This window comes from Catharus ustulatus, chromosome 4 (assembly GCF_009819885.2).
Source record: "Catharus ustulatus isolate bCatUst1 chromosome 4, bCatUst1.pri.v2, whole genome shotgun sequence".
Lineage (NCBI taxonomy): Eukaryota > Metazoa > Chordata > Aves > Passeriformes > Turdidae > Catharus > Catharus ustulatus.
In genome coordinates, this window is record NC_046224.1 from 8,248,807 (window position 1) to 8,320,895 (window position 72,089).

General features: G+C 40.7%; 1 long non-coding RNA gene across 1 annotated transcript; it reads left to right on the forward strand.

Annotated features, from left to right (window-relative positions):
* The first annotated feature begins 283 nt into the window (after positions 1–283).
* On the forward strand, positions 284–27,986 carry LOC116995872. The gene is made up of 5 exons (XR_004417808.1): positions 284–613; positions 2,554–3,355; positions 19,470–19,562; positions 24,495–24,734; positions 25,573–27,986. It is a non-coding gene; the product is annotated as an uncharacterized LOC116995872 (long non-coding RNA).
* Positions 27,987–72,089: the final 44,103 nt, after the last annotated feature.

The window sequence follows — 72,089 nt, forward strand, 5'->3', positions numbered from 1 at the left end:
TTAGATTTAATAAAGGAACTGAGATGCCATTTGCGCCAAAGAGGTCTTATCTTGGCTTGCAAGTGAGAACATGTTTATCTAAGTAGCAAAGACTCAAATGGCTTTCAGGCTTGAGTGGTGGAAGCAGAGATTCAGAGAGGTCCCATCTGTACTCCAAGCCAGGTCAGAAGCAGTTTGGATAATCTGAAGTGTATTCAAAAACTGAAAAAGTGGAAAAACCTGCTTTGGGTTTGTTATTAGTATCTATTTATTTGCATGTTGTCTCCAAGAAAATAATTTGTTATTGTGGAAGTGTCAAAACAAAATATTTCAGTGTTCTGAAAAGTTTTTTGTTTCTGTTCGTTTGGGGTTTTGCCATACATAAATGTAACAGTAATGCTCTGGTTCCCTAAAAACCTCTTTCATGCAGGAGAAATAAGTAATTTGCTAGGGTTGTCTTTTTTTTTTGTCTTTTTTTGGTCTTTTTTTTCCCCCTTGAGTAATAGTAATTTGCATCTGTGTAAAGCAGAAAAAATGTCAGAGCAATGAGATTATTCTGACAAGTGCCTGATAGAAGCAAGAGGAGAATGGGAACTGACTGGCTGATGGAACCAGACATTACCTCTCAGCTCGAGTAAGTAAAGGTCCATTATTCCTGGGCTGCTGCATCAGCACTGCAATTAAATTAAGGAATTCTACAGACTTCCCACATAGTTAAAATGGACTAAACCAGATTGAATGTAGAGCATTACACACCAGGGGAGGAGAATGAGAAGGGTGGGGCTAGAAAATGAAAATCCCAGGGTACAAAACAAAGATAAGTAAAATGGTCAGCCATAAGAAATGATTATTATGAGAGTAAAGAAGACATGCTATTACTGCTTGGAGGATTTCAATTCTATTTTATGACCTTCTGAGATCTCTGCTAAGATAACTGTGTTCAATTCTCCATGTACCATGAAGTGTTTTCTCAGACCATTCATGCCTATATGGGTCAAATCTCTCATTAGTTGTAAGAATGGGAAATGCAGAAATATCTGACAGTTCCATAAATAAATCCTGTACACCCTGTTTGTGAGGACTGACCAATATCAGCTTTTCTCTTTGAGCTGTGAAGCTGCAAGTGCCTGCCTTCAAGCTGCCTGACTCCTTCTGGGACATCTCTGAATCCAAGTAATCTCCTTGAGCAATGGATTCATTTGATGGTTAACAGTATTGCTGCCAAGAAGAGATTTGTCATATCTTTAGGCTAAGAGGAGGAATTCTGCAGTACTAGCTAACTCCTCTCCACAGGGGAAATCAGCATATTCTTCTGGTTATGCTGCAGTCCTATGATCAATATATTTGCTCACATTTAATGCTACATATGAAAACCAGCATTCTCATTTTGAAAACAGCTGCAAGCAAACAGTGACCTATATATAGGATTTGTCTTCTTTCCAGCTTTATTCTTAACAGAACTTATGTGGAATTAATTGTAAATAGCTGGATTTGAAGGTGTCTTGGGTTTTTTTGGAGGAAAGTTGGCATTTAAATCTTATTCTGCCTAGCTAGTCAATAACAATGTTCTTAGCTTCTGAAACTTGGACAGATTTATAGTTTCAGCAAACTTTCACATTGCCATTTTTAAATACACATCATATATTTCACAGATCTTCTCAGCAAAATTTTTAGACGTGCCAACGCGATTTAGAAGTCTAGAGTATATTTAAATACGACTGAAGCGTTTGGGAAAACAAACCCCAAAGACTTCCAGTAAGATTTAGACCATCCACAAGTTAATTTCCAAAATGTCTCATGTACCTAGATGTAAAACTATCCAATGCTCTGATACATATGACAAAGACATTAATCTTAAGAGCCCATGTTCATGAATCAGTGGATGATTGAAGACATGGATAACTCAACTCCCTACTGCAAGAGCCTGTCAAGTCCATGTATTTGTGGTATTCAGTGTATGGAAAACCAGTGAAACACTGACAGTGCTGGGAAGATCCCTGAATCTTGTGTCTGCACATCACCTGGGGCAACAAGCAAAACACAAGCCTGTAACCCAACCCAGTGTAGCAGCAGTTCTCACATACCCACATACAGGGATATGGAGCAAGAAAAGAGTGTTTCTGGTTTCCCCATAACTTGATTGTATTCAGATGAGGTACAAAGTCTGTTTAGGCTGAAATGCCCCCATTTGCTGAGAGAGAGGAACTTAGAGCTGCCATGTGTCAGGAGTTTTTAGTACCATCAGGAAAGGGATCTCTGATCTCCTTCTGAAGGTTGTTTGCTGCAAATGGGACCACTAAGAGCTGACTGAGATGGAAATAAAAAGCTGGGAAGAAGACTTTAGCCCACGTAGCTAAAGCAGATCTCAACAGAACCCTCATCCCAATGTCTGTTCACAAAGAAATGGAGTTTGTTTGAGGTGTCTCTCCTATCTCCATCCGCTGTTTCCAGGCTGCTGGGTTAAAGACCACCTCACAGGGTTCCAGATCCCAGTGAGTGCTGCAGCCAGGGAAACTCTCCTGCAGAGGTAATGTTCTTCCTTCTTTCACTTTTTTTTTTTTCTATCTTGTTTAGGACTCAGCTTGATGCAGGTTGGGACTAAGCCTGCCAGCTGTCTGCTGGATGTTTCTGTCATTTCCATGGCTGCAGTAAGAGCTGTAAAATGGTCAAATACATCAAATTTCTCACAGTGTCCACAAAGACTACTGAAGCTCACAGCTCTTGAAAAGGCTTTCAAGGACCCTGGAAGCCCTGAAGATACTTGAATGGAGCTAGGCTTTTAGACTGAACTGCAGAAAACCTCAGTTGCTGCAAAACCCACTGAAACCTAAAGTGCCTTTTTTGCTGACTGCTCCAGACTCTCAGATCCTGGGAGCCTGTCTCATGGCTTCAAGCCACAGCTAAACAGCATTATCCACCTGGATGTTTTAACAAAGCTGGCTCTTCAGAAAGTCACAAGTCCTAGGAAGGCTGTCATATTCAGTCTGGAGGTTTCATCCTTACAACAGTATGTTTTGGGCAAAATTTCTGCAGCTCAATGAGTACTAAAAACTATTCGAACACCAGGCCCAAAGTTTCATGGTAAAACTGGACTGCAGCTTATTAAGTTGCATCCACCTTTATAATGTTGCCTGATGTATTTTGTTATGTTTTCACACCACTTATTCCAATGGAAAAAAGAAGAGTTGGAATAAATACAATGTGGGATGAAAAGATTGTAAACACCAAGTTGACCCATCCCTCTTCAGCTACCTTTGTGATTTATGCTTAGGGCTAATTAGTTCTAAAAATTCCCATATTTTTACATGCAGGATTTTTTGGAATTGCCTTTTCCTGTAGACACTGGAGTGGGATGACTGCTCAAATTACACAGCGTGTAAGTCTCAGAACTGTTGTGAATTAATGGGAATGTGGACAGAACTGTGCACTGTTATGTCTTTGCTCAAAGTTAATTTACACAGCTTTTATCTTCCTGAGATCTTTGCTGAATTTAGATTTTAGAATCACAGCCAATCCTGGAAATAATTTCCAGGTAGAGTGAAGATGACAAAATCATTAGGAGTAGTCAGCATGGCATCACCAAGTGGAAGTCTTGCTTGACCAACCTGGTACACATCTGCGGAGAAGGGACTGACCTCTTGCATGAGAGGAAGGCAGAGGGCATTGCCTGAATTTCAGTGAGACCTTTGGTGATGGCTCCCATTAAAGAAAAGTCTTTGACGTACAGATTGGGTGAGCACACAGTGAAGTGGATTGAAACCTGGCTGAATTTCTGGGTCTGGCTGGAGACAGTGGCTGGCAGAGTTCCTCACTGACCAGTACTGGGGTCCAGTCTGTTAAACCTCTGGATGATGGGGCAGAGTGTAGCCTCAGCAAACTGGCAGGTGACACCAAACTGGGAGCAGTGGCTGTTACAGTAGATGGTAATGCTGCCATCCAGAATTACCTCAGCAGGTTGGAGAAGTGAGTCAACAGGAATGTCATGAGGTTCAACAAAGGGAATTGCAAAGTCCTGCACCTGGGGAGGAGCATCCCCATGCCCCAGTGTGTGATGGTGGCCTCTTCAGTGGAAAGAAGCTTGGCAGAAAAGGACCTGGAACTCCTGGTGGACACTAGGTTCAACATGAGACTCTCAGTATCAAAGAAAATAGCTGTACAGATTCCCTTTAGATATCTACTGTATATCCCACAATTTACAAGGTGTAAATTGACCTGAGGGCCATCACTCAGTCACCAAACCTCGCTAATACTGTACTGCATCTTGGTTTTCATATCCAGGTCTTCTGAATTTGCAGTTAATTCCTTCTACAAGTTTTCAGAAGAAAAGACCTTTTCTTAATAAAAAAAATACTGATCTGAAAATGTTTCATAATATTTTTTAGGGTAGGATAATTTCACCTGGGTATGTTCCAAGGAAACTTTTCTTGGATGAGTTTCACTTTTTAAAGTGAAGAATCACAGTGCAAATCTGTTTCATCATCTAAAATTTAAAGACCGTTTACATAAGGATAATCAGGGAAAGGACAGAGTGATCAGGATTGCAAGTATCTGAAAATAAAGATAAGACCAGATCTAGATCTACTGGTATGAGCTTTCTGTGTGGTGCATCTCGGATGATGGAAAGCAGCTGTAAAGTGGTATAGCCAGCATTTGTGATTCACTGCGTCAGTGGAGCAATGCCAGAGAGTTCTGGTGTATCAACAAATCCAGGGCAAGTGGCAGCTGCATCCTTCTAGACAGATAAAGCTTCTTCTGCTGCAAGTAGTGTGAAGAAAACATTTGCATGTGCACAGTAGGGTATTTGTTTGCATGTGTGCAGGCATGTGTGTTTACACGTACACACGCACAATTCTGGAGTGTGGTGGGGCTGGTAACACCATCTGGTGTTACCCATCATCTCTGCTGATAAGAGCAGTTCCTACAGTCTTGGTAAATGTTAGTCAGAAAGCTGAAGTCCTCCACATCATCAATAATCCTTTTTGGACTCAGGCAGAATAAAGGAGGAAAATTACAAACAAAACAAAACCCAGATGCACATATTAGGTAAAAAATTCTGGTGTGTCTGGGCATGTGGCGGAGAGATGGAACAGCTTGTCTCTAAGTGGATGCTGGGACTGGGAGGTTGTGTAAAATGGACAAAGTACCACGAAGGGATGGAGGTTCAGGGAAGGAGACAGTTTGGAAAATTGTTGCAAGTACATTTGTTGTTGTACATGGGGGTAGCATAGGAATCTGGAATCTGGAGTATGTACAGATAGCATGGTTTAGGGCTGCAGATAAAATGGAGTAAGATTTAACATAAAAGTAGAAAAAAAGAAAGATCTTATGAGAGTGGGGGAAAAGGTAATCAAAGCAGGTGCTCAGGAAAAAAGACTGGCCCAAAAGACCAGGAAGAGGAAGGAATTGTGGGGTAGGTCAGTACTAGATGGGCCTGTGCTCCAATAACAGCCTTCAGTTGGGTCCAGATATGTGAGAATGTAAAAAAAGAGGGAAGTCTCAGGGAAGAGTAACGATAAAACTGACTGGCCAAAGAGATGGGAAGTGTTATCTGTTTGCTGTGTGGGAAATGATTGATGGGACACTTGAGCACAAATTATCCTTGCTGGGACTGAAGTATGCTCAGGAGAGAGTGAGACTGCTAATTGCAGTTGTGAGGCTCAGAATAATTTCTCTTAAGCACCCATGAATTGTTGGGGTGGGTTGTTGTTTTTTTTGGTTTTTTTTTTTTTTGTTTGTTTGTTTGTTTTTCCCTGAGGCTTGTAATTTGTTCATCCTCTTGTAAATTTTCTGATATAAACTGAGTAGAAGAGACCAAATTTCAAAACCCTCCACAAAATATTCTAGAACTATCTAATCTTTCAAAAAGTGTCTTCTTCATGTTTTTTTTCTCCTCATATTGAACAACAGTATTCTCAGTACAGCCTTAGCTGTTTTGATTCAAACAAATTAGTTCTGACTCTGCCTGGATAGCCCTAGCAGGGGAAAACCCTTAATCAAGATGTTTAGCAAAGTTATGAGACACTAATAAAAGATCCTGGAAGAGGGAGTATCAAGCATCACTAATTACAGGAAATGCTGGAATATTTATAGACAGATACACAGATATTTGTAGAACAACCTCCAGGCTTTAAACTTTCCTGGCCTAATCTCAGCGGAGAGACCCTTTCAAGTGATAACCTAAATATTTTGGTTCAGTATTTTTATAAACAACCCATGGATTTCCTTGAAAAACTGAATGGAGTCTGGCACATGTTTGGGGTTGTGGCTGACTGTACATTTTATTCATAAGGGAGTATATTTTGCTATAAATACTTTATTTATTTTGAAGAAACTGCATTTTGACTTTGATTTTCTGAGAGATAAAGCTGAAGCAATCGTTTACAGTCATGTTTTATTATCAGCTGGAGTTTCAACTAGTGCCTAATCCAATGATTGCTGAAAACATTTTCAATTCAGAAACAATTTATTTTCTCATATTACCAACAATGTGACACTTTGGGGAATTCTTTGCAGCAGAACTCAGAGAAGTTGCACTAGAAGAAAATTTGGCTTTATTTAGGTTTTTGAGCATTAGAATCCTTCATACTGACCCAACAATTATCTGGGGTAATTCAAAACATGTTCAAAATGGCTGTAATTTCACATTCAGCCCCAAAAGCTGCATTTAGGTTTGGTGTGTGGTATGAAAACACAAATCACCAGCTATGGAAAGCCAATGATATTGTGGTGATAACCAGGTGCTTAGTAAACAGTCTTTTACAAGCAGAACTCTTATTCACAGAAATTACATGCATTTTCCCAATTATATAAGAGATGGAAAATTGTTGTTTTAGGCATTAAATTTTATTACAGATTACTGTGGATTACAGGAAAAAGAGTCAGCTTTTCCTCTACACTCAGTTGGCCTTCTGGTAGGAAAGGAATGCTGTTGCAAACATTTAAAGCATGATCATGATGCCCATGAATCTGAAAACTCCTATTCAACACAGGCAGCAGGAGAGGGGCTGTGTGGATTCATCTGGCTGCAGGTAAGGGCTGTATTCCCTGTTCCAGAACACTCTTTTTGTTGTGTCCCAGGAACCAACCCTGCAGCTGAGGCACATCAGGCAAATACTCCAGAGTATGACATTTACTGAGGTGTTACCAGGAAATGACCACTTAGGACATGCAACCTAAGGATAGAAAAAAATTTCCAATATTAAAATGCTGGATTCTTGGACAGTCTTAACCACTCCACTGAACTTTGTGACAGTGTCCCTTTACACCATCTGAAATCTTGGCTCTTCTAGGATAGACATCAGTTTGTCTAAATTGCTTGCCAAGAGGAAGCATAGCAGTAGATTTGCTGCTACTCAGCTAGGTATTTATCATGATACTCTACTTGAGCTGTCCTGCTGCTGTTAGGCATCATCTTAATGTTTCTTTTTACCTAAGATAAATAAATAGATGTTGTCTTGGAGATTTAGTTGCAACTGCAATTTGTAAGTAAAAAAAAATTATACATTGCAAGCAAGTTTCTTAAAGCAAACTAAACCCCAAAACCCCCCTTACTCTCCCAAATTATAAATCTCAGGAGAAATTAATTAGAAACGGTAACAAATTGCTGTAGTGAAAATATTACATCTTGAAAATATTACAGGTCCCCTACTGTTCTTTAAGTCAAGCAAATATAGGGAAAAAGCAGGCATTGGTGTTTCTTTTACTGCTTACATGAGCCATAAAATAAAATGTTTGGAAATTAAATGAAAAATGAGGTAATTTAGAGCACAAATAACACTTTATTTATCAGAAGTGAAATAATATAGATCAACCCTTACAACTTCTGTATCAATCTGCTATTTGGAGTAAATAGAAAAATAAAATATTTCCTTAAAAACACTCGGATGATTTGTTTCAGGGCTCATAAACATCTTTTATGAACAGCAGTTTAGTAATACCTAATGTTAAGTATTACCAGTGGTGCTGTAACTAATCTAGACTATGGATGCCAAAGAAATAATGTTTAGAGAGTTTTATTAGACTGATCTAATTGAAAAATGAGATCTGCTGTGGGGCACAGAAACATTGTGAAGCTTGTCTAGTTTTCCCCAAACTGATGTGATGTTATTGTTCTATATACTGCTTCAAAAGGCACAAAAACGCTGAGGGCAAGCAAAATGTCCTTGTGCCTTTTGAGGCTGGGTTCTGAGCTTGGTGTGCACCCAGAGCATGGCCACAGCAGGTTTGCCTCCCACTCCCAGGTGTGCTGGGCAGCCTGGCCACCTTCCCCGGGGTGAAGTCTCCTTCCATGGGACACATTCCAGGAAAACTGAGTGGGGTTTCTCCTCTCACGTGGGTGCTCTCAGAGACCTGAGTGAGCAGGGTGGGTAGATTGAACCCCTTCATGCTTGCAGGAGTGCTTGGATGTATTTTGGAAGCAGTATTTGAATATCTGTTACGGCATTTTCTGATCCATCTTAAAACAACATTCTGTCATGATACACATATAGGCTGGCTGTAGTTACATTTTATGTACTGTGATAAAATCCCACCATTAATTAACAGGATCCCTTGCTACTCTGCATTCTCCTGTCCATTTACTGATTCCTGCCCTGCATTTATACTGTATGCTTGTAAGCATCTATACAGCACTCATCATGCTGGAATCAGGGTCCATGACTGTGCTTCCTACCTCAGTGACTTAGGAAACAGCCCTAAAACTGGTTTTAAAGGCACTGTGGTGGTTTCAGTGATTTACTGTGCTGGAAAACCTGAAGCAGAAAAATAGCCATGCTACCCAAGACAGGTAGACTGTTTATGCTGGAAGTAGGATTCAACTCATTCTAAGACAGATTTATAGTAGGAAAGATGAATCACACTGAAAAACTTTTTTTCCCTCTCCTCTTCTGAGTATGAAAAAGATGCTTAAAATGTGTCTTAGTTAGATGCCACTGATATCTGCTGTGTCTTTTTGTAATTTATTATATGCAGAGCAACTTATGTCAGCTCCAGCAAACGAGATACTTATTTATCAAATAAATGAATAAGTATATCCATCACTCCTTGAAAAATACTGGGACATTTAAGTCAGGCACTTGAAAGCAATATTATAGTAACAGAAACTGTAAGTGATAGCAATAATGCTGGAAAGCTTTTATCAAATTAAGTGAAGGGTTTGGATCAGCTCCCAGCAGCTACAGCTTCATTTCTCAGAAACCAGCAGCTGGTTACCTGCAGCACCTTTGCTTGCTGTTCCAGCAGAGTCCTCACATCCTGAATGGATGCTGGGAATTGCTCCCAGGCTCTGATCACTCCTGTAGATTAAGACAGCTGTGCATGGGTATGGATTAATCCTTTCATTGAAACACTGGGATTTGAAGCAGGAGTTGTTAATTTTGGTTGACAGTATCTTGGCAGAGAGGAGACAGGCAGATCCCTTCTCCTCTGTTAGTAGTTCTTGTTTCTCCTGTTTTATTAACACAGCTCATCATATTTGTAAGCTTCAATGAACAATTCCTCTTAACATACTCCCACACAAGGATCCATTGAACAACTTGCATTGTCTCAGCTATTTTAAGCATAAACATTTCTTCAGGAGTGCTCATGAAACCTGCAATTGCTGAAGTTTCAAAACCAGTAAATATCACCTTCTTCAGTCCATTACAGAGGATAATTTCTTTGCTACTTGTGAAGATACAAGTTAGGAGGAATGACTTAAAAGCAAAGTCATAAAACTAGGATAGCATAGTAGGACCTTGGCTCAGGAGTGTGTTAAAAACCATGTTCATTCCTGGAAGGAATGGTAGATGAAAAAATATTAATCAGTTACTAATGATACAAGTAACCTTTAAAATGAAGGAATCACATTTCTCTGGGCTTCATAGGGGTTCCCTTTTTTTCATACTACTTAAGCACAAACAGTATTTATCTAAATCAGACAAGATGTTAAAACAATCCTAATGGATAATACTGTGAGAATTTAGTAAATAAAGACTGTGTAGAGACCAATTTCCTGAAGTGCCTTGCTCCCTTAAGCTTATTCTTGCTTTAAAATAGAATTGAGGGGTGACAGGCTTTTGGGAGCCTTGCATCTCTAATAGTTTGTGGGAATAAGGCTCCTCCATCTCTGGAAGTGCATTGCATTCCAGCTGCCTTAGGTAGCTGTAATGTAATTTGCTTGGATGCAAAAAGCAGTATAGTAGGTTTGCATGGCAGTTTGCCCGGACTAATACAGCAACTTCTAGATGTTAATTAGTCACACTGGAGCTCCACAGTACAGCTTGTTTGTTCAGCACTTGCTCAGGTATCTTCATGCTGCATGGCTTTATGACATAAAGGTATAAACCTGGGTGGTTCTAAAATTGTAATTTCTTGTCTGAGAGAAAATTAATGCAGAAATACCCATGCAGATTCCATGTTTTGTAGCTGCCTGCTGATTTCCAGATCAGGTGCTCTCAGTCAGAGCCAAACCTCCCCTGCAACATCTCACTCCATCAGCAGGGAACTTTTGACAGGACTAGGTGTGAGATGAAACACTTTCTAGCTCTTGCCATGCCATGCTGTTAAAATGGGAGCCATAAACCCCAACTCTGTCCTACATTGCTCTGTTGATGTTGCAGAACTAAGTTAAATGAAGCATAATTTAACCATATTTAGAGGAAAGGTTGCCTTGAGAAAATGATTCCCAGCAGAAGCTGTAGGAAGAACCCTCCATAAATCCTTTCCATCTATTTTATAATTTGAGGAATACCTGTAGGCTTCCTTCAGGGCTGTACTCTGCATCCAATTTGGAAGCAGAACTGCAGATACAGTGGGAAGCTATAAAGATCAGGCTGCATCTGGTTTTATTCTAGTTCAGCTCTATTTGGGATGCTTCAGTTAGGAATTCAGCGTCTCCACTGGAGTTATGTTAGATACAAACTCAGAGAAGCAATAAGTGACCCACACTTTTCACTCCTTTTTTCAGCTTTCAAAAGCCCCATTTTTTGCTTTTCTCCCATTCATTAAGCTAGGAATAATAATAGGTGCAATGCTTAAAAAGACAATATTCTGAGAAAGAGAGGGCAATTTCTATTTGGCCTTTTGTCTTGTGTATTTTCACATTTCTCTTCTCTGTGTGTGTAGCACTGGTGAAAGGTGCCAGACTGACATGCTTGGGGAATGAATAACTCTTTTTATGCACAGTTGGTGTCTAAGTACATCAGAGGTTTTGGGTTAGCAAATCTCCTTAATCCTAAGAAGTAAATCGCTAAAAGACGTTGTTGGTAAATGTTAAATATTTTCCCTGAGATGGAACTCAAAACCAGAGAGGAAGGAGATAAAGAAATATGGACATGCCTGATAATTCTGAACATATCACCAGGAAAGGCCTCTCTGCCAGGTTGATAAGGGAGTGTCCTGATCTCTCATTTTGTTTTGAATATGCCTACCAATTTCCTATGAAATGTCACAGCCTCTAACCACTCTGCAGCTAACAATGCAATGCAAACACAAAACTGCAAAAACTTAGCCTTTAGCTCCTTGGTGGTGCATTTCCTTTGAAAGCAAATCAACAGTGACTGTTTTTCTTAAAATTTGAATTTTCTACTCATGAAAAACAGCGGTTCAGATTTCTAAAAATATCTGTCATCTTTGCATGCCAGAGCTGAGAGGTCTAAAGGAATGTGCCAATTAATTGACTAGGGAACTTAAAAATGGAAACCTGTCAGATGGATGTGTCTGGACCGTAGATCAGGAGGAAAGGAAGATGTAGAGCAATGTGCTGGCATTTCTAACCAATCATGCAGCTTGGGGTAGGCACTCTGAGCCAGGTGATACTAATGGGGAAGGAGCTGTTGCTCTCCATCCTCTCTCCTTTGCCAGTCTTAACTGACTCATTGCTTTGGAAATTCTTGGCTAACATATTCATTCATTTCTCACAGAAACTAAGTGTTGCAGCTAGAAATAAACCAGAAGATGGCTAGTAGCGACGTATCTATGGAGAATTCATAATGCATGATTTCACGTCTCAGAAACTTCAGAAAAGTTATAATTTATTCCTTTTCCTGCTCTGCAATATGTCTAATACTTCTGGTATAAAAACCTGCATGATCCAACTGCTCATAATAACAGCACTATTGAGAAATGCTTAGTGGTTGTGAACCCCTCATCCCAGCACGCACAATACCCAGGACACTGGGACCAACTGCACTCCTGATAGGGGAAGAATGGGCCACCCTCAGTACAGCAATTTGTATTTGTTTTGATAGCAATTTGTATTGATTTGTTTGGTGTCTGTGCCCTTAACATTCTCCCTGTGCAGCTCACACAGCTTCTAGCTCCTTCCTGATTCCTCTACAGGTTTTCTGGGTGAATAGCAACCCATGCACTGGCTTTTCAAAATGATGAATGGCTGAATATTGGAGCAGTACCTCTGTGAAGTGGCTCTGGCTTCCCGCTCTCCCAGTGCCTAAGAAGCTGAGTTTTACCATGGTGGTGGAACTCCTTTGAGTCTCTTACCTATCTCTACCAACACTTTTTGTCAAATGCTTGTGAGTCTATCCTTGGACTAGAATACCACCTGTACTCCCGTAGAATCAAGCAGCTTTCTAAGCATCTCATGTATCAGATTCATGTTATTCTGAGCAGGTATAAGAATGTTTTTTTCTCATGTCAAACACTTGGACAGCTTAAGACTACCTTTGATGATGATACATTGTCTTTCAGCCCAGAAAATCCCCAGCACAACTTTTTGTCCTTGCAAAACTGACTTTTAAAGAGAAGCTTTTCACAATACACGGCTACTCTAGATAAGTAACTTTGATATCTCCTCCGAAACAAATTCCCCATCAACCCCAAATATTTCGAATGCAAAAGTTCTCCATGGCAGCTGTGACTGATGGTGTCTGAATGCAGGTACCCTTCTTCTCTAGGTCTTCTTTCCTTTCAGCTGACTGCATTGCTGACCACCAGCTCCCATAATGCACAATCCTCCAGAGGATGGGTTTATGATCCTTCATGGGAGTCAGAGTTTACTCTAAAGAGATTTTTTGCAGAGAAGAAATGGACCAAGAAGAGAGTCAGTTCCCATTATGCACTGAAGGAATATTTCTGACAAAACCTTTTTACTTTTCACTGTGGAGAAGTATTTTGAATTTTGGGGGTAGACCCATTTCTGATATCCAGCCATCATATTTGTGGATGCTTTTCTTATTAATTATTCAGTTTTCCTGTGCATCCTTCTTGCCAACAAAACTCTTAGGTTGGAGACAGATATCTGAATGCTTTGCAAGGACAGTCTGCACTGACAGCATAGAGAGCAGGATGGAGTCAGCCAACTCAACCAGCTGCCATAGTGCTGAGCTGTCCACAAACACAGGAGCATTCCAGAGATGGAGTTATGACTGCAGGAGCCTCACAGTCAGCATATTAATTTGGTTTAAAGGAGTAATGTGCCTGATGCCATATGGTGGAGCTAATCTTGTTTATCACTGCTTCACTGCCCCATCCACTTGGGTAGTAGTAGGAATTATCACACAAATAGCTACTGCTGAGACCTGCAGAGACAGAGACAGGTGTGAGTGGTCTGGGGAGGTCCCAGGAAAGTGCAGTTGGAGACTGAATAGAGAAAAGAAAGCTCATGCTTTGTGAATCACACCACAACACCCAGCATGAAATAGATAAATAGTTCAAATCTGAGAGACCCTTCTAGTGCACCTAGCAAACTGTTCATTTTTCATTTCACTTCTAGATTTCTAGATTTTATTTAGAATATTTAATTAATTATTGAAGGTTTGCCTGTAATGAATTTTTTGACAAATTCCTATGTACTAATGCATATTGAGTCCAGTCTAATTTCTTAAGTCTGACAGGTCAGCAATAATTATGCTGTCTCATCTTACCAATAACCTGCCTTTGCAGTAGTTAATGTTATTTCACTGCCCACTTTGGGCATCTGTGCTGAATTTGATGCTCACCTCTGTTACCAGCAACAGAAGATTAGCTGCTGACCACAGACATTGCCTGCGAAAGGTCCATGCCTTGAAGTATTGATTGTCAAAGTAAATGCTAGACTGAGTGTGGAAACAAAAGACCTTTTTGTTGGACTTGCCATGTCTTTGAACAAACTCAAAAGGGCCAAATGGCTTTTTGATATAGTCTTGAGTTAGCAGCAGTTTCACCCTCTACAATTTTGCTGTCACTTTTTTATTCTCATGCATTTCAAGAGGTCCAGGATTACTCCCAGTGTGAGGTTTGCCTCTGACTCCACTGAGAGCAGGCACTTATCCTCTGTGGTTCAGTAGCTGCTGGAAAAGCACGTCAGGGTACCTGCAGGAGAGGGATGTCAGCTCCTGTGCCTGCTTAGTTCCATCAGGAGCTGGTGCATGCAGCAGCTAATTCACTGCTTGAACACCTTGATTCTAATGGGTAAACCTGTATAAAACCTTTCTTTTCACACTCCACCGTGAGTCATGTTAGGGAGACTGCAGGGTGCCAGCTTTCTAGTGTCTCTGAGAAGCAGAGCAGTGTTCACACTTCCCAAAGCATTAGTCATTCAAATCCACCCTCAGTCTTTCTTCTGTCATACATTTATTTGTGCATGAGCAGGTAAGCTCTGAATAAGTTAGAATCTCTTCTTGGAAGGAATGAGCCATGTAAGACAAGTCTGCACAAGGTTTATAATAAAAATCTGCAACTCCACTGTTCTGTTTTTCACTTCTACCTGTGGCAGTTGTACATCTATCAGGTTGGAAGAAACCTGGAAGCAAAAGCTGTTTGCATGTTTTTGAGAAGTTTTCCATCTTATTCTTCTACTATAATGAAGAGATGATCCCAGTGTTTGAGAGAAAGAAGTACAAAGTTCAACCATGCAAACCCATCCTCCTCTTTCTGGCCTTCTTGACACCCACCTGGATTTCACTCCTGAAACTCAGTTCCAGGCTGTGTAATCACACAACACACAGCTGCAAAGAGAGCCTGGATAGCTGGTGCTGTCCTGTGCCAGGACAGGGTGAGGGTGAGGGTTGCTCTGGTGCAACCCAAGAAAGAGCAATGCATTAAACCTGCCTGCTTTTGGATCTGATTCTGCAGGTTTTACATATGTACATGTACACAAGTATATGTATATCACCTGAAGACAGTCAGCATTGCAATAGATGTGCAAATTCATGAAGGAATGTATCTCATTCCACATTGTTTGGAATTAGACTGTTAAGGAACAAGGGTCAAAATATCTGCATAATCCCCAATCCCAGCACTAGGTTAAGAAAAAGCAGCAATCTTTTCTCTCTCAGTACAAAAATGCACAGCAAATTAAAGGACTGGCAGTACCCTGCCAGAACAAGTGCTTTGTTGCTCAGACTAGTTTTTGGAAGGAAATAAATTCTAGGAAAAGGAGATTTATTTCTTCCAAAATTATCTTTTCTTTCCATACACACACTGACAAGAAGTATCCTGTGAACAGTATACTCCAAACACAACAGTAAAATGAGGAACAGAAGAGAAACACCCATTATTTGGAAAAAACAAAAGGTGAAGGAGAAATTGTATCTTCAGCATTCCCAAATCTCTCTCCAAGTATGAGGAGGACAAACAAGCAGACAACTCTTCTGCAGTTTCTTCCCTCTTTCTCTGCAGCACTGGCATCACAGAAAGTGAGTAGCTATGATGTCTCAGAGCCAAGATTATGTTGTGCTCTAAACCTCCTCCTTCCCACCTCTGGAAACTTTGTTGTGCTGGCTGTGCCCATTCTCACACTGAGACATCAGTGTCTGTGAACTGGAATGAATGAATGAATGAATGAACGAATGAAGTTTTGCTCTCATTTTCTCAGACACATGCATTTGAGAGATATTTATTGGACAAAGTAACAGGCAGGACCCCAAAGATGCAGCACCAGCCCATCATCCTGCCCTGGCTGACAGCTCCAGTGTCCTGCTGGTGGCAGGAGGTGGCTCCCACCATCCCACAGCCTGCAGCCCATGCTGGCTGCCAGTGATTTTCCTGTTCTTGATCCATTACAGCTCCAGCCTGCACACCAGCTGTCTCTCACCAGAAAGGAACTATTTTCCTTGACCTCAGTGATGCACTTCAATGATGAACAAAATGCCCCAATGCTTTTTTGTTTTCCAAGTAACACAAATTAGATGTGACAAGGTGGCGTAAAACTTTGTCAAAAATCTTGTTTTCTGTGATTAAACTTGAGCGCAGATGCTCATTGTAATTTCAGGGAAACTTAGGCTTATTTACCTTTACCAGCCACAGCTCTTTTATGACTAAGAGTACCCTCAGAAAGTTTCTCCTTAAAACTGTCTCCCACTGAGGACTAGAGTCAGTGAAGTTATTTGATAGATGTCAAAGATTGTTTTCGTGAGTCAGATGATATATAGCTCATTGTCTAAGCCACATCTCCAAGGTTTTGATCACCTCTTGGCTAATAAGGATTTCCTCACTGAAGTAAGCTAAAGAGTACTGTGTTACAGAGAAAAAGCCTGAAATAATGAGCTAAAAAGAGATGCATGGAAATAGTGTCGACCTTCTATTGCACGACCTCTATTTTTTTCTAGAACACATAAATGAAGGAGAAAAATAGTTCTGGTTAAAATAATTGTGAGAAGCTCACTCCTACAAGCCCTACTGAAAGAAAACTTTCATCTCTAGATTCAGCCTCCATTATCTGACAGATAATGCAAATATCTGCAGGAAATGAAAAATCTGACAAAGATTAAATGTGAGATTCACCTAATCTAACTTAATCTCCTTGAAATTCAGGTGACTAAATTAAAGCCATCCTCTTGGCTCTCTATATTGACTACAGAGTGGGACAAATACCTCCAAAGATAAATTAATATTGTCTTCTAGTCATCTACACATCTGTCTTACACAGGTATGCGGGGTGTCCATCTCCACTGACTGCTGAAAAATCCCAACAAGCTTGGTAGAAAAGTCTTGACTATGAAAGGCCAAGTATGCTCAGACCCAGGGGTCAGAGAGTGAATTGGTCATGCCCAGGGACAGTGGAAGGCAGTGGTTTGTTTTGACTTGGAGAACAGCCTAGGACAGGGCCCAACACTGATATGAAGGCATCAGATCCAAAACACAAACAAATTAGTATCCTTTCCCTGCTACTGCCATAAAATATGGCATTTTTTTCTATTAAAAATGAAGTAGTATTGTCTTGAAAAATAGCTGTCTTTATGAAAACACGCAAATACATGGGCACTGAGGGGTTTTGTTTCCCCTTAACTGACTGACTTCATTTTTTACTGTGAGTGGCAAAGCAAAACCTCTCTGTAGAAACACTCACTCCTACAATGTGTTATGGATTTTCAGTGGTGAACTATTAGGTGTTTTGCAATTAACACAGCATGAAAGAACCATCACTTCTATGGATCTCTGAGTTCACACTTTCCTCTAATGAGAGCCAAGATAAATTGTTCCAGTTTCGGTGTATTGGCTACCAAATTGATCCTGATCCATAGCTCACTTCAGGCTTCTGTAATTCCAATAATCTTGCAGTATGTTTGGATCCACCAATTGAAAATGTCTAAAATTCACTCATGCTATTCTAGAAGTTAAAGCCAGAGGAAAAAACACATATATTCTGCTCAGGTTTAATTTTTTTCCTTCTCTTCCTGTGAAATATAACACCTCTTCCACATCCATTTACACTGGTATTTTTTCCAGAGATAAAATATTGCAGAATCTGGCCTAATGCCTTAAGGCAATTCCTTAGTGATGGAATTATCTTTATTAACAGATTACATAATTTCTTTTCTCAAGAGTGCAAAATGCAGAGTGAAGAGAGGTGAAGGGACAGAGGCAACTCTATGCCCTCACCATATTTAACAAGCCTTGCCCATAGAGGAGTCTGACAGTGCACTTTCTATTCTGGGTCCATTTGTGTATGTTCTTCAGAAGAGGCAGCACATGAATGACGCTGCTGATTGTTGCTGTCAGCATTCAAGGTGGATGTTAAAAAAGAATGGATATTTCTCTGCACATCAGCACTTCCCTAAACTCACCTCAGTGACTACACTGTAAAATGATCACGCTCATGCTTGGTAGGTAGCACAATGTGTGTAATTTCTGGGTCAGAAATTTTTCTTAATAGCCATGGGTGGGGCTCTGGGAAGTTTTGAGGATGTGGGTCATGAATTTCACAGGTCCTACAGAGTAGCTGGTTACAGCTAGATCCTGAAATAGTGACTATGAATAAAAACCCAAGAGGTGATTTTACCTGAGTTCCAAGTCCTGGTGAGGAGGTATGAACTGAGTGCCACCCACATGGCAGGAGCTGTGAGCAGTGACTGACATATTGGTCTGTTTGAGCTCTCCCAGCTGCCCCAGGAGCCATTCCATATAATGAGATCCACAGCACTGGTGAGATGCTGGAGGACAGTTTGTGCATGATCCCCATCCTGTGTGAGTGACAGGAGAGTGCTACACCACTGGGTTTTGGTCACACCAGGGAAACACTCATCAAAATGCTGGAGGATGGGAATGGCAGATGAGTCCATCACTGGTCTCCAACATCTGGTGCTTGATATATCTCCTTTTAGAGCCACATTGGAGGTGCTCAGGGCACCCTTGTTCCTCCAGGTCAGGCCTGGCTGCCGAGGCTCAGGCATCCCTCATGCTCCAAGGGGATCAGGAGAAGCCCACAGCAGCCTTAGGGGAGGTCACCACGAGCAGGACCCATTTCAGGGCACCTCCCTTCCAGCTCCCACGTGTGCCACAGACCTAGCCACACCAGTAAAATATTGGGCTGTAACAGCAGGAAATTAGTGAAGAGCTGTCAGAAGAGATCCATGACAGACAGTATTTTAAAATTCTATAGCTAGCAAACGTTTTCTTTTTTTTTTTCTTTTTTTTTTTTTTTTTTTTTTTGTGAAGTCGTATTCTTCAATATTCTTGCCAGCCTGAAGCATTTTCATAGGAACTGCACCCAAACCAGGACTGCCTCAGGGACTGAAATTTGAAGATTTCCATCTGTTTGAGACACCCCCTACCCCCCCAGGCCCCCCCTCCTCCCCCCCAAGTTTATGTTATGTATTTTCTTGTCTTTGTCTTGCTGTTTTAAGGTTATATTCTTTGGCTCTTGAGATGCTCATGTATTCTCTGCCTGCAAAGGGGCAGAGGGGTTGGAGACAAGGGCCTGATTTGGGATGTAGCTTCCCATTCTCCTCTTTGGCTCCATCTTTCACTCAAGGAAAACAAGATCATTGCAGCAGTAACCTGATTCCCTACCAGTGTGGCAGAAATCACTTGCTTCTCTCATCTCTCTGAATTGCAATATCCTGCAATATCTTCCCACATATTCAGGCATCATCAGTGTTGGATGGCACAAGAAAAAACTTAATGGTAGGAAAAATACTGCCTCAGTGTGTAGCTTCCTGTTGATTTACAGTGATATCTGCCTTCTCTCAGGCTGTTTGGTCTCTGAGGGAATTTGAAAAATCTCTGTTCATGCTAATTTTGATATCTACTTAATGGTCTAACACACCAAGCAGAGTTTGGCATTTGTATTACAGGGAGCTGGCCAACAGGTCACTGCTTTGCACAACTGACCTCCAACAGAAAGGAAACCAGCTGAAATTTGAATAATGCTTCTTGGAGTATAAGAAGTAAGTTGTTTTTTTTTTCCTTCAACTATAAGCATTAGAAACTTATTTAATGAAAAAAAAAAATTAGTCAAGGGTGACAGTTTTTCATACGTCTTTAGAAAAAGGGTACATATATCAGAGCCCATGATCTCATGTATTATAAATCTTCAAACAGTAAAGATGGGAAGGATTTTAATTAGCCTCCTAATCCCACATCCTGCACTGAAAAAGACAAGTAATATGTACTGAGGCCACCTCTAACAGATATTTGATTTATAATCTCAGAGCAAAGCAATTCTGCAGCCCATCTAGGCAACTTGTTGTAGTGCTTCCTTACACTTATTTAGGAAGCTTTCCCTGGTATCTAACCTAAATCTTTGTTTCTGCAAATTAAGACAATTACTTCTTGTTTGACCACTGTTGAACTGTCTGAACAATTGATCGTTCTTCTGTGGTGTTACTATAAAAACAAAAAATAACCACTGGAAGATTAGAATCATATCTTTGTTTAATCTTTTCTAGATTAAATAAATCCAATACTTTTATTATGTGCTCCTAAACCTCTTATTGTTTTCCAGTCACCTTTGGACTTTCTCTAGATTATCTCAATCTTTGTCAGGCTCTCACAGTTTAAGGGCTCCCATGTTTATTTTATAGTCAAGTTTTTAATAACACCTGTCACATAGCAATATGCCTTTTAAAAAAATCATACAGATTTTTCCTCCTTAATATGTATGTTATTTGCTGTATTCTTTCAGATATTATATTGGTTTGTAGCTGAAACTTGCTTTAAACTCAGTGCTGGATTTCCTTCTTTTAAATGGAGCATCCTTCACGCTTTTATTAAATTTCATTTGCTGATTTCAAACCAAACCTCCAGTCTACTCAGATCACTGTATTTTGTCATTTGAAAGTACTATTTCACAGGTGAAATACCTTCACAAACTGCTGTGAAGCACCACTGACCTGAATAAGTCTTCATTTCTAGGGCTTTTTTATTGAGATTCTGGATGAGGCCCAGGTATGAAGTCATTACATGGTCAATTATTTGCCAGTCTGCCACAACAGTGTTTCAAGCACATGTACTGGCACTTTATGCATGTGGGAAAAAGGATGAAGATAAAGAACTTTAAAATACCTAAACTGACATTTCTGCTTTCCCATAATACCTTAGAAGAGTTTTTATATTTCCATTTTTATTTATACATATATAAATGAATGTGTGCACCCAACATTGATTTGCCCACACACTGTCTGTTTAGGTTTTGCAGGTTTCTGACATTAAACAATCCTTCTTTTCTGCTTTTTGGGTTTTTTAGGCTGCCTCAGGGGTCTCTTGCACATAAATAATATTTTTTCATTTGGTCTTTTTTCTTGTCCTTGCAATTATCTTTTTAGACTAATGAGTACTCAAAAGTGAATTGTATTTGAAATCACTGGAGGTTAATAGGGGTGACTTAGTATTATGCTAATTTAGTTCTTGGGTTCTATTATATATTTTCCAGGTCCATTCAGTTTTAAGAGTGAAGAACAGCTTTTGTGGTTCAATGTTTACATGAGTTTTCCCCTTTTGCTGAAGTATAATGGTTGATATTTGCATTTAATTAAGGCTTAACTGGAAGTGATACTGGAGTTGGTTTCATTAGGCTTGAAAGATGTCCTTGAAACAAATAAATATTAGCATCCTGGCTAAGGGAGAAACTGAAGAAAATAACAGTGATGAATTAAAAAAAAAAAAAAAAGAAACAAGAAGAGAGAAATATCTTTCACACATCACAGGGTTTTCTCCAGATTTATCATAAAAATGAAAAGCACTTTGAAGAGGGGAAATTGCGAATGCAGAAACTGTGTCTTCGTATCTCCAATACGTGCAGCCACATGCTTCAAATGAATGTGACTGATAGAAGTGTTACCAGAAAACTGCAGCCAAGAATCAAAAAGGGATTGCTGGATTTTAAAATGTGTGATTCATTTTCATGTCATTAAGACAAGAAATGCGTTTTCTTTTTTCCTCTTTTCTCTCTGGCTTCTGAATCTTTTCCTTCTCCTCCTTTCTCTGGAGGCACATTTAACCTTTGGTATGTTTTATTGTGCTCAAGCATCTGACTAGGAAAGGAAAACGATGTGTTTTCTTTCTTTAAATGCCAAAATGTCATAAATTCCCACCTCCATGAATCGTCTCAGTTCCTGAAGACATAGGGGAGGTTTCCTTCTGAATGTTTTTCTAGAAGATCTGTGAAAAAACAACTGATTTTAAAGCTGTAAGATATACTTACTCTGGTAATGGAAGACAGACAGTTTTCAGAACTTTGACAACTACAAGTTTGGCAGACAGTTTTTCCTTCTAAAAGATCTTGATTTTCAGAAAACTATATTACAATAAATAAATAAATCCACTTCCAGGCAGCTCAGATTAAACATCAAAACTGAACCATGTAAAATCTGAAGCTGCACTCAAAATCCTTACTTAGATAGCAGATATCAGTCATAATCCATCTGTTGCCAAGGTCTTAAGACCCACAGTACATCTGATCAAGTTTTCTGTTCATGGGACAAGTTCCCTTTGATGCCGTCATTGGTTTCCTATCAGCTGAACCATTTTCCCAAGGAATTAATCAACAGGATGACATTCAGAATCGGCTTCTTGGCAGCCTGAAATGAGAGAAATAAGTGTCGAATTGGAACTACATAAAAATTTGTATTTAATTTGATTGAGATTAATGAAATACTACCAAATATTTTAGCTGTATAATTTTTATTATTTATTTTATTATGTTTCTTATCTTTCTATCATTATTATTTTATTAATAATTTTAATTAGGTTTTTATTTATTAATAATTGTTTGATGCTAGCAACAGATCCCAAGCTTGTTTCAAAGTGCATACCCAATACTTAGAAATCTTTGGAGAGGAAATAAAATACAGTAGTTTCACGAATACAAGCCGCACGGATTATAAGCCGCACCCCCGGTGCCTCGACAATGTTGCTGTCTTTGTCAATAGATAAGCCGCACCCCGAATATTAGCCGCACTTTCGTTCGTCGCGAGAATCCGTGCGCAGCTTTCACAAATTGGCCAATTAGTAAGAGGATCGCGGCATAGCGGGCTTTACTGGCTCGGGGCGGGGCCAGGCAGGCTCGGCCCGCTCATGGTTGCCGACGGGGCCGGGTGGCCCAGCTCAGCGCCACGGCTCGGCGGGGCTGGCCGGGTGGTGCTGCCGCCGCCGCCGGGCTCGCTGGCCCCCCTCTCCCGTCAGCACCGCCCCGCTGCCGCGTTCGCTCGCCCGGCTGGCAGGGCTGCCGCCGCCGGGCTCGCCGCCCGCCCCGCTGCCGCTTTTGCTCGCCCCGCGCCGCGCCTCGCGAGCGCCGCGCCCGCCCCGCGCCGCGCCCGCCCCGCGGCGCTTTCGCGGCTCGCGGTTCGCGGCTCGCGGCTCACGGCGGCGCTTTCGCGGCTCGCGGTTCGCGGCTCGCGGTTCGCGGCTCGCGGTTCGCGGCTCGCGGTTCGCGGCTCGCGGTTCGCGGCTCGCGGTTCGCGGCTCGCGGTTCGCGGCTCGCGGTTCGCGGCTCGCGGTTCGCGGCTCGCGGTTCGCGGCTCGCGGTTCGCGGCTCGCGGTTCGCGGCTCGCGGTTCGCGGCTCGCGGTTCGCGGCTCGCGGTTCGCGGCTCGCGGCGGCGCTTTCGCGGCTCGCGGTTCGCGGCTCGCGGCTCGCGGTTCGCGGCTCACGGCGGCGCTTTCGCGGCTCGCGGTTCGCGGTTCGCGGCTCGCGGTTCGCGGCTCGCGGCTCGCGGCTCGCGGCTCGCGGTTCGCGGCTCGCGGTTCGCGGCTCGCGGTTCGCGGCTCGCGGTTCGCGGCTCGCGGCGGCGCTTTCGCGGCTCGCGGTTCGCGGCTCGCGGTTCGCGGCTCGCGGTTCGCGGCTCGCGGTTCGCGGCTCGCGGCTTGCGGTTCGCGGCTCACGGCGGCGCTTTCGCGGCTCGCGGTTCGCGGCTCACGGCGGCGCTTTCGCGGCGAGCGGCTCGCGGCTCACGGCGGCGCTTTCGCGGCGAGCGGCTCGCGGCTCACGGCGGCGCTTTCGCGGCGAGCGGCTCGCGGCTCACGGCGGCGCTTTCGCGGCGAGCGGCGGCGCTTTCGCGAGCGCCGCGTTCGCTCGCCCCGCCGGCAGGGCTGCCGCCGCCGCCACCACGCTCGCCGGCCGCCCCCTCCCGTCTGCACCGCCGCCGCGTTTCCTCGCCCTGGCCGGCACTGCAGGCCCCCGCACCGCCGGGCTCCCCCACGCTGCTGGCCCCGATTATGCTGGGCTTCCCCCGCTGCCAGGCAGCCCCACCCGCCGGCCTTCCTGCTTCTGCCATGCTCCCCTGCACTGCTAGCCCCAGTTCTCCCGGGCTCCCCCGCCCTGCTGGCTCAGGCTCTGCCGCCCGCCCCCGACACTGCTGGCCCCGCCTCTGCCAGGCTTTCCCACCTCTGCCGGGGCCGGCCGGGCTCCAGCTTGGCTTGGGGCTGCCGCGGGCTCTCACTTCCGTGTTGGCAGCTTTTAGAATTTTGTTAATAGATTAGCCGCCCCGGAATATTAGCCGCACTTCCGGGTTTCCACCAAAATTTTGGTCAAATTGGTGCGGCTTGTATTCGTGAAATTACTGTAACAACAATTGACTAATTTATTTGCTATGAAGTAGAAGATATTACATTAATCTTGACTGAACTTTAAAAAGATATTCTTTGTTCTTGTAAGCAACCTGAGCAATCAAAGAATAAAATGCAAAAGTTCTGAGTAGAAAGCTGCTGTCACTACTCAGCAATGCAAAGTAGAATGACACATGCAAATTAAAGTGCATACGGTATTTTTCAAGCTCTAAATCAAATTTGTTGGGATAAAAATGGTGAGAAAAAAACTTCAGACATGCTCAAATCCCATTTTCTGAATTGATTTGAGAATCACGAGGCTTGAATCTCATTTTAGGTCATTGAAACTTAAGAAACTGAAGGTCAAAATCCAAATGCCATCACCCGTACTTCCAAACACCAAGAAATGGGGAATCCAGGCTTACCTGTGATGTTTCACAATGACTCAAATCAACTTTACTGCTTCCAAAGCCTCTTTCATGCCACTGCAGAGCGTCTGCACCTTTGGGGAGAGTCTTGTTAAGGGGACAGCTGATGAATATGAATGGAAAGACAGCAGACACAAACCAGCACTCAGGTACTGCATCCAGCTGGAATTCATCACACCCTGCTTTGAGTGGGGGCCTGGAATGTGCACAGTAGTCACAGACCAATAGATCATCAATTCAAATGCCCTTGACCTGGTCCTAAGCTGTCAAAGTGTTTGTTGTGGTCTCTTGAGTTATGAAGTTATCAAATGACCTGGACTCATATATTGTTCATATTTGTGGTCTGTCCAGTGTTGATTTGATGAATGAAGAATAGCTAACCATGATTAAACATAATCACAGAATACTTTGAGTTGGAAGGGACCCATGAGGATCATCAAGTACAACTCTTAAGTGAGCTGCCCATGATTGAATCCACGATTATCACCATGCTCTCACCAAGTGAGATAATCTCAGGGTCTTGGAATTGACTTTCTGTGGAGTTATTCCTAGTTTCTAGCTCCACTTTCCAGATGATATTTCATTCAGTCACTAATGAGATCAAAATTTTCTTAGCCAAAGAACTACTGAGGTTTTTAAAAGACATTTTAAAGAAGGCAGTTGTAGACATTTCTGCTTACCCTGAGGTTTCCTTAGCCTGGCCTAAGCATTGAGGGTATTAATGACTTTTATTTTAAACCACTTTCATATCAATCAGATTTGAAAGGATTATTAATATTGATGTTTCCCCTGAGCAAGAAAAACACGCAGAATTTAGTTTATGTTCTCTAAGTTTTTATGGTGCCCATTTTGAATTATTTTGATATACCAGTCCTGAAGGCAGAACTACTCATGATTGCATGCAGAGAACTTTTGTACCTCTTCTACAGTGAAGCAGCCTGATTTCTAATGACACTATGATTTTCTTTTTGTGTATCCCTGACCTAGGTAAGGCTGGTGTTGTTTTGCTACCCATTAAATGAGGAGAAAATCTTCACATTTCTAGGTGGTGCAGCAACAGTGCTGGAACTTGCAGATTTGAAGCACTCAAAACTGACCTTTACAGTGGATATTTGGTGAATTTCCATGAATGTTAAAACTCTTTTCTGAACCTCCAGAATCCTGAAGATTTTCCATTGAGCATGTGACTGTGTTTCTGTCTGTTGGATTTATTTTAAGAACATGGCAGTCGAGGGGATTGCGTAAAGTGAAGAAGCCAAGACAAGCAAGGAACAAATCACAGCAGGCTGGAGGAGTGTCTGAGAAAAAGTTTAAACCACAAAGTGGCAGCATTAATGCATCAAGAGTGGAAAGGAACCTGAGACAAATACCTTGGATGGTGGGAGGTGTCTGGGAGCCCTTGTGAATGATGGTAGACAGCATAAGGTGTGTGGGTGCCCACTGTGATGTTTCCCCCCAGCAGCACACGAACCATACCCAGTCTCAAAGTCATATTTCCTCTTAGTTATAGTTCATTTCTATCCTTCACACCCTCCTGAAATTATACATTTGAAATGGATCCTGGTCTGTTCTAAGCATTTAATTCCTGGAAAGATATCAACACACTAGAGGGACTTTTAAGAGTGAGAAAGTGAAAGAAAATATTCACAATAGGTAACAATGGTAATTGTAATAACAGTGGTTACTGCCCATTGCCCTGCAGCAATTTCAATGTGTTCTTACCAGACAGCCTCACAGGATCTATTTTTAGGGGGACATTCTTTATTGTGTAACAACATGTTTGTGTATTTAGCAAGACATAGAAAGGAGAAAAAGGAATGGCTGTAGGGCCTGATGCTACAGCTTAGGAAAGGGAGAGACAAGAGGAGGAGATAAAGTGTTTGAAATGTTTGCGTTCAAGAATTATCAAAAAGAAAAAATGTGGAAGAAATAACAATAATATTAATATTATTAATAATGATAGCTATGAAATCCCCTCCATTTTGAATGTGGAAATGGTGAATGAAGAATTATGGCAAGATTAATGAAGGTCATCTGGGTAAAATAAACCCTGAACTCTACTTCTGCAACAGCAGAATTTTCAAGTTTTGCTCTCTCACTCATATATCCTTCAGGATAAAAAAAATCTGACAGACATTTATCCTGGCATCACTGAGATCACATTTTGAGGACAATGGTAGAATTGAAAAGGAGATTAGATCACAGTTTGGCTAACACAACCTCTGTTGTCACTGGTGTTGTGTCAGAAAGAAAGGCCCACTGTCAGAAACCAAAGTGGCTCTGAGTGAGTGGCTGTGAGGGTAAACTTGTTTTCCATTTGTATAATGAGAAAATCAAACCTGACAGTGAGAGAAGCATAATAACTATAGGAGAGCAAATCAAAACCCCTCATACTTTGTAGATTCACTGTTCACTAAAATCCTGCTAGTAAGATTTATAATTGCTCAAGGCTTTGTTGTTTAGACACTAAGAAGTCATCCACTAACTCATGTTTCAATTTCAGGAAAATCAAACAGAAACCAAGAAATCTTCATAAACTAAGGAGCACCTAATCTCAGAACATTAATTCACAGCAAGATACTTTGATTTGAGCATTCACATATTGAACTGATCACAAAGCTCTGAAGATATCTGATAATATGAGCAGATTCACATAGTTATCTTTGTGTTGTTTGTCCATAAAGGGTTATTGTTATAGATGAGTGTGTACTATATTGTAAACCATTATCAGCTAACAGAGATTTAGGGGGAAATAATAGATTTTGATGGATTAATTATTACTTCAGGTGATGTAACTAATATAGAAATATAGCAAGAAATTGACTCTATGCTCCTGAATCCATATCTAAAATTGTCACTACTTCACTGAAAACACTTAAGTTGTACTTGCAACCACTGAAAGCAGCAGACACTATGTTTGCTCTATTTTCAAACTACGCTTTTACCAGCAGCTGGTTTCTAAGCCTTTCCCTTAGTTCAAATCTTGAGATGAAGTTCTATCAGTGCCTATCAAAACAGGAATGACATTTCTGGGCAAAACTTATTAAAGCAGTCATTTAGCACTGTCATCATATATTAGAGAGTGAACTTTAATTTGTCAGGTAGCAAACCTGCTTAGAAACACAACAACACAACACACTGGGTATGAAAATCACTTTAATATAACTGATGCAGCTAAACTCATGAGTATACATTGTGTTAGCAGTGTGTGCTTTGTGCCTCTATGGAGTTTTGACTCCTCAAAAGATGCAGCCTGTGTCTTGGCAGGGTGTGTGTATCAATGTGTGGAACACTTGGATGTGGAAAACAATCAGTTGTGACAATCAGCCAGTCAGCAATCTTGAACACCTTCCATCTCTGCTCCATTTATGGGCATCAGTAAATAAAGCTCTGTTCTTAAAGCTGTGTTTTCATTTATTTTTTTCTGCCAGCTAGTGCCAGGCAACTTAGTGGAGCCTTCCAACATTGCCTCCGTATGGAAATAAATTGAATCAACATTGTATTTTTTCCCCCAGCATAAAATGTTCACTCTCTTTTTCACACTCCTTTTGCTTCATGGCAAAACATCTTCAAAATAAACAATCAGAGGGCTCTTCTAAACTTTGCTATCAGTTACTTAGATTTGATTTTGTGTTTCTTTTTTAATAAATGGTTACATTAAAGAGGAGAAGAGGGAGAAATCTAGTTCTACAGCTGCTGGTCCTCACTTCAGTCTCAGAAGAAACCTAATGGTCTCCAGATAAATATTACAGCGGTTGAACCTTTTTTTTTCTAATGGCAAATGAATACTTGCTTTTTTTTCTGTGTCATTTTCTTCTTGGTTTACAACTGGGTTCAAAAAATCCAGCAGTTGACTTTCCCCCTGTGACCTCCCCCCTCTTCTTTTCTTTCCTTCTTTCATGAAGAATGACATTTTCTGTCCATAAGGATGAATGTTTTCAAAGAATCTCAACATCTGTAACAAAAACAAACAAATCCCCCAAAATGACAAGAGCAACAACAACAAAACAAACAAACAATCAAACAACAAAGAAAACCCCCAAGGACCTTGTGGAAAACATTCTGGGCTGTGGGAGAGAAATCCTATAGTTCATGTCCTGCCTTTCAAATGTGCTTTCACATGTGACTTCAGGCAAATTACTTGATCTCTCCAGTTCTGTATCTACATGAGCTCAGCAATATTTTTTAATATATGGATACACAGGAACGAGCAGTCTTATCACTGCTGCTCTATTCTATTACAGTTTAGATAAAACTATCTTTTCTAAAGGTTTAATAGTGTTTAAGACAAAATCAATTTTATGCACAAGTTACATTTATTGCAGAAAAACAAATGGAAGAAGAAAGTATCTGTGAATTTTCAGCTTATCTGGACAAAGACTTTTATTAGCTGTTTCCTTGGTAACATTTTTGCAATAAACCTTTAAAGATAACTTTGCTTTTGGGAGTAGAGAATCTTGAAATATGGCACAGGCTACTGAGAAGTCTTAACACAAAGGGGCAATGTATCCCAAGAAAGCTTTCATGTTGTCACTTCTATGGCTAAACTTCTGAGGAAAAAACTGTTCTCCAAAGAAAAGCACAGCAAGAGAGCAAAGATGATCAGATGTCTTAACACAGAGTTAGCAACATCAGAGCAGATAGGTCCTCGTTTGGATTTGTTGGATGTGCTCTGGGTTTTTTTCCTGAGACACTGGACTAAACTTGACAGCACTTTGACTCAAGAGCAAGAGGGGACATTTGTCTTCCTTCACTGCAGCATCTCTGAAGTAGATTAGATGTGTCATGAGAGATGATGCAGGGTAATTTGTAGAAGGAGATGATACAATTAACAACCACAAATAGAAAACAGAAGCAGTCAATAAATATTTCTGTTCCATATTTGTAAACAGGCAAGAATAATGTACTTGCACAACAGAAGGATGCAGTACCTTCAGTTCACACATCTACCAAGGATAAGCCATGAGGAATTTGTGTGACCTAGATGACTTGCACATCACAGCCCAAACTGCTGATGAACATTTTGTAAAATTTTGAGGACTCAGAAGCTCACAAGACTTACAATAACCTGCAAGTAGTATTCAAGAGGGATATTTCATGAAAATTATTTGTGTTTTTCTAGGCCAAAGGAAAATAATGGAATTTGATTACTGAAGATTAAAAGCTTCAAATTTAAGTGTGCTTTATGGTTGCTCAAAAATAAAAAAAATGTTGAAGGAAATTACAGTTTTTGGGTGCCCAAAGTACCTGAATTACTCAATTAATTATTACACTATTATATTAATATCTTAAAGTTATTAATGCAATGATTAATTATTACATTAATTAATTACACTTTGGTAAGGATTTAGAATCTTGTGACATTCTAATTAAAAATATTGCACTGGGAATTACCAAGGATGAGCTGATGAATGGTATAGCTGAAAAATAGTAAGAAGTTTTTACTCATAGAGAATTTTCATTACAGGTTTTCCTAGTGGGAAAAATCACCATGGAAAATATACCTGATGCTGCTCAAGATTTTTGTCCATGATTTGGTAGTAGTAAATATATCAACACAGTATGTGATTGTCACAAAGAGTAGAGGAATGGTGAAAAAATGATGGAATAGATAAGTCAGATACAATGACCAAGACAATCTGGAGAACTGATGTATTCAATCAAGATACTTTTTCAGTTCAGGTAAATGAAAAATTTTATCCATGTAGGTATAGGGATTGCAGGTCATTCCTACAGCAGAGAAATTGGAACTACAGAAGGTATTTAAAATATATAGAGAAAATGGTAGAGAAAGAATCACTGGATTCTGCAGTGGTTTTCTGCATCAAGAACACATTCCAAGTCTTGTATGTGGCTGCAGTTAAAGCAAGAAACATCTTGTCTAGTACTGATGAGATGATTATTATCATACTAACAGTTCTACAGCCTACAATTTCAAAGGAATATTAGAAAATTGGAAAAGAAATCTATTCTAGTTATTCAAGACATGGGGAATATACATTCCAATGAATCCTACTGAGGTTTTCAACCTTGTTTTGTTTAGCAGGGAAAAGCCTCCATGGATGTCTGGACATTCAGTTGGGAAAGAAAGTTTTAACATAGTGATTACTTAATAATAAAATGCAAATGTATCTGAGAAATTAATAAAATTGTTCTGGATTCTCCTTTCCCTGTTTATTCATACCAGAGGGTATATTTTGGTCACAGACAGTTGCCTCCAAAAAGGAATAATGTGGTGAATCATCAATATTTGAGATAGGAAGAAGTTTGGGCTAGATGAAGATTTATTTTTGCCTACCACGGAAGGAGATGGTTATGGGAAGGGGAAGCCTGGCACTGGTGACAATCCAACATCTCTTGATCAGTTTTAGGATTGTGACAAGATTTAAGTCAGAGTGGCAGGGCAATAATGCCCAGCAGTCTATCATCAACATTAATGTGATTTCCATATCAACAGGAATAATATCATAGAGATAATAGAAGTTACATTTATAGAAAGTGTATATTACAAATTCCTCCCTCTCTACTCATTCCATCAAGAGGAGAGCTGTTGGTAGCAGAGTTTTATAGCTGTAACAAGTGATATTTTCTCTGTAGAGATACTAATTTAAATCCCAGCAATATCACCCAGCAGAGCAGCTATCACAACATCATCTCCTATGCTGGTAACCAGAAAATTTTCTTTATAGCACTCCTGAGTGCATATTTTATGTACTACAGCTAAAAACATCCATTTTATTCCTTCTTTAGTAACCTCTTCCAGAGATCATGCATCAACTTACATATCGTATTTCATAAATAATTATCTTACAAGGAAATTTAACTTGGTGTAAAAATAAAATGTCAATCCCATTTTTCTTCTCCAGAAATGTCCTTATGCCAAGACAAGATGAAATCCTCACCATATGTTCATAAATGAAAGAGAAAATATGTTATCTAATGGTTCTATGTTAGCAAACTATTCTAATTGATTTATTTTTCTTAGTAATAGCACCGCTAGAATCTATCTGAGCTTAAACTGCCACCAACTCTGTCTAACATTTTCTATTTTAAACACTAGGCAATGAATGCAAAGACTTTATCATACTGTCACAGGTGATGAATTGGGGCTTTATATTTCTAATACTGTCTAAAATGATCACACTTCTGAAATACTATCATAATTCTAAAAAAATGCAAATATTTGTTTGAGACTGGTTATTAACCCAAAAGACTAGGTTAATAAAGAACAAAGTACTTTCTTTTTGTTCTCTTCCTGGTTTAATGAACATATACGAAGTTTAATATTGCAAACACTCATATTGTTCTTGTTTCAAAGCTGCATGGGTGGTTTTTTGGGCTGACATTCCCCAAAACAAGGGATTGAAAATCAGAATATACCAGCAACAAGTAAAACAAAAGAGAAAAAAGAAGAGAGATAACAGTGAAGTCACTAAGCAGGTTTTGCTTTCCAACCATCAGGACAAAACTTATGAGATAGGTGACCTCCTAACATTTATCCTATAGCTTGTCTTATTCAAATGTTCTATAGGAAAGCAGAGAGGAAAATCTGTGTATTTTCATGTGAGCAACCACTGTTTGTAAAATCACCAACACTGCTTTTTAAATAACAAATGAAATATTAAGATGTTTCATCAGAGCAAGTATTAATATAATATAACAGTGCAGTTTTATGGCATCCTGAGAGTTCAGTTTAAAATCATGAGAAGTCAGACAATGTTCCTGGTACTTTCATGCTTGTGGAGGACACAGTGTGGCATGTCACCAGTTCATCATCTCACCCCAGTCCTACTGTCTGCTGCAAAGGCAGTTTCATGCCCGTGGTCTTCAGCACAGTTGCCCACTGAGCTGGAAGGGTTCTTACTCAACGTGACAACACTCAGGGAATGGCCCAGCTTCATTATCACACAGCTCTCAGGGAATGTGTTACAAATGTGGATTATGGCAAAAATTATCTTTTTTCCTAAGTATAGCCATGATCCAATATCTATTCCAGTTACTAACAGTCTCCATGGACTTTGATCAAGCACTTAAATCCCTGTCAATTTTTCTTACAGCTGGATTATATTGCCCTTATTTCCCATTTGTGAGCATTGCTTCTTTGAAAGTTAGAAAAATCTTTTGATGGATTCCTGCTGGAAAGGTCAAATCATACATCCCCACGTAACTTTTTAGTGACCAAGTTTTATATAGTGAAAATGGATGGGGAATCACTAGCTGGAAAAAGCTGCCTAATATTAATAATGGCTGGAAAACCTAGAGCCCCATTAAAAACAGATCTCCTTCCCTGGTGATATCCAGACAGCTGAGTAACATGACAACAGACTGTGATCTATCATTCAAGGTGCATAGTTCATTATTCAAAGAAACCTGGTTTAGGCATCTAGGAAAACTGTTTTTGCTGCAGACAAAGCAACAGGAGGAAAATGATAATTTGAAGAACACATGAAAATGGCTGTGGAAAGAATCAAACATGAGGAGCAGACCATGTCAGTTAACCAGTTGCTAGTTGAGAATGTTCAGTATTTAACTTCCTTGAAGCACATAGGTTAGGAAAGATCTCTGGCAATGAGTGCAATGGTCAAAGCAGAGCTAATTGCAAAATTAGATCTGGCACAGTGCCCACTAGAGCCCCTACAGGATATCCCTCAGATCGAGCTGGGATGGGGCTCTGAGGAACACTGTCTACTGGCTGCCATCCCTGCCTATGGCTGGGTGTTGGAACCAGATGATCTTTAAGGTTCTTTCCAACCCAAATCATCCTAAGATTCGATGAACTTTTGGGCCCAGCAGTCCAGTTTTCCTTCCATGCACTTTGTGATGCAGAATGCATTTTCTCAGTTTGGTTACTGGGCACATCTTGGATAATGTATTTGAAGCCCCGCCTAATTTCTGGTGAGCAACATTTATAAACCACCTCTCATTCACAGATTCAGACATTTCATTAGAGAAGGAACTCAAGTGGATTAAATCTAACTGATCTTAGTAGATCTGATGTAGCAATTAAGAATCACCTTCTTGTCTTCCACGTACTTTCACAATTCATGTTTTCTTTCAATGCACTAATACTGGAGCTTGTTCATTCCCTTGTTTTATTCTTTTAAATTTTGTTTCAAGTTGATAATTTATGAGATCATCATGAGAACAACATATTAAACAGAATGAACTAATACTTCTCATTAATTTGGAGTTTGAATTGATTAAGTATCAAAGAAGTACTTGATAATCGGGAATCTAGCTTTAAACGTGTTTTAAGTATTTTAAAATCCTCTGTAATTTTTTTGTCTCTTAAACATGAAGTATTAAATAGTCCCTTCTATTTCCATTTTTCCAAGACTTGTCACGATATTATGACAATTGAGATTTTTAATCCACATTTTCCAGACTGAAATATCAAAATTTTAGCACCTTGATCCAATGTCACTGTTCAGAATTTGATTTTCAGATGTTTGGCTGTTCACTTCTGAAAAAGTCTTTAATTTGCCTGTGTCTCTCAGTCAGTTAATTCCCCCCTGACTCAGTAGGAAGCAGACTGAAACTAAGAGTGGTTTTCATACAGCTTTGTGAACAGCCAGCAGACAGGAGATACATCTCTGCTCCGTGAACAACCTAGGCCAGATATTTTATGTGAAGCTTAGCAGTGAATGGCTCCATATTTCATTAGCAATCTCCAGTAAAATTCTATTCTCCGTGCGCCTTTAGCAAAATGCAAGAAATTACAAGGATGACATGAAGTGCAGGAAAGAGGAACATTATAAGAGGAACTACTTAGAAAGTGAGAAGTGGCAGTACTCACTTGCTTAATATTTGTATAAAACCCTCTTGAAGATGAGAGGAATAGAAGTGTTTTTATTTTTTTCTTAATGCATTGGTGTGCTGCACATCCTAATTGAAACTTGTGGAGCAGAAAGCTGATCTTGCAGTAATGTTTGTGGATACAATTATGGAAATCCTTTGAGTGTGATTAAATTACACAGTGCCTGGATATTGAAGTCGTTTCCATACTTATGTTTGTGGTGGAGTCCGTGGCAAAGTATGAGGTGACACCTACCTGACCAATCTGTTTAGGAAGCACATAATGTGCAGCAGTTTTTCAATTAGCAAGTTTTTTCCAGTGGCAAATAACATCCATAAAAGAGTCAGTTCCGGATGGTTGATTGGACAAATTTGAACACAAATGATGTGAGGACATCCTTGAACGACCATGAAGAACACATGATCAGTAGAAAATGGTCATGTAACAGAAGAAAGGCATGTTTTAGCATTAATTGGAGTAAGAAAAGCATTTAGATTATTATTCATTGCTAAATACAGGTTCTTTTAGTGCTTTTTACAAATCTAGGTTATGGAACTTGTACAGTTATTTGTTTGAGATACAGTAATTTATCCACCACCTCAGAAACATAGGTTGATTTAGTTCTCGTTCATCTCAAAGAGGTGGTTCATTTCTTTTCATAGGTAAACAATGTTTTAATTTATCATCTGTTGAAAATACCTGGGCAAGTCTACAAAGCTTCAGGATTTGTTGTTAACAAACAAAACTTGAGAAGAGAGGAAGATATTTTTTGCACAGGAGAAAAAAAGAAATTCTATCTAACACAAAGATATACTTTAAAAATAGTGTTTCCTGAGAAGGAATATGGTCCATACAGAATATTAAAATTCAAATGCTTAACAGTTCTGTTTTTATGAAAAATTACTTAACTCCAGAATAATGTAGGCTTTCTACAATATTCAGGCTCTTAAATTTCACCAAAAATAGTCACACTAAAGTCTGGCTTCCCAACTCACAAATTTCCTTTAGCTGCTTATAGAGAAGTTATTTTTTAAGGCCTTTATCAATTTGATCATCTCCATAACTCAGGGCTAAATTTTACCCAGGAAGTGTTTTCATCACCTGAATAACTTTTCATTGCAAACTCACTCGATTCTCTTTTTGGGTGAGAATCACCTGCAGTCCAAAGGCTGTGGAGGAAGGCATATATGCTAGGTCTATTAGTAAATGGTTCAAATGGTTAAATATGTTCCTAATAAAAAATTGCATCTCATTTCCAGTTTGAAGGTTTGGCTTTCAGCCACTGGGTCTTGTTATCACAGATGAAAGAGTCCTCTGATATCAGGCACTGCTCCCTGTGTAGGTGGAATGTTCCCTGTGTTGTCCATATTAATCTGATTCATTGCTGCTACTACATTATCTTTCATCAGTTTTTCTAACTGTCAGTTTTCAAAATAGTGCTGGTTTTGATATGCTGCTTGTTTTTGAAGCTGAGAAGCCATGAAATAGCTGCAGAGGACTTAAAAGAAATCTTCATCTGGATGAATTATTACTGATGGGAAAAAAAATCTACATCTTTGAAGGATGTCTTACACTTTGGACTACAATTTTCCAGCAACTTTCACCACGGAGGTCTCACGTTTGCTTTAATAAATGAGGGCAGTACCTAGACACTTATTTTTCTACATCTGGTTCCCAAAATGGAAGCTAGAACTCCCATGGTAGGCACCTTAGCTCAAGTTTTTCTGGCCTAATTTCCAGCAACATCCTCACGATTCCTGCTAGCTATGTGCCCTGGCAGTGCACATCTGGCCAAGAAGAAACACAAGGCAGGTGAATTTACATGGAATTTAGGGAAGGTCCCAGTGCCTGGAGAGTGTGAGCCACTGCAGAGTAATCCATGCAGTGTAGCAGATAGCCCTGGGAACTGAGTGTAAAACTGCTTAATACAGTGGGGTGTATTAAATTCTTCCTCTCCTCTGCAGCTTGGACACATGGCTTAGGGCTCATGGAAAAGAGATGGATTCCAGCATCCAAAAACCTCTGCTGTGAGGAGGTCTACAGAAACACTTCCCAAGAACTCAGAAGAGATTGCAAAAGAGACATTATTTTCTCTTTTCTCTCAAACCTCCCCGGGGTTTCATGCATTGACCTAGCAAGTGAGAAAAGAGGCTGTTTTCATCAAATTCTCGTGGGCCAACTCCAGAAGGCTCTGTGACCATGTGGATGAGGCCCTTTTTGTCAAAGGTGTTCAAGAAATATCACTTACAGATCTCTCAGGCTCCAAATCATCCCTCTTTCCCAAAAATCTAGGAAATTACAGTCACATTTACTACACTTACTTTCTTTTCCTTTGATTTCTTTTTTAAGTGACTTGCTAAGCAATGACAAGTATTTTTTTTCCAAAATGTAAGAAAATTTTGTTTATTCAGGAACATTTACCAACAACTCAAAAATCAATATAAAACACAATATTGCTGTCATACTTGTATTCAAATTAATCCAATACACATTACACCCCTATTTACACAGTAAACCTTTCTCCTTTATGAAAAGCTTGCTTTAGAAAGCAGTGAAAAGAATAGCTTGTCAGGAGCTGTGTTTCCAAGCTGTTTGGAAAAGGGAGAAAGTTTTGGCTGGTTGCTTAACCTGAAATTTTTCAAGATGCTTTTTGTCAGATGAAATCACATGTAAAAGCTCAATTTGGATGTACTGCTGCTTGGTTGAACTTATATTGACTATTGCAAATAAAGAGACTACCCAGAGGCCATAGTGGGGATTCATTTCCATCCTGGCATATAAGAAAAAAAATCTTGTTTACACTTGAAAGATGATATTGAAGAATTAAACAGTGCCTCATTATCTCACCTAGTTCCATTTCTACTTAATTTTCTTGCCCTTATCCCTGTCACTGACCATACTGAATACCCTTCTAACTGAGAGAGAATTAAGATGTGGAAGGAGGTTCAAATAAATGTGTGCCTCATCTAGAGTTGGTGGATAAGACTACAGATAAGATTAAAGTCTGGGGTTTTACCTCCATAGAGACTTCAGAAAAATGCAGAGAGAAAAAACTGAAACTCACAAATTTTGAATGCCCTCCAACATTTGATGATTTGATTATTTTATTCACATCTCTTTACAGAAGGTAGTCAGAAAACAGAAAACTTTATAAGGTAAATAACTGAAAGAGTTGAGAGTGAAAGAAGAGACCCTCTTTGGCTGACAGGATTCTAGGGCCCATAAAAAAGTAAAACATGATCCTCTGAATAATCTTGAAACACATGAGAATAACCATGCAATTTAGTTCCTCTTTAGGGATCAAAATAAGCAGAAACTTTATCAGGATAATACAGCATTCAGAGCTTGGTCTTGGACAGCATAATAGGAACTGACAGCCTTTCTGATGAATTTTGAGGGTTTGGCTCTATCTGCAGTTGCTTTACATTTCCAAATTTGGCTCTGAACCACAATAAGAGGCACTTTGCAGAACCAAATATTGGATCCAATTATCTGAATGAATGTCCCTAAGACCATCCTTCTTCCTAGACTGAGACATTTTACTAATAAAGGACACACAGAAGACATCCCTGACCCTTTTTTCTCAGAGTCTGCATCTATTATACTCTTGTCATGAAGAAGGGAAGCAAAATGTCAGAACAAAATAAAGGAAAATTATCATTTGATAAAAGAAAAAAAAATCAAACCTTCTTTCTAAAATAAACAGATGGAAAAGGCAAATTATTAGAGAATACTTGTTTTCTAGCAAAGCTACTGGGAGAAATAGAAGGACATTGAGGAAGTAAATATGCACAGCATTCCTGGAGGAGAAATAAATAGGGATCCTATTATGCTGCTGCTTATGCACAGCTTGGAAACTTCACTATAAAAGCTGCAGGGAATAGAAATACACTGTATGCAAGCAGAACATCCTTGGACCCTTTATGACACTACATGTATGCCATACCCTGAGGTTCCTATAAAATACTTATTATTTCCAGTTCAAGCTGTTTGGCTTAGCTGTGATTTGGGTAATATTTTCTTCCACTGGAAGAAGTGCTATGCTGTTGGTATAAGCCAGAGTGCTACAGCAGCATAGCCTCATCTTTCTCAGACTGCTCATAAATTTGCAGGCTGCAGTTATCAGCCACAGATATTCTAAATGGCAAGTGACTCTGCCCATGGATCCATAGAGCAGGGTATACATGCCAAAATTTCAGGTTCATTTGTTCCTCCATCTGCATGGCTGTGTATTTCTTACCACAGATTTAAAATGCATTCATTTACCTGAACTTTGACATATATGCAGAAGTCCAGGGGGATCTCTGTTAATTTTAGGGCAAGATGAACACTGAGTAAAATCACAGGCTCTTACTATGCAAACCCAAGGTTCGTCTTGGTTTTGTTTGCAAGAATTTTCAACTACTTCAATCAGAAAAAATTTTGTAAAAGGACAGACGAAACAGGACAAAAATGGAACTTTTTGACAGAGGACAAGGAAGATTTTGATTAGAGGGAAGACAATTTGAGAAAAATTTCCTTTCCTGAGGCTGCACCTACAATCAAAGGATGACATCAACTATCGCAAAACCCTGAGTATCAAAACAAAGGAGTTTGTGGTGAGCGGACTAGGATGAGAGAAATTCCTTGGGGTGTATCTGTAAAAGCTTCAAGGACAGAGAGTCTGGAGAGAGAAGGGCACACAGAGAAGCTCACTCCCAAGGATAAATCCCACCTGTGCAGAGGCTGGAAGGGAGCACTGGAGAGACCTACTGCAGTGTGTGTCAAACCTCTCCTGTTAAACCACGCTGCACCACCCTGCTTTGGCAAGTCACATTTCTACTGCAGGACTGACTTCTCTGCTGGGCACACACAGAGTCCATGGCAGGATTCAGGGCAGGAACAGCCTGAAGGCTCAGCCACAGAAGGATTGGGCTGGAGACTCTCACCTCAGAGTGGCCAGGCCATGAGCTTTTTACCTTTAAGAGAATCTTCAAGGGATTCAATAGCTTAACTGCCCATGGGAGAAGAACTCAAGGGGAATTTTGCTCCAAAGGAGTTCCTCTATCCTTTTATTGTGATATTAAATATTCTCTCAGAGTAAAGGATATATTTGATGATTTTCCACTGACTGATACTCAGCTCTGGGAAAGGACAAGCTCATTTTGCCAAAATTGCCTCTGGATTAGGGTGTTGCATATCCCATTGCTAGGGACATGGCCTACTGAAGAAAACATTACTATTTAATTATATTGGTAAATGCAATATTATTTGTGAAATAAAATTGCCTTTTTATGATATTTAGCTTTCTTGGATTTTTAGAGAATCATTAAACAAAGTAATTCCCTATTACCTCAGTGAAAAGGAATTAATGAAAGAGCAAAGTTATCAGAAAGGTCTGAAAGCAAACGATTATGAGTTAATAATGTTTCAGGAATTTAAATGTAAAATCCTGCTAATAATCAGAAGAAATAGCTATGCAGGATCAAACTATCATGCAGAGCCTCCCACAATGATTTATTCATTAAAGAAAAGGAAAATTATTTTCCATTACTCCAAAGAATAACCTCACAGTGAAAAATAAATTGGAATTTATAGTTCTTCATCTCTAGAAGTGAATAGAAAAGATATTTGTGACTTGCAGACAAATGATTTGTTTCTATTAAAAAAGAAAAAAAAAAGAAAAAGAAAAAGAGTAGTTCACTTTCCTGGATACCCTTTTCTAACATTTTCATCCATTATCCAGCTGCGTGATAGAAAAATTACAATCTACTAATTTAGGATTATTTAACATACTCTAATTGAAAGTTTTGCAATTATTTCAGTGTTTTGAATGGTCATTCTCAGCTGTATGCAACTGCTCCTCTCCTATGTGACTAAAAGATCTTAGTAAATAAGTTTGGGTTTTAACCTCCTAGTTTTTCTCTTATTCTTGAGAATTCTTGGAAAATTCACTTCACAGTCTGATGTCTGCATATGGGAAGCCTGTGAGACTAAGTGTGATAGGCTGTCAGAAATGGAATAATACAGAATCCCCTTCAACTAGTATGAAAAAAGATACCAAATGAATCTCTTTGGTTATTCTCCATCATCTGATTTCAGCTGCCTGTACTTAGACTTTTACTGTTCTTTGCGATATTTCAGATTATTCAGGCTTCTACAACAGACAGACAAATGCCCCATCAGACTTAAAGAATACCAGAACTCTTCCATTTTGAAAAGTAGCTATTTGGGGCAATTAATTTGAGGTCATGGAATTCCACCCCAATATTTTTAGGGGTAAGTGTCTGAGTTTCTGTCATAGATGAACAAGCTCTCACCAGGACAGTGCATGGAGCCTGAAGAACCTTTGGATGACCTGTTACCAGGTCTTCTTGAGAACATGGTTTTCCTATAGTTCCTGTGTTGTGTGTGCCAGCTGAATGGGAGCAAGATTCAGATGGGGTATCAAGGAAAGATTTTTCTCTAACCAGGGCAGCAAACAGGGAGGTGTTACAGGCAGGTGGTGTAGTCTCCATTTGTGAATTTTTTCCAAACTCAGTTAGACAACCTAGAGAAACCCAAAAAGACCCCACAGATGACTCTACAACCTCACAGACAAAGAGAAAGCTGGAACAGAGACCTCCTGAGGTCTCTTCACACCTGATTTATCCCATGATCTCCCAGTCCTTGGATGCTGCAGAGCACTTCAAACAACACTAACACCAACTGCTGACCTGCACTGAGCTCTTGAGCAGCTCTGGCAGTAGCTGGAGTTTCTACCCCAGACCACATGTAGACATTTATATACTGCCAACTGAATTTGGATCCTAGTCATGACATGATAAATCCTGCTTCTCACATGATAGTTAAGCATATGTAAATAAAGGCAAGGCTCATCAGATATGTATTTTTACCATCTGATTCACAGTATGTTTATCCACATGTGTATGTGAGACACATCATGCAGAGATACTAGAAAATTCTATGCCTGGTTTTCTGTCTTTGGAAAAAAAAAGTTGAGTTGCCTTCTGTGCAATTGATAGCATAGAGTTAAAAATGTTTCTAAAATCATGGGAATTATATACAACAGATTCAGGGGGTGGAAAAAAAGGTTGGGCCTGGTAGGCCTGGGAAAGGGAACCAGGCCCTGGGAACAAATGCTGAGCTTTGTCTTTATTGAATCATGTGAAACTGCACCTGTGTAATCATCATGTGATAAATAATATGATTATTAAATGTAATAATTGTTTGGTAAATGAATATATTATTGTTTGATCATAATAAGAATCATGAGAAGCGATATAATCAAAACAAGAACCATGAGAAAGGGTATCTTGGGACCTGGTGAAAATCACAAGAATCCATGCTTGGATAAGATCAATGTATACAATAGAACAATATGGGTTAAGTAATTATTATATAGTTACATAATGAAAAGGGTATAAAAACATGTCCCTCTGGAATCCATGTCGGAGTCAGATTTGGGTTTGTAGCCCTGATTCCCAGAGTCTTCAATAAAAGCACCTGCATATAATCATCCTGTGATTATGTGTTTCTACGCTAACACAATCAATTTTCTGCTATTTAAGCCTAAGAGTAGACTAGAACTAAGTGTTGTTTTATTTTAAAAAACAGAGTGAATAAACTATTTTGGTTAAAACAGCATCAAGAGGTGCTTTATAGTGAAGATTGAAAGCATTCAAGTTCTGAAGCCCATTGAAGAGAAGATGTAAAAATGCTGAATACTCTATACCAAAGTAATTTTCTCTAATTATCAAGGAAAAGAGGAACAGTCACTCCTTCTAAAGAGATTTCCTTCAGAAAAGCTGTGACCGTTCTTCACATTAAGTTTTTAAATTGGAAAATCAGGAATGGAGGTGATTTTAGAAGCTATCATTTTGAATCAGTTCTCAAGTACTTACTGAAAAGAATCAGAGTGCTTTTCAAGTAGCTTATCTGACTCATAAACCCAAGAGCTCTGAATGTCAGTGTTGATATTGAACTCTCCATAATAGTGCCCTTCCAGAACTTTACTGCAACTTAAGGCAAATCTAGAAATTACAAAGACTGTGCAGCCAAATCTCTTTTCCTTTCGTTGATAACTCTGTGGTTAGGCTACTGAGTAGCAACTCATAAATAGTAGAAATTTTTGCGGTCAAAACTGCCAACTTTGAGAGATAGAAACGAAACATGAGGGGAGAAATATGCTTTAGTAACTGTCCTCACAACACTTCTGAAAGGAAGCCAAAAATTTCCCCAATTTTACAGATGAAAACCAAAGGTGCATAGGTTCTCTCTTCTGAGCTAGGCATCTAAGTCTTCACTCCCATATGTAAAAACAGGAATACAGTGTCAGTTGAAATGCCCTCACACATCCATGCTGTCTCTAGCTGCCAGTTCAAAAAGGCAAACTCTCCTGAAGATTCTGTGTCATACATTGGTCCTACATAGACAGTATGGATTGTCCAGAATACCTACCATGTCACTAGGCACATTTGTGCAGTTAACTGAATAATTGAATATTTAATCCCTCCTTACAGTCAAAAGAAAGTAGTACATAACTCCAAGATGCAGTTCATGACCTTTTTCAGACATTTAAACTGGTCTGATTCATCACAAATGTAATTCAACATCTCTTTCATAAAGCTATGAAAAACTGAATAATATTCCATTTACATGCAGCTACAGTTATTTTATATTTATATCAGATGCTGAATTTAAACCCAGGACAACATTAAGTGTGGTCATATTAAGGAATTCTTCTTGTAACACATGTCCCACAACACTGCAGTTTTTTCCATAGGCACATGAAGCTGCTGAGTGTGATCAGATGCTGGCAGTGAGACAAAAAACCAACACAGAAAAGCATTTCAAATTCTCCAGAAGTTTTGAAATCTTTCCCAAAAGACAATTTTAAATGTAGAGAAGTGTCACAAAAGTCATCCTGGGATACTTCCTCCTGAAAAGAGGTTGTTGTGAGCTGGGGGTAGGTCTCTTCCCATAACTAACAAGTGAAAGGACAAGGGGATATGGCCTCAAATTGCAGCAGGGGAGGTTTAATTTAGAAATTAGGAAAAAGATTATTCACTACAAGGATCATCAGGGACTGGAATAGGATGCCCAGGGAAATGACAGAATCCTCTTGCCCGGAGATGTTTAAAAGATGTCTAGATGCGACCCTTGGGGACATTGTTAGGTACACAGTTAGTCTTGATGATCTGGAAGTTTTTTCCATACTAAATTATTCTTTTTTTCTCTTCTTTTTAAGGATCTCAAGACACCCACCCGATCAGAAAGCTTCTGTGTTTCTGAAGGCTCCCATCCTGCCAATCACAGGGGAATGCTGAGAGCTGACACTGGATGAACCTGCTATAAAGCACAGACATTTCCCCATAATTGCATGCATCTGTGGTATCTGCTGGAGTGAAATACAAATCCTTTCAATTCTCTGCCTTTATCACATATTCACATAAATAATGGAGCTTTTTCAATTTTGTCAAGGTCAAAAATCTCTCTCCACCATTATCAGCTGTTTCTAAATTAACAGTTTTCCTTTGAAATGAAACACATGAAAAAGTTTTATTGATTATTTTCTCTATAGAAGAAGCTGCAATGGTAGATTATCACATCAAATATTCCTAATACTAATGAAAAAAAATTACCACTGGATAACATGCTCTTTATTATCTAGAGAGCAGACTGTCATCTTAAGTAGACTAATTTTATTATTTAAATTCTGTGAACTGCAGGACAGCTCATCTAGAATCTGACATGGACAAAATTAATAGAGGTTTTGAAAGAAGCAACCACTAATTTTAATTTTAATGATCACTGGTGAAAATAAAAATGACACATAGTCATTTAGTTTCATCAAAAACAAACATTATTTTGATCCATGATGAAGTTATAGCCTTTAAAAAAAGCCAAACAAAGGAACATTTTAAAACACACTTTTGAATTAAAATTACCATTTTGAAAATATAAGAATGAATTATTTAGTCTCTTGATTCGGTTTTTCTCTGTTTTCATTACAAACAATTCAGAAATTCACAGTTTTAGTTTCATTAAATCAGCTTTAAATCACTTCCCAAATACTGACACACAGACCTTTTGACAGAAAGAATCATCAAGTTTAACTTCGATCACTTCTAGCTCTCAAACAAACCCATCAGCAGACAGTGATTGCAGTTTCTTGAACTTATCACTGACTTTTATTGTTGCTCACTTTCCAGGTCTTTGTTTCAGCCTTCCAGATCATCTCTTCATAGGAAGCTCTATTTAACTGAAAAGGCTGAGTTCTTATGCAACACAATTTTTTGTGAATCCCTGAAATTCACCCGGCACCTCTGGTGGACACTACAGATGTCCACACCCCAGCTGCACATGGGTTTTAAAGCTTACTGCATAATGTTTTTTTAAGCAGAGTTGTCACTTTTATGTACGTAAAAGCACCTCAGGTGCATTAGCAATGTGTTCCTCTGAGGCTAACTGCCTTTAACAGGTGTGTAAGCTATCAGGTAACTACACAGATTTATGCACTGTGGATCAAAAATATCCCTCACTAGTGCATATCACTGTCCTCTTTCATGCTCTGAACAGGAGTGTGGCTGTGCACTCCTCACATCAAGATCATGGTGGTTTTGAACACACAACAATGCAAAGGACCTGTGGATATTTCCTGTTGAAGTTTTGCAGGAACAGATTGGAGCTGCAGTTTCAGGACTGGCACAACATTAACCAAGTCACATCTCAACCAGCTGGTCAGTTCAACAAAGATGTTCAAATATGATTCACCCTAATGCACCAGAAGTCTACTCTGAGGCAGTGTGATCCTCGGATGCATTTGAGAGCCTTAGAGAGTTTATGCCTTGGAACCAGTCTGAGAATATTGTGGAAGATGGTTCCCTATGAAGAAAAGGAGAAGAATCATTAATATTAAAATTCAGCTACATTTTATTTAGCTTCATATATAATATAAGTATTGTCCAAGAGCAGGACAACATCAAATCAACGTGGTCTTAAAAACAAAGATAATCCAAATAAAAGATTCTGGAAAACATGTGACAGAGGCAAAGCAGAATATCTATGTTTGACAGAAGAGATAGCTTCAATGAGTGAATACACAGCATCCAGCCCCCCTACACAGTTTTGTGTTTTGAGAATTATCACCCACCAGAATATCTGACCAGCTTCAATATCCACCAAATGGTATTCCAAGAAGTGTACATTGAATATGACACACATACACTTTTCATGAAAAATCCTCACAATTAGAATTTATGCTGCCAATTGGTGCTTTTGAAAAATACAAAAAAAATTCCTTTTTGCCAAGCTCAGAGAAATGAGTGAACTTGCAAGCCATTGCCCAACCAGGCATGGAAGGAATTGGCACCAAAAATCCCCTCTGTGTACATACCCTTAGAACTGTGCTGTTTCTACAGTGTAATTTTTTTATAGTGGTTCTTACGTTTGTCTTTATAGAAAAGCACATATTGCCAGTTATGCATCTTTTTATTTTGCTACCATGCATAGTAAATATTATAATCAATAGTTGACTACCATAATCATAGCAATTACTATGCAACTTTAATACTGAATCACTGCCAAGAATATCTTTCAACATCAAGACCGTCCTACTCTTCTCTGTAAACATAGCATTATGTTCCCCTCCGAACACTGAAGACAGGGACAACCTTTGTCCAACTCCTCTCCCATGGGACTCTTCAATTTAGGTCAGATTCTAAATAGGCATAATGCATAGAAATAAAAGAATGCTGGTAAATCCTAAAGCCTTTACAGACTGAAGTTACAAAGAGATGTCAGGACAAACCAAGAGATAAAGATGATAAATTTTATTATTTAGTTAGTATTAAAATACATTCTAGTAAAAATATATATAATCCTATGAGAATACACACATATATATATACAGATAAATTTATTCACGTGTGTGCACCCATACCCACAATCAAGCAAAAATGCATGCATATATGGACACAGATAAAACATTTTGCATTATAGTAAATTTAAACTTTCCATTTAAAGATGTTAAGCCTGAATGAAAAAATAGCAGAATAAATTCTTGTTTCTGTATGTATCTCAGTAGCTCTATCTTTTTACTGTAGGACTTCCCTCTCAAATTGTTTTGACAGAGATAGGATTACTTCAAAACTGGTCATGAAAGAAACTAATCTTTTATTCCTACCCCAACTGTTACTATATTCTTATCTGCACTGGCAGTGTTAAATCTGTAGGTAAATATGAATTTGCTGGCTGCAGTATAGCTTCAAAAGATCAGCAACCTGACAGGAAAACCAATATAGCCTTGATGTTAATCTTTATTCCTATAGACAGTTGCTAAGTATAAATACACTCTATCAGCTATGCAACTCTAATCTAAAGTTGTTTATTGCCATAACAAAATAAGAAGTGGAGTAGAAAGAGTTTGAAAGCAAACCTAAACTTCAGAGGATATGTTAATGATTGATGACATTTACTTGTCAGTTGTTATTTGTATGAACAGATAGCCCTACTATTTTGGAAAAGAAAACCTTTAAAAATGCATGGGGGTATTTGAAAGAGGAGCATTCAGGCATTGCAGGGTCATGTGTGGTAAAGAGATGGGATAAAGAGGTGATATTTTGTCCAGCAACAGAATGTCAAAACTCAGTAGAGCAGTAGGAAGAGTTCAGTATAATTCTGCCTTCAAAGACTGGTGACTGCATGGGCTGCTTCAGATAAAAGTATGCCAGGATGACTTTTGTGGGACCAGGGTACAATTTAAAAGACCTTGTTTTGGAAAAGATTTCAAACATTTGGAGAAGTTTTAATGCTGCTGTAAGCTGCTGTTTTGTCCCACTGCCAGCATCTGATCACACCTGGCAGATCCCTGTTGCCGTGGCAAAAGCTGTGGTATTGTAGCACGTGCATGACAGGAAGGATCCCTTAACATCAGGCATTCTATGATTCTGTGGTGGCCTGGGGGACCACACTCATGTGTCCTGACTTTAAACTCAGTATCTGATTTAATATATTAAATAACTGTAGCTGAATATAAACGAAATATTAATCAATCTTTCTTGAGTTTATTAAGACGTGTCATCTTGCCTTATTAAGTTCTATGGAAACATTTTGAAGCCATTTGGAAAAAGAAACTATTTATTCCCATTTTTTTTCTCACAATGTCATGCAGACTGGACCTCATCCCATTCTGTCATGAGATCTGGATAGGCTACAGAGCTGGGCAATAAAGAGCTGCATGAAATTTAATGACAGCAAATGTTGAATTGTCCACCTGGGATGGGACAATCTTGGTTATACATGAAAATTAGGGTACGAGAGTCTGAAAAGCAGTACCATGGAAAGAAAGCTGAAGATTTGGATGGATGGCAAATTGACTAATAAATGACTAATTAAAAGGGCCAACCCTATGCTGGGGCTCATCCAGCATAGCATCCACCACTGGCTGGTCGAGGGAGATGATTGTACCCCTCTACTCTGCACTAATTTGACCTCAACCTTAATGCCTTTGTGCAGGCTTGGGTGCCCAGTGTATGAAGGATGTGAAGTTATTGGAGAGCACCTTAAGGAAGGGAATCAACATGCTGAAAGGCAAGACTTGTAAGGAGCATCTGAGGTCCCCTGCTTTGTTCAGCTTGGAAAAGAGAAGAGGCTGCACCTTTCTCAGAGGAGGGGGGCAGTGGAGGGGAGGTGCTGATCTCCTCCCTCTGGTGACAGGGTCAGGACATGAGGAAATGGCATAAGATGCATCAGGGGAAGTTCAGATGGGACATGAGGAAAGTTTCTGCATGAGAGGTGGTCATTCCCTGGAAGAGACTACCCAGGGAAGTGGTCATACATCAAGCCAGTCAGAGTTCAAGGAGGGTCTGGACAATGCTCTTATTGTATAGTTTATTTTTAAGTAGTTTTGCAAGGAGCAGGGAGTTGTACTCAATGATCCTTACGGGTCCCTTCCAACTTGAGGTAGTCTGTTACTCTACAATTTTAAATCAGATATTACAATGACCACATATTTGAAATGAAAGCTGGGGGCTTTCACTACAACTCTGCAGAGGTTTGTTCTCAATTATACACTCAGACTGTTTGTGTACAGCATCTGCTGCAAAGGAAGACAAAGTTTCTTTCAACTTTAGGGGTAAAGGCCTTTGGGGCACTAGGGCAGATTCAGCTTCAAAACTGATTGGGCTCTTTCAGTACTTGGCTCCCTAAATACTCACAAGATGAATGTGTGCATGCATGCAACTTCCCCATAGAAAATGATCATGGTCTCAGAGATCATGTTTCACATTTTCTTCCTTACTATTTATGTTCTGCTCTGAAAGTAAATGAATGCTAAATTGAATCAGCAATTCAGGCTTGCTACATTTCATTGATCTATGACAGATCAGAGCTCGATGCTGAGCTAATGTGGCCCCAGGCATCAACCTTTACCACTAATACGGTTTTAAAATTCTCTACTCAAGTCTATTTATTATGAATGTAATCTGTTTTAGAAAAGCACATAATCTCTCCTAATGATTCATTCAGATGCATGCACTGTCCTAATTTAAAGTGTCCAGGTCAACCCTGCTTTTCCTGATTATTTTAATAGTGCACATTGTTCTATATTACCTGGTTTGCTTCCACTCTCACCGTTTTAGATATTTTTTGCCTGACTCCCACAGATGACAGACTGGGATGATTTATTTCCTTATGCAACACTCTTTGTATTCTATAGTTATTTTTTGCCACAGTAACACTTTATTACCTTCCTCTTCCAGCAGCTCACTCTACCAGCCACAAGTAAAATTTAGGGAAGTTTTCTGAAATTTCTTATGATCTGCCAGCCAACATTTTATCTGGGATACTATACCCCAGATTCTTAACTCAAAAAAAATTAGTTCTGGACCTCCATGCTTCTCCAGAGATTGTCATCCATCAACACTAACAGGAAAGTGAGTGGATTCAGCCTCCTGATGTCAGCAGATAGAGCTCAAAGACATTTACATTTGTCATCTCGCTTGTCACCTTTGATAAGTCCCTTCTTTACTCCTTCTACTTTGCTGATTTGATCCACGGCATCCCCTTCAATTTCTCCTTACTCTCCTCACATGTGCCTATTCTTCTCAAGCACAAAGCAGGGGGAAATGGATGTTTCTGACTACTAAACTGAAAAATAAAACGTGGTGTTCAACTGAAATAATAATATTTTGGTTTTTCATCTAAAAGGGCTAAAAACAAAAGCCAAAAAAAATCCCTAATATATTTTCAGTCTTCACATTACTTGACAATCTATTGTACTTTATATTTATTGGGGTTCTCTTTATTTTATTTTATTTTATTTTATTTTATTTTATTTTATTTTATTTTATTTTACTTTATTTTATTTTATTTCCATTAAAGAGTAGGCAATTTGTCCAAAAAAATTCCAAAATTATGAAACTTAAAAGAACATTTCCTTTTGAAATTCTTATATAATGCATTTCAATATTTTATAATGGAATCCCTTGTTGAAAAATATTTGCCATGATTGGTCTTAAAATTCTTCTCAGTAAACTTAAATTAATGAAAATATTATTTTTTTCAGTGAATTTACTCTTCATTGAAAATTTGTGGCCATGTCTACATACAAACAATGAGTAATAAGATACTGTTAGTCCTATTAATGTTGTATGATTTGGCTTAAAATTTACACTGTCTTGTTATCATAATTTGTAAATATGTTCTGATTTCAATAAATGCCCCTAGTGCTTCTGATGAACAGTGCATTGTCTGCAATCAACTCTGACATTTGGATTTAATAGGGACATTCAAATTAATTCAATGTTAGATATATCTATCTCTCTCATGGAAATACCTTCCATCTCTGGAAATTTCTCATCTAAAGGCTATAAAATAACAAAGTAGATAATCTACCATATTGAATAGGAGAAATATTTCCAGGCTGGTTGCTCTCTTGAGGGTTTTTTTCATGGCAGATTTCAGGCTCAGCTCAAATTTGCCCTTGAACATAAATGCTGTTCACCATTTGGCTGTACACCTCAAGTTACATTTATCTGAGTTCTGGTAGGGCAGCTCATTGTTTCAGAGGAGTTAAAAATTCACCTGAAAAGTCATGTGCATCTCAGTTGTGCATTTCTTCTCGTTGTCAAGGAAACCACCCCAGGATTCCTGGCAACAGACTTCATCTCAATCGGTAATGGAAACACCACAGGTATTAGCCAGTCAGTCACCTCCCACCGGGTGCTATTTTGGGAACAAGTCAGTAGATCAGATTCTCCTCTCCCAGCAGCTCTGAAGCTGTGTGAGGGTTTGTTGTGTGCCTTTGTCTCCATGGGGCTCAGCTCTCTGGCAGTTTCTCTGGGCAGAGAGCCAGCCTAGAGGTGAGGCTGTTAAACACTGCTCTCAAGGAACAAAAAAGCCTACAAAGCACTATGTATGTCTCTAACTTTACTAAAGTCTGGGGTGAGGGCTAAAAATTATCAGGGGGAATAGGGTAGCAGCCTTTGTTTCAGAGGGACACTTTTTCTCTTCATGTACCAAAACAAAAAACTGTTTACATTTACAGCCTTAAAAAAATTTTAAATTGCATATTAGTAATGTTAAGTCATTAAATGTCCTGAAGATGTTGACTGAAATCTCCAGTCCTGGAAATGGCACAGGTTCTAGGGTCACCTGTGAGTGCTACAGGCAGTCACCCAGACTGAGAGTCAAAGTGCTCCTGCTACCAGCCTGTTTCCAAACTTTTGCCCAAAGGATATTCAGAGAATAAAGTGGTTTTTTTCCACGAGGGGGAAAGTAAAGCTTTGGGTGTGACTGGGGATGTTCACAGGAAATGACAGAGCACGCTGGAAGAAGGTTATTTCAATGCTAAGGAGAAAAAAATAGGACAGGATAATGGGGAGGACAGATGGTAGGAAGAGAACTAAAACTGTGATGCACACCTGAGATGGGTATGTAAAACAGGAATTGGAAACCTGGGCGAGGGGAATGGAAGAATGGTAAGAAATGTCACTCTGGGGAGAAATGATTGTGGACAATTGAAAAATCAAGAACAGGGAATTTATGGCAAAAAATGGATGGGCCTGTGCTATTACAGGACTGCACGGTGTTTTAATTTGTGGGGGTAAAGTCTGAGGTAATCTCTATGTAATTAAGCATTTGGGAAGGAAAATCTGAGGTAATCTGTAGGGACCAGAATGAACACTGATGGAGAGGTGAGTGCCCCAAGTGATGCTGAGATAATAGGTCACTGAGGGGATGGGGATTTGCCATGTGCTGCTGAGGGCACGGGAGGGTCGCTGAGGGGATGTGGGTACACCCTTGAGGGACACAGGGCAGGACGGGTGAGTTCTGAGCAGTGGGAGCTCGAAGGCATCCACTGCTCTCAGTGAGGGTTCCGTTAAGTGGTGTGGGAGTTGCCCTGGGATAGCCCCTGGGCTGAGACACAGAGGAGGAAGGGACAGTGCCTTCCCAGGTTTGCATGGTGTTTGTGAGGAGAAAAGCGAGGTAAAACTTCACAGCAAGAAGTGTTGTGGTATGTTCTTATGGTTTGTTCTGTTGTCCCCCATTGTTAATGGTTTGGTCCAGATTGTACCTTCCTGTCCTTGTACCATGTTCCTTGCTCCTCCTACCCCTGTTGGCAACCCACCTCAATACCTCCCCTTGTTCCAGTAAGTTCCCTGTCAATCCTCCCTTGTACCAACCCCCTGTTTGGACAGCCCCTTTGAAAATCCCCTAAACCTCAACGCCCCATTGGCCCATGTGGCCCATTCTCCTCCCCTTGCTTCCCTCATTGGTTCTTGCTTATGTAAACCCTGCCTTTTGCTCCTCCCCAGGATATTCCCGATTGGTTAAAGATTTGTACCCTCCCTTGAATCCCCCTCGTGTAGGTGTATAGTTGCTGCACCTTTGTTTGCTTGCTCTTTGTTTCTGGACCCTTCTGGGAAATGAACCCTCCCTGGAGCCCACACAAAGAGCCTCCTCTTCATCCTTGCCTCCACTCGCATGACTCACATTCTAAGCGTGCTGTAGAGCAACCTCTCTAAGCTGCACATCGGGTCACCTTGCTCCCGAGGTGTGTGCCGGGTCACCTTGCTCCCAAGGTGTGTCCCACTCGGTGTGGAGCTGTGAGGTTCAGCTAGTGGGAATCCGGCACTACATCAAAGAACTTCATTGGAAAGGAATGCTGGAGTTCCCTGGCATCAGCTGTGGGGCACTACGGAATCCAACCTTAGCCCCAGACTTTTTCAAAAGTTTATGCATAAAAGATTTTATAGATGCAATTTAAACTTTATATAATTTTGTCTTTCAGGATAAAGAATTGCAAACCAAATATATTCATATAATTTAAATGTTTTATTATGGTAATGATTAATTAAAAATATCTTAAATGTACTTGTTTACTACACACTATAGGAGCCATCAAAATGAGGGTAGTATAAGGCAGTGTTTCAAACACATAATAAAGCAATCATATTAAAGCAAGCAAAAACCAATTATTAAATAAAATTGGTTTCACTTAGCCATAACAACAGTTGCAAATATCTATTGCTTATCTTTGCAAAGTAACAGTGGGGTATGCCCAGACACTAAGAGGTCCCCACATAGGGAGAGAGCTTCACAAAAACTTTCTAAGAAAGAATATCTTAGAAGATACATTGGTAAATTTGGTGCTGGAGGGATTGAGGCTCTCCTTGTGGAGCTATTGCATTGCAGTTTTCTTCATGCGCAGGAGCTTCTTGGGCCTCAGTGTGTTGTTGTCCATTGGTGAAAGCCATGGGACAGCGAGGCAAGAGGGAACAAGAAGAGGAGTGGCTTGGAGGTGAAGAGGGGGCATGAGAGACGCTCTGGGCAAAGAGCATTCCTGGCATACCTAGGGCACCTTCTCAGTGCCAGGGCTGGATTTGAGCTGGGTAACTCCCTGTAAGCAAGGCTGGGTGTTTGCTGTGGTTGGCCTTTTCCGTTGTGCTCCTTTGGCTGTGCAGAGAGAGGGGCAACCCAAATGGCGGAAATCTAGCCATGGGAAGGGATTCCTTTAAAGAGTCGACAGGACATATTAAGAGTATTAGAAAAGGAAGAACCTGGACCAGGTGAGAGATGAGAAAAAGAAACTTGGAACTTAAAAGTCAGAAGTAATCAGTAAAGAGTATATATGGAGGAGAGGTTCCAAACACATCATTTATGTAGGTGAGGAACATTGCAAAAGGTATTATGCGTCTAATGATACCCATCAATGGTGGATTCCGAAGTCATCAAATTTATACTGGTCCAGAAAACAGAAACAGGACTGCTTATTTGTCGAAAGAGAAAAATTATATGAATGCATCTACCAGAGAACCTAATCTTTTCTTAGATGATCCCCAGGTCTCTGTTCCCTCCTACCCAGTTGCCTGTCATACCCAAAGACCTGCCCCTTGCTGAGGAATGTTCTTTGCCCTACACATGCCAAACTGTCAATCCCTCATTGTGCCAACCCCCTGCATGGAAACCCCTTTTGGAAATCCCCTAATCTTTGAAGCCCCATTGTTTTGTTTGACAAGTCTTGGTCAAAGAGCAGCCACTCTTGGCATGGGGTCAGGAGCTAGGTGGGGAACACCAGCACATCAACGTGCCAGCATGCTAACCCTGTACTTGGGGCACATGTCATGACTTTGTGGAGCCCTTTGTCCCCAAGAGCAGCCCCAGGTCCCTGTAAGCAGGGTGGGGGAAGCTGCTTTAGCCTGGTGACAGGAACGAGTGCTCGCGGGCTCTTCCGAGAGTGCAGGTTGAAGAAGCGCTGTGCTGCAGGGCTCAGTCCCGCCTTTGGCGCTGCTTTGGGCTGGTGTGACCTCCCTGCTGCCCTTGCTGAGGAGGGTTCTGGGGCTCCTGCAGACAGATGTGCTGCCGTGCTGTGCTGCGGCCGGGCTCTGGCCAGCCTCTAAATGGAGCTCAAGCCGGAGCCTGTGCTCAGTGCTGCTTGTTGGGTGCAGCTGTTACAGGCCCAGGGAAAAATCTTGTGGATTTTTCCAGTCGTTCTTAGGCTCAGCTGGTTCTTTTTCCCAAGCTACCTTTCTTTAATGTAAACATAAGAATTACAACAAAAGAGGAACACCTGCTGGATCTGTGAGAAAGCCTGGGATAAGGGGTGTTGTTTCTCTGACCAGTAAGTCCTGTTATTTTCCTTGCCTTCGTTTCTTGTTATGAATATAAGATTGAGTTTTAATAAACTGCTCTCTTTCTTGGTCCATGTTACTCTGTGTCCTCTTCCCCCACCTTACAGTAACAGTTGGGGGTGCTGATCTGCACAGGGCAGCCCGTAAGTGGGGTTGTGTGTGTGGCCTGCCCTCAGCGGGAGGTTGGAGGGACCCCCTGTGATCAGGTGGGTATCGCTGGCCCCAGCCTTTCAGAGGTGTGGGGTCAGGAGCCATGGGGACAGGCATGAGTGTCCTCCCTGTCCTCAGGGCTGGGGTCCTGGCCCCTCAGCCTCAGGCCATGAGCCCGACTGCCTGACTGTAGAGTCTAGTTCCTGATGCCATGGGGGAAAGGCCGAGCTCTGGGGATCATCCAGCCTGTAAGCATGTGTGGATCTGGGAGACTCTGTGCTCCCTCAGCTGGCAGTGGCCATGAGGTGAAAGCCCCAGTAGCGGGCAGTGCTCTGGAATTGGAGAGAAGAAGCCTCTGTATGCCTACAGCACCAGACCCATGCTGTAAGTAGGGGCCAGTGCTCTGCAGTCCCAGGCACTTTGCAGTCTGGGCAGTAGCTTAGGCCCCTCTAAGCAGGGGGGCAGGCTCTTTGTCTTTTGCTTTGCATATGCAGCTTCATTTGCCCAGAAATCCTTGCAGGAGTTAGCTTGAGTAGGATGCAAAATCAGCTCATGTTCACCCCTGGCAAACCAAATCCTGGGCAACATTCATCTAGCTCATGGCAAGCTCGAGATCTTCTCCCAAGAGCCTTTTGGAGTTAATATGCTAATTAGACCAAGTTCTACTTCCCTCTTGGTTGCTAAGTTTTCATTTATGGTATTGATTCTAGAATGTTCCACTCCCAAGACTCTACATTGTTACTTCTCCCATGTTTCTGGTCTTTGGAGCTTGTCCCTGTACTGTGCTAGGTTTCTTGATAGGTTTCCCTATCATTTCTCTGTCAAGTAATTTTCTTTTTGGGCACTCCATCATTCCTGCTCCTTTTTTTTCTTATTTTGCACCACTTTCACCCTGAAGTCAGGGTACAAAGATCTGTTGCAGCCACCCACACTGTGACAGGGCCTGGCTCCCAGCACCACATGGGACTGTGCTGGATGCTGCTATGGTGAGTCAAGCTGAAGTGGGAGGATTTTCTGTGGGTGGGGGCTTGAGGATCTTCCTGTGGGGCTGTTGGGTCGCAGTTACCTTCGGGTGCAGGAGCTGGGGCTTCTCAGGCCTGAGTGAGTCCTGTCCATTGGCAGACAAGAGAGAGCAAAAGGAGGAGCTGCTTTGAGCTCAAGAGTGGAATGGAGAGGCAAGAGGGAGCAAGAAGAGGAGCAGCTTGGAGCTGAAGAGGGGGCACTCTAGGGAAAGGCCATTCCTGGCATACCTAGGGCACCTTCTCAGTGTCAAGGCTTGGCTTTGAGTTGGGCTGGGTCTTCGCTGTGGTTGGAGTTTTGCTGTTGTGCTCCTTTGGCTGCACAGAGAGAGGGGCAACTGTGCAAGGAGGGTGAGAGCCCCTGTGTGCACACCTGAGGGGGGAACTGGAGCTCTCCTGCCCCCCAGCCCACCCTGTATGCAGTGCCTGACTTGTCCTTGCCCCTGCTTTCTAAGGACGAAGTGAAACCACTTAGTGGTAGTGTGGGCACCGTGACCTGTCTGTAGCCAGGGTTTGGGTCTCTGCTGGTGCAGCGTGGCTGCCAGTCCTGCTGGTGACCTGCCAGCATGCCAGCCCTGTACTGGGGCGTGTGTCATGACCTTGTGGAGCCCTTAGTCCCTAGGAGGTTCTAAACAGGGAATGGATTGGTGAGAGGGGAATTAAATATAAAAAGAATATTGTGTGTGATGGTAATATTACCATTAAGAGAAATCCAGTCTTGGAGTTTGGAGAATCATCTCCTCTCTTCTTCCAGTGCTGGTCTCATGGAAAAGCCAGAAGTAAATGCTTTCAGGCCTAGATTACAGTAATTTCAGGAATACAAGCCGCACCAATTTGACCAAAATTTTGGTGGAAACCCGGAAGTGCGGCTAATATTCGAGGGCGGCTAATACATTAACAAAATTCTAAAAGCTGCCAACACGGAAGTGAGAGCCCGCGGCAGAGCCTGAGCCAGCAGGGCGGGGCAGGGAGGGCGGCAGAGCCCGGGCCAGCAGGGCGGGGGAGCCCGGGAGAACTGGGGCTAGCAGTGCAGGGGAGCATGGCAGAAGCAGGAAGGCCGGCGGGTGGGGCTGCCTGGCAGCGGGGGAAGCCCAGCAGAATCGGGGCCAGCAGCGTGGGGGAGCCCGGCGGTGCGGGGGCCTGCAGTGCCGGTCAGGGCGAGGAAACGCGGCGGCGGTGCAGATGGGAGGGGGTGGCCGGCGAGCCTGGCGGCGGCAGCCCGCCGGCAGGGCTAGTGAACGCGGCAGCGGGGCGAGCGAGGCGCGGCGCGGCGCGAGCGAACGCGGCGCGGGGCGAGCGGCGAGCCCGGCGGCGGCGGCGGCAGCCCTGCCAGCCGGGCGAGCGAACGTGGCAGCGGGGCGGTGCTGACGGGAGAGGGGGGCCAGCCCCGCCGAGCCGTGGCGCTGAGCTGGGCCACCCGGCCCCGTCGGCAACCATGAGCGGGCCGAGCCTGCCTGGCCCCGCCCCGAGCCAGTAAAGCCCGCTATGCCGCGATCCTGTTACTAATTGGCCAATTTGTGAAAGCTGCGCACGGATTCTCGCGACGAACAAAAGTGCGGCTAATATTCGGGGTGCGGCTTATCTATTGACAAAGACAGCAACATTGTCGAGGCACCGGGGGTGCGGCTTATAATCCGTGCGGCTTGTATTCGTGAAACTACTGTAACTTAGGTAGGCGGCTGGAAATCCCAGTTGTTTTTTTTTTTTTTGCTGAAGAGGAATCAATTCATTAAAAGCCCCTCTTTCACAGTAGTCTGGGTGAAGTTCTGTGTAAACACATCCAGAGTAGCATCCAGTCATTCTTATCACATATGTTCTTTGTTCTCCCTTTGTGCATTCTTCTCTCCATGCAGGAAAAGAAAAAGGTATGGTAGTGGTGAAGTACTCAGATAAACAGTGATTATAAAGGGAAAAAGAGTAATGAGGGAACCGTGAGTAATTGTGGCACTACTTGCAAATCTTTGCAAGGAGCTTTACAACCTGGTTAGTTCAAATTTGTGGAAATCAGTTCCTGGAAGGAAAAGTTAAATAAATAATCACATTCACATGAAAGTCATCAACAAAATAACAGCCATAAATTGAATATGTATAAATAATAACAAACCAAATTTCATCTGTTTTAGAGTGAGAGGATGTATGGAGAAAATGTCCTACATTACATACCTTGGCTTCAAGAGCAAACTATTTGATAGTCTTCCACAGTAATCCATAAAAATAAGGAAGGAAAAATGTAAGAAAGTGCATAGCACAGGGAAACATGCTTTGACAATGACATGTAATGATGCAGTGTTGAAACTGAAGAATTAATTTAATGTTGTCCCTTAAGAACCAGTTGAGTCTGTTGCTGTTCAGTATTGTCATTAATGAGCTATTATGCTGTTTGCAATTTTGCAGGTGGCATTGATTGGCGAGTGCCTGAAGAACTGGAGGGCAGGAATCCAGGTGATACTGTGGAACTGGGAGTGAGAATTCACAAAAATGCTGATACTTCGTGACTGGGATACAGATACTGTTCTTAGTCAAAACCAGTTTGGTCTCCTAACACAGGATAGTGAAGAAATAGTTGGGTTGCAGTTTTATAGAAAAAGATATTTTTATTGCTCATGAACAACCGTGAAATACAATGACAGGTTGTAGGAGAAACCCCACAAATTCAAAATTGCAATTTCAAAATATCAAAAAATTTAAAAAAAAATCAGTATAAGCAGGATTAAGTCTCATAACACAGCCCTTCTCTCCATTCCTAACTGGAGGAGACCTGAGCTGAAAATCTGTGTACAGCTTTCTTGGGCAGCCAGGAACACACTGAACCAACAACCAAACTGGCAGGAGCAAAATGTTGCTCCAGCTCAAATTTATGATACCATAGATACAGGAGCAATGCAGTAAAGGAAGAACTGAAAATTGTTACTGCTGAGATTTGTTGCAATAGTCACATAACAACCTAGTGGAACTTCCAATTGAAAAGTTAAAATTAGATGGGAGTTTCTCTTTGAGTAGAATAAAGTTATCATTACAAGAGCAAAAGATGCCATTTGTTTTTGAACCTATTAGGAGGGGGGTTTTTTGGTTTTTTGGGTTTTTTTTGGAATCCTTAGAAACTCAATGCTACATGATCTTGAATATTGATAGTTCTAAGATACCCAGGAGTAAACATGTTTCAAAGACATGAAGCTAAATTTGTTTGCAAGACAGTGTCTAAACTGCAGGAAACCAGTTTGGGAGATACATAGACAATTTATCATGTGTGTGTTTGTGCTTACCTCTGAAGAAAAATTCTATGGAAGCCTTTTAACGTTCTATCACAAAATGGGCAGGGCTCACATAATGGAAAAATATTTTGTATTGAATACATGTGAGTTGACTTCATCATTGGCCCTTGGTAGTTCCCTGTAAAGCAGTGAGCATGACATAGTTGTATATGCTATGATGTTTAACTTTACCACTTCAAAAGGCTCCAAAATATTGCTTGAAGTAATAATTGATAGTGACAAGGAAAAATTTACAATTAACATAGTGAAAGAAAATCAGAAAAATTTTAAAAGCTTAGTAAAAGAATGAAAGCAATTTTCTACACTCTTATGAGTCCCTTCTAGTCAAAAAGAACAACAATTATGCAACTAATGTTAACTGCATTAGATAAAAGCACCAGAATATGATGAATAGAGAAACTAGTGCTGTGTTAATGAAGTTAGAAATAAATTTTACTTTTATTCACTGTAATTTTAAGAATTTCATATGTATAATCTTCTTTTATAAACCAAAGAAATAAATTTATGCCTGTTTAAATTTATCTCTCCATCAACTGCTAATTGACTTTTGAAAACTTGAATAATCTCACAGTTTGCCTGTGTTCCCCTGCAGATCTGTAGGGGGCCCATCATCCTGTAGCCCTCATTTTTGTGCCCTCCACCCATACCTTCCTACATGTCACCCTCCTAAGGAGAAAGTTATGGGAATTTTTTCCAACAGTAGGTTTCATACTAAGAGATGGAGATTTGTTCTTTTAAAGGCTAAAGAGAATTTCATGGTTATTAACATGCTGTTTTTTTCAATGCAACTTCTCTATGTGCTTATTCTAGGCAGGCCTGCAGGCATCAGCTTTTATTAAGCTTATTCAAAACTTTCCATTGTAGCACCCAGTTTGCTTATAGACTTGAGAAAGCTTTGGTTATTTCAACCCAAATTTGTCATGTGCCATTTGAAACTGTGTTTTTAATTTTTCTAGACTTGAAAAGCTCCATTAAATATTGCACAGATCCAGGAAATATAGGCAAAAGAAAGCAGACAGAGAAAAGTTTCACATCTATGACCTTCATCTGTGTAGAACAAGAAGGGGGAAAAAACCAAAAAACCCAACCTGGCCTGAATTTTTTGTAGAGCAAAGGGATCTTTTTTTAACCCCTGAAAGGGCGGGGAAATGACTCACCACTTTACTCAAGGTAGGAAGCAATGGCACAGAGGGTCCTAAGTGTTTTGAGGCTGGATGTCCTTTGAGAAGTCAGAGGAAAACAGTCTTTGGACAACACTCTTGGGAGAACGGTCTTATTCTCACTCAAGAGTTGTCAGGGCTCCCAGGACACCTCCAGGAGCCCCTCTCACTGTAACACTGGAGACACATGTGTTTCTCTTAACACAGAGCTTCAGGACCACAGGCAAAGAATTTAAATTTAGTTTTCCATAATTCATTTTTAAGACAATCAATACCTAGGAGGAAGAAATATCAGGGAATAAAAATGCTGTGGAGGGGGAAGAAGACACATGTTGTATGTCATATCTTATAAATCTTAATACAACGTTATTCAGAAGTTTATAGATACTTATGTCTTTAGCTACAGCTGAGCGCTGATTTATAGAAAAGCTGAAAACTTGGGAACTTAAAACTCAATGAATTGAAAAAGAAGAATAGGCTAGGTGCTGTCAGAATGATCCCAGTGATAAAACAGAGCATTGCAGGAGTATATTAAGTCTGGTTAGTGCATGGTAACAATGATGAACAGGATCAGAGTGAAACCATTAACCCAGTGCTGCTAAGACCACCATTAAACTGTGTCTCCAAGTGCCACAGCTGCATGTCTTTTAATTCCCTCCAGGGATGGTGACTCCACCACTGCTCTGGGCAGTCTGTTCCAGTGCTTGACAACCATTGCAGTGAAGAAATGTTTCCTAGTATCCAGCTAAACCTTCTTGGCCCAGCTTGAGGTAAACTGAGCACATTGCTGTTTTATGTTCAGTCACTCAATAAAAACCCTCAGGGTCCCTTTGTAAGTTTTCCAGGCAGTGTGTCCCCAGCCTGTAGCTCTGCCTGGGGTTGGTTGTGTTTGTTTGCCTTACTGCACCTCATAAAACTGGCCTCTATCCTTGCAGCCAGCCCTTCCAGATCCATCTTCCTACCCTCCAGCAGATCAAAACTCCCACCTGACTTTTCATGTACAAGCTTGCCAATGGAATACTGGATCCCCATATCCAGATCTTTGATGAAGATATTAAACAGGCCTGTCCCCAGCACTGTTTTTTTACCCAGCAAACTGTGCATCCATCCACAGCATGGGAAGCCAGTTTCTCCAGGGAAATGCTGTGGGAAATGGAGTGTAAGGCTTTACTAGGGCCTAGATAAATAACCTCCACTGTCTTCCCTCCCTCCAGCTTCCCTGTCATAGAAGGAGATCAGGTTAGTCAAGCAGCACCTGCCTTTCAGAAGTCCATGCTGGTTGTGCCAGATGATGATCTGCTCCATGACCTTCTGCTGCACCAAGGTCAGACTGCAATGAGTCATAAAGGCCCAATGAAACTTCCATACAAAGTTAGAAAATCTGAACTAATCTGATGTGCCCAGAATGGGCAGCATCTGTGATAGGAGAGGTTTTGTATATTATACAGTCTCTCTGATGAAAGGATGAAAGTTTTATTATTCACAGAAATACCTGAGCTTTTCCAAATCCTTCTGTAAGTCTTCGTTCCATTTTACCTTGTGATAATGACTTGCACAGATTAATTACTTGACTAATAATCCACTTTCTTCTTCTCAATATAAAACTTGCCTTAAAACTGTATGACACATCCACATTCCTCTCTTTACTATCCATCACATCTTTTATTTGTCATCTATTGAAATGCGAATAGCCAAAAATGGCACTGCCTCATACAGATAGTTTTTTTCATTATTTTAATAACTGCCTTAAAAAAAATCTGTATTTTTTTATTCTTCCATTTCTGCCGTATCTTGGGGGCAGTGAACTTTAGAAAATCTATAAAATTGTCCTTCAAACCACAGTCATTCTTTGCTATGGCTTATACTGTTTGAACCGCTAAAATGTTGCTGATAGTTTTATTTTTTGTCTCTCCTGAGTACTTTGCTTGCAGTTCCCATATCAGTATAACGATAGCTTTATTTTCAGATCTGATGTTTTTAAGGTTTTTGGTGAAGATACTGCTTTATTATCTAATTCTCTCCCAAGAGGGTGAATAAGTAGGACCAGTGCTACATCTCCACAATAATAAGTGAAGTTACTAAGTTCTCATTTCTTTAAATAACTGATGGAAACAGCAATGGACATTTATGTTTATTAGAGTAGTTATGATCAAACCTACCTTCTTGATAAAGGCTATAATAACATCAGCTGGGATAAACCTGGCTTACTGTTGGTGAATATCAGTGCCAGCTGAACAGACTGTATAGTATAGAAGGACTTCAGAAAAATTCCCTTCCATTTTCCCCAGAGAGAAATAAAGGATCAGGAGCTGAAGCCTCCATTCATAATTAATAACCACTTCCATGTACAACAGTCCAATTGCATCTCTCATGTATAGACCAAACATTTTGTTTGCTAATTTGGTAGGATACAGTAGATAATTCAGGCTTATTTGAATAAACTATATATTTTAGCTTCAGCAATGGTATTGTATTTGAACTGGACCAACATAAAAACATTTTGGTCTTTATTGTCATCTGATCAAAGAATTAAAGTGCTGATTAGTGGGGAGAACTTCCTTGAAGTTCTGATGGCAAAAAAATGCAAAGATTTGTAACATATAAAAAGTCTTCAAAATCCAGTGTATTAAGCAGCTGCACTCAGAGCTTTATTAGATATTCAGGTAAAAAAGTAAGAAAGTTTGCTGAACAAAGCAATCCCATTAAGTTTTCTAATTCTCCTTCATAGTTTATTGACATGAAGGTAAAGTCATTACATTAATACTCCCTTCTGCAATTAGCCTTATTGTCCATGACAAGTCTCATAAAGACATAGCACTTCATTAGTTTCAAGATGCATTGCTGTACAGAGTGTAAGGGAATGAGACCTGCCCCAAACTGCTGTAGACTCCACATCAGCGAGATTGTCCTACAGTTTCATTGTTGTACATTATTGCCATAACTACTGAACTAGTTGAACAAGCATTCTCTTTCTAACCTTCAGTGTTTTCTGTATAAATTCAATAGTGTCACCACTTTGCTTGCTGTCTCCGTAGTGACTAATTGATATTGAACAAATTTTTAAGTACTTTTCCCTCTCAGTGCAAGTGGAAGGTACCACATGACTGACAAACTCTCAAGTCCTGTCTGCATTAGCTAAGTTCAATCAGGAATGGTGGCAGTGCAGCACAGTTAGGGTAGCTGATAATCAGTTGTATAATAGCAGGGCACAGCTTTATTCTTTATTGCTGAGAAGTTATACAAGTGAGCAATAACAGCAGGGTTTTATAGATGGAATAACACAGAGTCAACCCCAGAAAGTGGGATTTATCTCACTTATTTTTTAAGGAGTTAAATATCTAAGTGTGAGTGAGTTATACTTTAGAGTCAGGGACAAATAGTAGGCAGTTCAGATGAGCAACTCACCTGAATCATCTTAGATGTTTATTTTGAAGCAATATGTATTGCATTTGGGGCTTGGGTTATTAAAAGTTGTTATGGTCTAAGTCCAGCCAACACATCAGCTCCACAAAACCAGTCCCTCCCTCTCCCCCCAGCAGCACTGGGGAGAGAATCAGAAGGGGAAAAGAGAGAAAAAACTCATGGGTTCAGATAAAGACAGCTTAAAACAGGAAGGAAAAGCTGCCCACAAAAACAAGTGAAATAAAGAATTCATTCACACTTTCTATGGGTAGGCTGGTGTCCAGCCATCTCCAGGTGATTTGGGAAGACAAAAACCATAACTTCAAACTTCCTTCTTTTCTTCCTTCTTCCCTCTGCTTTGTATACTAACCATGATATATGATCTGGACAATCCCTGTCCCAGCTCCTCCCAACCTCCCAGGCACCCTCAGCCCCCAACCAGCATGGCAGTATGAAAAGCAGAAAAAACCTTGGCTCTGGGTAAACCCTGCTCAGCAATAACAAAAACATTATCAACATTGCATAGCCCCATGCTGGGCACTGTGAAGAAAATGAGCTCTACTCCAGTCAAAATGAGCACAAGGGTTTAGGTAAGTTGCTTAAGTTTGTGCATTGAATAGCAGCTGCAGATGTGTGTTGAAAACCTGCAAAGAGCTGGCAGGTACAGCTGTGGGAGGTATGCCTGTATAGTGGGCATCAAAATTTCAGTGTCTTCATCTGTGATCTACATCTCACCCTTAGGTTAGAATAACCACTTCCAGAGTGACAAAAGTTTCTGGTCTACCTCAAAGTTAGCTCTGTTGTCCAAAGTCAGAGGGAGGAGAGGTTTATCTCCACAGAGAGATCTTTATCTCCTTTCCAAAAAGTAGCCAGGAAAGATCAGACAACCCATAGCTGACTGGGTGTCGCTCTCTCTCCATTGCTTAAAGCTAGAACTTGGATCACCTAGTGTTTGCAAGTAGTTAGCTGCAAGAAAAAAACATTGAGAGGAATATAGGCTAAGAGTGAAACAGCAGCAGCCTGGTAGAAGCTGTCCCACCAGTCCTATTTAACCTGAACTCACTACAGCCTCGCATAAAACTGCCTCTGTTTGGACAGCCCAGGAGCAGGTTAATGGCTAATATAAACCCCTCAAGTTTGTGCTATAACACTCCCTAGTTTTCTTTTTGCTAACCCGTGTTGTTTTAGCAAGAAAGGCATCTGCTATGAATATACCATGTACTTTTGAGAATCAAGATCAACCAAACTCTTATCACATCAGTGAAGCCCAGCAAATGATGGTCAGCCAATATGCACAATTCATGGAAATGGTCAGGCATGATTTTTTTCCTTTTAGGTTTATAGCTAATGAGACATTTCCATTAGAAACCTAGACAGGGTAGGATAGTTCCAGCCTTTGTGCAGGTTTTTTGGAGGGGTGAAATACTCTGTAGGGTTGCTTAGCTTTTCACCTTGATTACCATACAGAGTATCTAAGGCAAATGGGTTCCTAATTTAGACACTGTAAAATTAGGTGGGATGCAACTGGGAGTATTTATTAGGATACTCCACAATGCTTTAGTAGCAAAATCAAGGAAAGCAGAGCCACCCCAAGTAGAGGCAGCACTAGGTTCCTGCTATTTAGTAAGAAGAATTAGAGCATTTTACTGACATGCTGCAGGTATTTCTCTGGATTAATTCAAGAGAGAAAATTAGCTGTTCCAACCACCAGCTACAGAAGCTTGTCTCTTTATCTGAAGGTGTAGCGTTTTGCATTTCCTTTTTAATATAGACAGCCATAAACTGAACATTATTAAGATTTCTTCATAAGGGGAATAAGAAAGTAGAGCTCACTGCAGTGTCCCCCTGTTTCTTTAATTTCACAGCTGAATTACCAGAGACTTGCTTAAAGAAGAAGGGCTATAAGAAAACTCAGAGTTGCTGGAAACACGTATATGTACATATAAATATGTTCAACCCTTTGGGTGTTATTAGAGTGGAAATAACATCTAGTATATGCTAAATCTCTGTGCAATGAAGAAAAGGGGTCATGCATTTTTTAATAGGAAATGACAGAGGGCATTTCATCACTGCAGAACCATGTAGTTTTTACTTAAGCTAGTTTTAAAATAGGTAGCTTAGCTGGTGGTAGTGAAGAGCTCAGAAGATGCTGAGAAAACTGAGCATTTACTTTGTTTTCTTAAAGTGTGGTGGGAAGTGTTTCAGCCCCACAGTGACCTCCACATGACTGACAACTGACTCAGCTGAAGCTGCTTGATCAACTTATGATAGAAAAACCAGGAAGGATGCATTGAGAATTTGCATACCAAGCAAAACTTAGATGCTCAAAGGCTTAAAACATTTGATCCTGTGATCACTGGTATGAAGCAGTGATTACTTGAATTTTTTTTTGACAGAGAGTGTCCTAACAGGTGAGACTGGAAATTTTAGGCATGGGAAAATAACTAGTGGACATGACTGCCAGACAGCTCATCCAATACCTTTGAATACACAATAAAGACAGCATTTAGCGTGCTCAAGGTTCTAGATATTAGAGCCAGAATTGATTGTAATGAATGAAATTTGCTTAAAGCATTAAAGAATAAGTTGATTCCTATCTGTGCTGTTTTCAAATTCACCACTTTTTGGAGATGATTATCTTCTGTCAGCTTCAAAGGATGTATTTGCTATGGTTCTTGGGCAGAAGTATTTTTTTCTGAGATAATTTGTACAAAAAGGCAGAACAGACTGCTGATGAGAATCACCATTAAATAAGCACATGTGGGCTTATTTCAGCACAGTACCATGATAATATCCATACCTACAGTACAGTGGCAAGACAGATGCCAGGAGATCTGCCAAAGACAACACTGGTTATGGCAGCAACGGAATGCACAAGGCCCTGACAACCTCCCAAAGACACTTGCCAGGCTGGCCTGTATGCTCAGCACTCAGGGCTGTGGGAATGCTCTGTTTGGGCAGTTTTGCAATCATACAGGTGTGATGGTGTATATACTACTAGCCTATACTGGGGAAAATCAGCGATTGTGTCTCAGGGTTGGTTTCTTGCATTCTGTGTTCCTCACTGCAGCACTTGTGATTGCACTGCAATGAGTTGTGATCCAAGAGCTCTGGCGAGAGCCAGGCTCCACCACAGTTCCTGAAGAAGAAGGCACATCTCCATGAAAGTGTTTTGTCAGCTCATGAATCCTTTTTTTGCTGCTGGCAAATGCAGTCTGAAAGTTGTCTGACTGCATCACTGTGGCTTTGAGTCCAAGCCAGTACATCAGTCTCACATGTGGTGCTTGCTGCACCTTAAAGGGCCTCTGTTGTCCTGGCCATGCTGTTTTTCTGTCTGTCTCTGGCAATACTCTATGACCTACATTTCACTTTCTGTTTAATGCATTTGTGTCTGATTCTGCCCTGGTTCTGCCCTCCTGCTTGCTCTCCAAATATCATTACTCCTTAAATAAATCTAGATGTCTAGAATTAAAGAGTCTTCCTCTGCTGATAATTATTTTATTTTAGTCAGGGAGTCACTTTCTATCTTTATCTGGGTCACTATTAAGCTTAGCTTCCAGTGTTAATTTTCATGCTAAATATTCTTAATTTGTTCCTCCTTTATAAGAAGCTCCTTGATCCAGTAAATCTTCTTGTCCCTCCTACGGTGTCTCTAGTTATGGATTGTCATGATTCAGTGAATCTGCAGAGAAACTATTTTAATTATCCTCCCTTTCTCGCTCTGTCTTCTGCTGGGATGTCCAAGCCTCCCGTGGAGGGAACATTCCTGTCCTCCTTCAGCTCCCCTGAGGCAGTTGGAAATTTTTCATGTCAAGTTATCTTTTAGTCTCCCAAATCGGTACTGAATAAGCAGTTCTTAGTGCTGCAGTGTTGATTTCTGTGGGGAAATTCCAGCTGCAGGGAAAGGAAGACATAAGCTTGGGGGACACTGCCAGAGAAAGTGGATTAGTAGTTTATGTGAGACTTGGCAAAACGAGAGAAATGCCTGAACTGCTGCATCACACTCTGGACTTCAAGTGTCACAGATTTCTGCTTGATTCAGGGCAAGAAGTTGCATTACTTGTAGTTAAGGAAATAATATTTGCATTATTTGTACTTAATATGTGTTTTATTTTTTGGATTCTGAAACTCATCACACTTTTGGGGAGTGATGGGTATAGGCAATGGGATAGAGAATCTCCAGCTCTCAGGTGTATTGAATCCAACCCAAAAAGCAGAGCTGTCTTTGCTCAAATTCCAGTAGTTCTGAAAACTGGTTTCTGGGCATCCTGAGACCTCAGAAGAAAGCATCACAAACTTTGCAAACAATTAGGACTTTTCTTCATGCTCTGACTAACAAGGCAGTCACTTAGATGGCAGCTTAAGCATTGGTGCAGTTAGTTGAAAAAAATGACAAAAGCCTGGATAAAGTGCTTCCCTCTCAGGCTCAGCACTGTCAGTCATCCATTCAGGCTTCAGAACTTCCCCGGTGCGCTTTGTTCAGCAAGAGGCTTACTGGAACCACCACACACTGTGTCAAACTACCAGGAAATCCTTTATCAGTTCATCCTTTTGAAACTGTCATTGAAGTCTATGGACCTAAAGAGTGATAAGCATTAATAATACCGTGTTCTTTTTATCCATGTGTTGCAGTTTAGTCTCACTTGGCTTTATCTTAAGCTCAGGATTTGCAGTCCAGTCTAGTCTGCTGCAACTCCCCACCTCCTTGTCCTTTTAAAAGTAGTGCTTAACCCATCACATATAGATATGTAAGGCAAAAAAAAACAAACTAATTTTTATCTAAGTCAGAGATTTATGCCTTTTGTTTGTAACTTGGGCTTCTTTTGGCAAGTGCAGCAGCATCCTGTCCATGGTCCACTGGCATAAGTCCCATAAGCAGCATAGCTTGTCAGAGTGGTAGTGTTGATATTTTGCTTGCTGAATTTTTAATTTTATTTGGGGTTTGCTTGTTTGTTTGTTTGTTTGTTTGTTTGTTTGTTTGTTTAGGGATGTCTGTTATTTACATTAACCAAACTAGTAACAAAGAGAGATTTGAAGCAAGGATCTGAACTGAACTGTTTCATGGGCATTTCTCATCCTGGCATCATCAGCCTTTAAGAGCTTTCATACAGCCACACCCAGCCATGCAAGCACAGTGGGATCCAGAGGATCAGCTGAACATCTGGGTACAAAACCCACTGCTCCAGCACAGTTTCACTTCCCAGTGGGTTTATCTTCTCTTTTTCCAGGAATCCCAAAGATTGGAACTAGTATCCAAAAAATGCATTTGTGGAAACCCTCTTGCAAAGAGAGCTGAACTTTCAGACCAGTGGGTTGTCTTTATATGGTGTAAACAATCTGGGTATATTTCAGCAATATATTGCCTGCTGTACATCAGGGATGGCTTTGGGGCAGCTGTCATGGAATGACCCAGGAAGGAAGGTGTAGTTCCTGTTCCTGGAGGTAGTAGTAGATGATGTATGTGCTAATCAGAAATATGAGCGTAGACTTAGCCAGGATACACTGCTAAAGTAAAATCACTCTGCCAGAGATTTTACAGTTTTCAGCAAGGCAGCTTGGTTAAATCAGGAAAAGAACACAAGGATATAAGTACAACATTAGGCAGCTAAATTCCAAATCTGCAGAATTTCTAATCTGTGTTCTATAAACACAAAAAATCAAAATACATAGAGCCTATGAGTGCCCTGAGATTCTGTAGATATATTGAGAGTCTGGAGCAGCTAAACAGCCAGTTCACAATAAATCCTGCCAGGTGTTGGACTGGGTCAAACTGTCCTCTCACTTACCTCACGAAAAGCCTTTCTCCAAATATGCACAATATAGGCTACAGAATAGAATGGAACAGAATAGTTCCAACTGGAAATTACTTAGGACAATTGTATCATCCAACTACTTGATCACTTCAGGGCTGTCCAAAAGTTAAAGCATATTTTAAGTGCACTGTCCAAATGTTCTTTAAACACTGACAGGTGTGGTACATAAAATACCTCTCTAGGAAACCTGTTTCGGTGTTTGACTAGCCTCTCTGTAAGGAAATGTTTCCTAATGTCAAGTTTAAAGCTCCCCTGATACAACTTCGAACCATTTTCCTATGTCCTATCACTGGATACCTTCTCCTCAAGAAGAACAGAGGGCAATGAGGTTGCTCATCCTTCTCCTGTTCTCCAAACTAGTGATTTTAGTGCTTCAGTCCCCAAACACTTAGATCTAACACTGCCCATGTACACCCATCTCAACTCTGTGGTGACCCTGACTGGATGCCTGGTACCCACCAAAGCCTCTCTGTAATTCCCTATCACAGCAGGACAGAGGAGAGGGGAAAAACAAACAAACAAACAAACAAACAAACAAACAAACAAACAAACAAACAAAACGGCTTAATGAGTTGAGATAAGTACAGGAAGATATCATTCACCAATTACCATCAATGGGCAAACAGACTTGACTTGCGAAAATCAGAGCAAAGTAATGAGAAGTAAAACAAATCTTAAAAACAACCTTACCCTACACCTCCCTCATTTCTGGGCTCTACCTCCTCCCTCCAGTGGCACATGGAGATGAGGAATTAAGGTTATGGTCAGTTCATCGCATGTTTCTGCTGCTGCTCAAGAAGAGTCCTTTGCTGGAAAGAGTTCTTGCCATGGGAGACAGTTCTACATGAACTTCTCCAGTATGAGTCCTTCCCATGGGCTGCAGTTATTCCAGCCTGGGTTCCTTCCCACAGGGTGCAGTGCATCAGGACCAGCCTGCTTTGCCATGGTTTTCACCACAGGCTGCAGGGGAATGTCAGCTCCAGCACCTAGAGCACCCCCTCTCCTTCCTTCTCAATCAACCTTGGTGTTTGCAGAGTTGTTCTCTCACATATTCCCAGTCCTCTCTTGTCTGGCTGCACTTACATCTGCACAGTAACTTTTTCTACTTCTTAATTAAGTTATCCCAGAGGTGTTGCTGCCATCTCTGATGTGCTCAGCCTTGGCCAGCAATGGTTCCCTCCTGGCGCCAGCTGGCACCAGCTCTGTCAGACATGTGGGAAGCTTCTCACAGAAGCCACCACTGTAGATTCTCCTCAGCTACACAAACCTGGTCATGCAAACTAAATACAGACACAGAGCCACACCTTAAAAAGATCGAGGTGACTCTGAGACCAGTCTGGGTGGAAGACTGTCCTCAATCCTTTGTGTAAGAACAGTGGCATCCTTGGAGTGCTCATTTAAAGAGAGGATGGAAACACAAGCATAGTCTAAAGCCTGTGAGTTACAACACTTGCAGAAAAAGACCTGGTGTCCTTGTCCATGAAAGATACCACATGGATTACAGTAAAGAAGTCAAGAGTGACTTGAGGAAGATAAGGGAAAAGACAGTTTTGAAGTTTTGTTTTGTTTTTAAGGTTATTGGCATGACTGAGGGCATTGGGAACTCTGCAGTGATTTCACTGCTTGATTTTTCCTTTTAAGGAAAGATTTTCCAGGAGGTAGAATTTAGGAACAGAATGATCTCCCCATGGGTCAGCTGAGAATGAAATATCTGACAGCACAGCCACATAGCCTCCCCTAGCACATGCTGACATACTTATAAAAGTTGGCATGCCTAAAGGCTTCTTATTATTTATTCTGCCTCTCCTACAGTCCCTGCAGCACAAATACTCAGAAAGCTATGAGGTCTTGCTATCCTCCAGTTCTTTTGCTTCCCCATATTATATTCCCTAGGGTAACCGTAGGAGCAAAGAACAACTTCTAGAACTTACAGTAGCATAGGAATTCATTTATTTGCATCTTATTATTGCAGACCCTTGTCCACCCCCTTTAAGGATACTGGATCCTAGGCAACAGAATATATTTCTGTAAATAATGCTGGAAGAGTTCATCAAGTTCAATGTACCAGTTATATAGATTTTCTCCCTCTGATGTAAAAAAATAAAAATAAAAATAAAATTTAAAAAGTCATTCTCCTTCCAGGCTGTAAAAATTTGTGAAGTTATTACCTATCTGCTCAATTTTAATATGTTTTAATAAGTTTAATAAAGGCTCCTAATAAAATGGCTTTAGCCATGACCCAGTTTTGGAAAAAAGTGCTGTTTTAGCTACAGGAAAGGTTCAGTCCTGGAAGAGCACAAATATGCATGGCAATATTTCAAACAGAGGTCAATTATTGATGAAATTAAAGGGCTTGTCTTTAGCCTACAGTCATGACAATATTGAAGATTTTTTCCCATGTATGCAATGTACTTTAAAAGCAGGAGGATTTTAAAAGGGGGTCCTATTTGTGAAAAAACCCAATTTCTAGGTCTTGCTTTTGAAATATAAATAATGTCTTCTGTAGTGTTTATGTCTGTGTGTAAAGATTTATTTAAACCATCACTGTCAACAACAGTTACTGCACAGTTTGGTGAAACATTGATTTGCTGCAAGTCCATCCCAAAAGGGAGCCCTTTGACTCTTCCATAGGCATTATCTTGTCCCACACTGAAGCTAATGGTACCAAGGAACCAGAAGAAGCTGAAGGGTACCAAATTCTACAGTTCTTTCTCAGTTATGAATTCTCTGTGCCTTCAGAGTGAATTGTTGTCTCTCACCAGTCACACTGTTGGCACC